We start from the raw sequence: 72,089 nt of genomic DNA on the forward strand, positions 1-72,089 counted from the left end.
AAAGAGAAGAACTTCTTTCCTGCCAGTCCATAAAACACTTGATCTATGAAAGGTAGATGGAAATGGTCTTTCTTGGTAGCTTTGTTCAGCTCTCGGTAGTCCACACAGATTCTCCATTTCCCATTTTTCTTGGGAACCAAGACCAGAGGTGACACCCATTCACTATCTGAGATGGGGTAGATGAATCCGGCATCCAACAGTTTCTGCAATTCTTCCTTGACAATGTCCTTAAGGGCTGGATTCATTCTCCTCTGGGGTTGCCTTACCGGTTTACAATCCTCTTTGATGTATATATGATGGGTACAGACCGAGGGATGGACTCCTTTCATCTCCTTATAGCTCCAAGCAAAAGCATCTAGGTGGTTGGCCAACAGACTACACAGCTCCTTTTCCTGGGAAGGAGATAGGGAGGAGCTGATCTTTAATGCTCTCTCAGGGCCGAACTCCACATTCTTGACTCTGGGAGTGACAGGGTTGGTTGTACACAGATCCACCAAGGAGCTAGCTTGGGCATCCTCCACCAACTTCTCTAAGGATAGTGCACTGGAAGGTGGATTCTGGATCAAAGTCTCAATCAAGTCATCCTCGGTTGGAGGGTCTCTTCTAGTGGTATCTAGGGTGCACAGAGGTGCTGAGTACACCTCGTCTTCCTCTCCTTCTTCTAGCCAAAGTGGTAAATCATGCTCTAAGGAGGGTTGGGCAGGAGGGTATAGGACTAGCTGCTTGGACATGGGACCATTTTTGATGGTCATGTTTCCTGCACGACAACTTATGTAAGCATCTATAGTAGCTAACCAAGGCCTTCCCAAAATGAGAGGATATCCAGTAAGCTTTGCCTTTGGTTGCAGAACCAGGAAGTCTACAGGGTATTCCCAAGAATCAATAGAGACCAGGACATCCTCCACAATCCCTTCGGGAGTCACGGTGGAGCGATCTGCTAATTGCAGTACTGTCGAGGTCTTCCTCAAGGAACCCTGAAGATTGAGTTTAAGCATAGTATCCCTGGTCATCAAATTAATGGCAGCTCCCAGATCAATCAAGGTGTGAGGTATAATGGTGCCATTGATGTGGACATCTACTACAGGACTTCCAGGATCTAGATACTTGGGGCAGATGACTTGTCCTAGCATAAGGTCAGACAGTTGTCCTCTGACATTGATAGTTGAGGCATATTTCTTTCTCCTGCCTGGGTGTTTGAAACACTTCTCCTTAACCAGTTTGTTGTATATTGGCACATCCTTGATGGCTTGGAGAAGTGGTATTTTTACACACAACTGCTTGAGATCACCCAGAAGCTCATCTTCCTCTGGGTTGGGTTGTGTGGTGGCTGTTAGTCTCTCAGGAAAGGGTGGAATAGCCTTTGGTTCACTTTCCTGGTTATCTTCCTCATCCTCTGGGGGAGGAGGTTGCCGATCCGGTAGAGTCTTTCCAGATCGAAGATTGATCTCCTGGATCTCCACAGCATAGGTAGGGCATGAGGTTTCCCCAGTGTATACCTGCTGAGCCTGTCTATTGTTGGGGTTCGGGTTCGGTTGAGCAGGAATTTGAGGTTGCCTTGGAGGAGCAGGAGGTAAAGGCTGAGGTTGAACTGGTGGTGGAGGCAAAATGACAGGAGGAGTGTTGTATTGGGGCCTCCACCCCGACTGAGGTGCACTCCATTGAGGCTGTGACTGGGCATGTGAATGATATGAATGAGAAGTAGGTTGAGTGGGGTACTGAGGTGGATAAGACCATGGAGGAGGCATGGACCAGGAAGGATGAGCAGGGGGACCCCAAGAAGGCATGGGAGTCGATTGGTTGGGGTTGTAATAAGCTTGTGGTGCCCCTTGCATTCCCTGCTGATAAGGTCTAGATCCTTGTGGCCTCCTTTGGTTGATGAAGTAGAGAGGTTCAGTGGGGGCTTCGGTCCCTTGGTACGTGGCTTTAAACCCAGGTAAGGTTGGACACTGATTTGTTGGATGGTCCTCCTCACAAACAAAACACACTTCAACCAAATGCAATGGGCATTCGTTCTTAGGGTGTCTTCTGGTGCACCTAGGGCAGAAGACAGCCAAGGCTCTCTCAGCTTCTTCTTTCTTCTGCTGGATCCTGAAGGTGTCCAGCTGCATGGCAATGGTCTGTCTCACCTCACTCTTAAGATCTTCTAATTGGTTTGTAAACTCATGTTTGGAGAAGGGGACACCAGTGGAGAGAAGATTTCCTCTACCTCGTTTCCTAGCTGCCCTGGAATGATTTCTAAACACAGTCTTGATGTCCTCATAAGGCAGTTGGTAAATGTCCCCCCCAGCTAACATGTGAAGGGTATCTAAGAGATCTTCAGGGACTCCTCGGAGTAGAACCGACTTGAGGGATTCAGGGTCAAGTGTGCACCTGGCCCGCTTATAGCTAAGTTGGAACCTCTCCTCATAATCCTCTAAGGACTCATCATTTCCCATGGTCATCCGAAAGATTTCTCCCTTGGTTTCCTTAGACCTACAGTAATCCCTATACTTGGTATTGAAGGCTTGCTGCATCTGAGCCCAAGTAGTGATACTATTCCCAGGTAATCCCATGAACCAGCGCAATGCTGCATCCTTAAGAGTTGAAGGGAAAAGCTTCAGCTTTTGCTCATCTTCAGTATAGTCATAAGTTCTACAAAGGACAGCAAACTCAAACAAGAAGGTATCAGGATCCTGAGTGGTCAGTCCATGGAAGTGAGGCAAGGCGGAGGGGCTAATGTTCTTCATTTTCATCTCTCCATTGGTCTCTCGGATGGGGAAGGCACCTTCTATTCTCTCATCCTCTCTTCTATTATCAGCCATGGCTTCAGATGGAGTGGTCTCTAACTCTTCTTCTTCTATAGGGTCTTGGTATATCTCAGGATGTTCACCTATAGGTTCCTCTGGGTCACTGTCACCAAAGAAGAGAGAAGGGTGACTTAGTGATGTGGTGGGGGTGTTAGGTAGGAATTTGCCTGATTTATCTCGGTTCCTACGAGGCATGAAATGGAAAGGAATTTTCTTTTCTGATTGCTTTTGCTTTTTAATTTGGTACCTGCAAAACTGAAGCAGAGTGATCTACAACTAACTATCTTGCTCAAATGAAATTGCGGAATTGAAAGGCTAATCTAGGAAAGCAAGAAATACTAGTCTATAAAAGCAGGAAATGCTAATCTATGAAAGCAGGAAATACTAATCTATGAAAGCAGGAAATACTAATCTATGAAAGCAGGAAATGTCTATGCTACTTTTGCAGAATGGAAATGAAATAAACTACTGAGCAGAAGTAAGAGTACGAAAGTAGAAGAAAAGCAACAATTACTAATACTCTGACGCTTCCCCGGCAACGGCGCCAAAAAGATGGTGAGCTCCAGTATTGTAGCAATAATGCTACAACTCCTGGGGCTTCCTGTCTCTTAATTTTATCAACCCGGTAGTTCGTACAAACTTGGAAGCGACGGTGCTGTATGCACAAGTACTAGCTCTTGTCGCAGCTGTCACTTGGTCAGCTGGCAAAAGTCCGCTAGGGCTCAAGCCAACTTCTATAGGCTCTCAGAAGAAGCTTGTTAAATGATGGACGAAAGCTATCTCAAAGAGAACTAATCTACTTGACAAAAATGAACTGAAAGCAAATCAAAGCATAGAAACCCTAGGAAACCCTAATTTGACTAGTCTAACCTCTATGATGCAAAAAATGTGAATGAAACCTCTACCAATGCTGCCACTACTTCTAATAAGTGAAAATGCATGAATCTAAGCTGCTTGCATCTTAAAAGACATGTTTTTGTATTTTTTCTTTAAGTGAATGGAGTGATTGTGATTTTGTGCTTATTAGGGTTTGGTTGTGCAGATGTGATGCAGAAGGAAGGAAAGCGTGGGAAAGGTTGGGGAGGCTAGGAGAAGTCCCCAGGGATCCTTAGCATCCGTCCACAGAGGTTCCTCACGTTCAGAGGCTCATCAACCGAGTGAGTGGCCTCCTACAGGATGTCTGCAGGGGATCCTACAGGAAACTCAGAGGTTTCTACAGGAAGTCTACAAATTGCTACAGGATGACCTACCGTGGGTGTTTGAAGTGATGGAGGAGTGATGGAATGGTAGGGGGAGATATGTAAGGTAGGGATAAGGCTGGTGATGACTCAGGAGTGGAGAAGTAGGATGGGGAACGAGTGTATGGAGTAGGTTGGAAGATGGAGGGCTAAGTCAACGAAAGGTCTAGAGAATGAAGTTACGTGAGGAGTGGAAGAATTTGGGAGATAGCAGAGTGGAGTAGAGGTCAAGGATGTAGTTGCATGCGTGATCAAGACGAAGGAGAAGGTAATGGAACGAGGAAGAGCAGTGTAAATGAAACAAATGCTTATGACTGTCACCAAAACGAAAGTTCACTAACCTAAGCTACCTGTGCTATGAACTCAATGAACAGCAATCCAAAGTGTGAAGAGAAATGTGCATGAAGCTGTGATGAAGGTGTATGTTGCAAGTGTAAAGTGCATGAAAGAATCTATCATAACCGTGACTGTGTTGCAGCAAGCATAAAGTAAAGAACTGCGTATTTTTGGTGGTTGGTTATGGACTGCACCCCAGTCCCTAAGAGAGATGGCAGTGAGCCTTAACAACCTTTTTGCTGGAGCTCCAATAGATTATATCTATCCTCTTCTAACCTAAGCAACTGGAAACAAATTCACCATAAACGAATCCTATCTAAACTCATGAAAAAGACTAAATTAACAAACTGTAAATTCGAATTGCATGTTAAAGTAAAAACTCAAAGTGCTGGAACGAAATGCAAACACCATTACAACACCGAGGAGATCTATTGCTCTCAGGTTGGGCCCTAACCTGAGAGCTATAGCTCCTTGAGAAAACTCAGAACTAGATCAAAATCTGCCTTCTTTATTCATAACCAAAAATCAGATGTCATGCCAAAACTGGCTTACAACAAGAACTAGCACCGAGCTGTAGCTCGTACTTCAAAATTACAAGAGTAATGCAAAAGTTCAAAAAGCTTCTATTCAAGGCTACGGCCTCAGTATTTATGCAAAATGATAATCCAACAGGTTTCCTTGATTTGTGGAACTCGGCTGTCCAACTGAAGTTTAAACTGGTGATCCTGTAGAACAGTTATAACTATTGTTCCTGTAGAACAGTTGGCTGCCTCTAAGCTCGGTGGGGAGATTGATTGGAGCTCGGAGCTATGGTGGGAATCACGAGGAAGGTCCCAAGACTGTGGACATCCTCTCCTAGAAACCAACAGTGCCACCTCACTGTCTCTTTGTCTCCTTTTTCGTGGACTTTTCTCCCTTTTAATGCCAAAAACCTGAAAGCGTCATGCATTAGTCACGTAGATAGAATGTCTACCCTTATTCCTACAAACAACACGAATAAACTAAGAAAGGCATGCATAAGCAATAAAAAGTGAATGGTTTGAGCAAGTAAAATAGGCCAAAATGAGCCCAAATTGTACCAAAAATTGGGGCTCATCAGAGGCCGAGCAATCCGAAGAGGAAAATGAGGAAGCAGCTGAGCATTCGGAAACAGAAACAGAAGCTGAGCACTCCGAGGCAGAAACTGAGCAATCCAAGTAGGAGGAGGAAAGGGGATAGCAGGAAGGTAACCCACCACAGGACCCAGTGGGAGAAGATGAATTGGCCACAGTCTTGGCCAATATGCGTGAGTATGGCCAACCTTCCAGTCCAACAAACCTCCACGACAAACCCCAAGAAGAAAACACATTTGAAAAATCACATGCAGTAGAGGCAGAAGAAGGAAATCTGCCTATTCATGATGAAGAGGAGATAAGAGATACTGAACGGGGACAATCTGTTCCCAAGGCACCAGAGGAAATTCCGGAGGGAGTAGGAGCAGAAAAAGCAGTTGCCCAGGAAGAGACAGAACCAGCCAAGGTTCCTACCCCAGAACAACCAGAACAGAACAGCGAGGAAACACCACAGGAGAAAGATCCAAGGGCTAGTCACGGGCCATCTGCTGAAACGCTGGAAATTAAGAAATTGAGAAAGGAACGGCAGAAATTATTGAATACAATAGTCCAGCTCCGACAGCAAATTAGAATTCTGAAAGCAAACCAGAAGGTAAGAAAGACCGTAGGGAAGAAAAAGAGGGCCACTGCAGTAAAACCCCGCAAGGCAAAAAGGCGAAGGACCAACAATCGCCCTGTTGTTCAAAACCCTGCTGAAAATCCAGCTGTCGTTCCAAATGATGCAGAAGAACAGACTGTTGTTCCAAATGATGTTGAGGAACAGACTGTTGTTCCATTTGAAAAGGAACAGCAGCAGACTGATATTCGCGTTAAAATAGAAAGGGATGATACGAGGACCAGCGATAAGAAAATCCAGACAGAGGCACCACCCTCAGGGGTGATAAGGGTTCTGAACTCTAAACAGCGTAATAAGAAAGTTCAGGTAAAACTCCCGGCCTCCACTGACCTATGGAAAAAAGATCCGAAGACAAGAACCTTGCATCAGATGATGAAGCAAGCCCAGCAAGAAGCTGAACAACTTAGAGAGCAAACGGTCCCCCATGAGAAATATGAAGAGTTACAGCAGCAACTAAGGAACGTCAATCAATCCGAAAGCCAGGCCTTTGAAGGATGGCGAAAGGAATAAGAAAAAGTTGCAAAGGTAACCCGTAGGCTAGATACTGTTATCAAATAGATGGATACCTTGTGTTCTTTATATAATGACGTTTTAGCATGTAGGGCCCCTGCCAAAAACTATGCTTTGTTTTTACTAGAACGGTATTTACAATTAAAAATAAAAGCTGTTAAAGCAGGCGCCCCTATACAAATCAACACTGTCAATGACTTTATAGATTGTTGTAAACATTATGGGGTGAAGGCCCAGAGATTGCTGTGTGAATTTTATTTGCATAACCTCGTGCTAGATCAGGAGACTGAGTTGAACCCTGGCCCTTTTATTGGAGACATCCAATTGCAAGCATTCATCTCATTCGGGGTTAATCAGATTAAATGGCTCAAAGCCTATAATACCTTCCAGAGGCAGGAAAATGGCCTAGATTTGTGGGTAAGGGCTGAGCCTAGGAACCCAGTGTAGTTATGGAAGGCACATAGAAACCTCACGAGGACTCCAGGTGTCATTGAAACGTTAGGACCTATGCATGAGGCACTCATTCGACAGAGTTTAGAGTATTTTCTTTCTATCAAAGACCTCGCCATTGATGCAGCCAAATTTCGGTACCGAATCTCTAATCCAAACATCCAGCTCAGAGAACCGTTTAAATATGAGAATTTTGAATTAGCTGCCAATCGTTTGAACCTCTATGGCGAGAGCATTTTGAAAGCAGGGCCGTCCTGGTTAGGATATAGATTCTGCAGTCCAATTATTTGGCACCCTGCACCCGGATATCAAGCCCTATATGAGATGCCTGAGGGTCAAACAGGTCAGTTCTTTGACTATCTAGTCGCTCATCATGGCTATAGGCCTCCACATGAGATTCCTTCTCCAGCCTATTCTCTCACTGTTTTGCATGTCAACTACAATGTTTTCATGAGGGCATGAAACAGGGTAAGCAGGGGGGTGTGTGGAGTACTAAAAAGGTATGCTTTTGATGATCATTTCAGTGGCTTTCAGTAGAGTTTGTAAACCTTTTTGCATCATGAATTTGGAAAACAACAAAGAATTATAACAAAACATGTGAGAATTAATATGCAAGACTTAATCACTGATAATTGTTATTCTTTTGTGCAGGAAAGGGTGAAAACGAGGAGTTGCCGTTCCAAAGAATAGGACAAAGATGAGATAACTGTTGTCCCTTTGGAGGGAAACCGAATGCAAACAAGGTTAAGCAGATCGAAGCAAATCGGCCCGGAAAAGGACGAGAAGACACCAGCTCGGCAGAGAAGAAAAGAAAAGATTAAGGATTAACAATTTGGCGAATCCCTCAGGATCCTTGATCCTGAGGGATCGCTGCTTTATTTATCTTGTTACTTGGACATCTCCGCCGTCACCTTTATATAAAGGGACAGCACTGTTAGCTTGGATATATATGTTTTTATGTAATTTTTTGTTAAGGATCAACTTTGATCATCGAGTCTCGTTGAGAACTGGTTCATTGTACTTTTGTCTTATGCATTAATATAAACTTGGTGATTATCTTATCTCTGCGTCTGGATTAATCTAAGGCGGTGTACCCTTGGAGGCTAAGGGCCCGGCCCCGGAGGACACTTGCTTCTGTATCACTACGATTTGATTTCTGCGTGGTTTGCTTATCATTATTATTCGGTAATCTGATCTGTTTTATAAGTTACTATTACATGCTCTGTTAAGATTGATCTATTAAGGTTTTTACGGATAGAATTGCGTATTAACTCTGCATTATATTATTGATCCTTTCAGATTTGATTGCATGTTGTTAGTCTTAACCGAATATTATCATTGTTCTGTTACAGAGCTTTTATACTGTACATTCATGTTATAAGATTCATCTGAAAGTTGTGTTCTTTACGATTGTTGGATTCAGAAGTGATGTTGTTCTATTTGGAAACACAGTCGTATCCTTGTTAATTAAGATTGATCAGATTACTATTCTAGCGTGTTGCGTGTGTATATGATTTACTGGCGCTGTTCCATAATTTATCAATAGTTAGTGTCGTTCCATTAGTGTGTTCTGCTTGATTTGCCTTAAGAGTGAAAGATTGTTATTTGATTGCGAAGAGTGCGTTTGGGTTAATAGATTAAGTCGATTGATGCTCGCGAGACTTAGTTGTTCGATTGCTGTTCCATTTTATAATTGTTGTTCCATTCCAGATTTGTTGTTCCATTTCTTTTTTGCCGTTCCATTTTGCTATCTGTCGTTCCATTTACTCGCATTTGTGTGAGAGACGATCTAAGGCTGTAGTGAGCCTCGGCATTCACTGTCTAGCTCCCAGACCCGTGGTCCATGCTCTAATTTCCTTCTCATCAGTTTCCAAAGGGATGGGTTATCGCTGTCGAACCCTTGACTGATAAGTTGCCTAGTTTCCTGAACGTGTGATTTATTCTTTTGAAGTAACTTAGCTATAGACAAGCATCTGTTTACTCTTGTATTTCTGAACGTTGTATTACTAGCATTACTCTGACAGGTGATAGCCTCAGACTGAGACACTCTTTGGAATAACAAAACATTCCCGGATTGATATATTAATGTGAGGTAATTAGAGGTGAAAGAGACCCTTTTTACAGCTCTACACCTATCTAAACTAGAACTAAAATATAACCCATGTCCACTGCCTCTCCTATCAGGTATTTCCAAGAATCTTCCATCTCTAATTGTATCATCTATGTCTGACCTGTGCCCACCATGAGACCTACTTCCATATTCCCCATTAGTTTTATCCTCCTATCCATAACTGATCCATGGTTTTCCATGTCTCTGCAATTCTGACAAACTTTGAAGGATAACTACATTGACCTTTGCTTGTTTCTCCTGTGCCTTGGAAAGTCTTTCCTGTGACTCAATAATTATGTCATTATTTGTCTTGCAACTTTAGATATTTTATTTCAAACTCCTCAATGTGTTCGCTGTGTCAAGAGAGTACTCATCTCTTGGTTTCTCATATGATCTGTAAGGGGAGTCTCGTGAACTATGGTCCACCATTTTTCTAGTCATCTTTTATCCTCTTCTTCCTACAAATGTACCATGTCAGATAAACCAAATACAAACATAAACAACATACCTCAGTGAAATCTAGGGGAGGATATCTCGTCTGCAAAATTAGTTTAGATTAACATGATACATGTATATACATAATTTGTAATAACCCTGGTGAAAATTCCATGTAAAAGAATATAAGACCATGGTTATGGGACACGTATTCCAAGTTGAATGGTGGGCAAAACATCTTAGTATGGGTGTTGAATTAGTTTATTATGGCTAAAAGAAATTGGCAAAGGAAATGGAAAAGACTTTGGAAAGTCAAAATGACATTTTTAGCACAGTTATTTATGAAAATAATAGAAATTAGGAGAAAAGGGAGATGAAAGATCACATGCTGCATGTGAGGAGGAAAATGAAGGGAAAAAATAGAAAATGAAGGAAAATAATGGAAAATGAAGGAAAATAGAGGCCTCGTTAAGAAAAAGGATTTTGAGGATCAGTTGATAACCTTTTGCCAGTTCAGTTTTGGAGCTCTCTCATTATTCTCTCTCTTTCTCTCTCTCACTCTTGGACACTTAGAGTTTTCTTGGAGCATTAAGGCATTAGATCAAGAAAGGGAAACAAGGCAAGAGGAAGAAAAGGTCAAGTAGGCAAAGGCAAGATCAAGCAGCTATGACAAGATTCTTTGTAAGTATCGATTTGCATGTGTATTTTCCTTGTTTTATTTGGTATGCATGGTATCGCATGTGGTACTTTGTTGTTATGGCATGGGTTTTTCCAGGTGTAACAGCGTTTTTAGTTTAGCCTTACCATTTCTGGATAGCCTAGTGTGATGGGGTTACCATGTTTTGGTTGAGGTGGATTGTTGGATATATTCGACGCTGAGTAAGGTGGATCTTTGAATGATAGGGCACATGGCCTAGTGGTCCCTATAACCAGACTATGGATTATGGTATAGCCACTAGCCTAGTGACCCCTAAGCCAAATTGTGGGTTGCGGTAAAGCCAGGATTGTGTTGCCTCGATGGGTCTAAGAATCCTTGTTGGTGAATGGCAGGATATACGGTAAATATAAGAGGTGGATTTCTCTCTGTTGGGCCTAGTAATCTTGGGATGGGATAAGTGGTAAATCCTAGAGAGTGGGTCTTAGTTTAGCACCTAGTGATCTGGTGTGGATTGCGGTAAAGCCTGAGGGACTAGGAGACAAAAAAATTCCTCACAGTGTAGGTGGAGAAATATGGTGGAATCCATGCTTTTTTGGCCTAGTGATCTGGTGGAGATCATGGTAAATCATGTTATGACATGTTTATTGTGTTGGTCTAGTGATCCGGGATGGATCACAGTAAAGCCTGGTTTCTATTAATGATGGTGAGGTGGTTTAGTCTCGGGATGCTTGGTTGGTTCTTTTGCTTTGAGTCCTACATTCATGCTTGGAATATGGAACATGGGTGAATGGTTGAAGAGAGATTTAGCTCAGTCATTCTACAGTTGGGTGGAACGTGGTAGTCCCATCCTGGGTTTGGCTTTTATATCATTAATATGAGGTTATTTCTCCTTGTTATCTCATGAGTATTATACTGGTCTATATGTGGATTATATGGCGGTTGTTTCCTTCGTATTTATGTTGTTATTATGTTGGTTACGAATATTTATTATTGATAGTGGCTAAGTATGGATCCCATCATGTTTTTACTTATATATGAATGAATAATGTATCTATGGCCTAATGGATGGAAGTGCAACTAGAGTGATAAGGAAACAATGCCTCATAGCGAATCTCAAGTATGAGACCCCTATGATTAGATATGTCATTTACACCTGTAGATTGCATTGATGCCAAGTGTTTGACTGAATGTCAATCTTGGTTGGGGATGGTCAAGCCTAGTCCTAGAGTTACTTTTTGGTTTATTAGTCTTTTATTCATGTGTTTAATGGATTCCAGAAGCTACAACAAGTTTTGGACAGTGGCCAGAATTTCAGGCTTGAAAAGTGCCTTAAAGTCCCTGGAATTTAGCACAAGTCTACTAGAAATAGTCCCTAGATGCAGGCATGTAGCCTTGTGGGAGAATCCAAAGCCCTCTAGATGTTGGCATGCCCATAAAATGGGAGCGTCCAGAGGTCAAGAGGTCTAAAACCTCTGTAGGACTTAGGGGCTGGTTAGCAAAAAGGTTGGGATGGTTCTTAGGAGTCCTATTGCTAATGTTGAAGGTTTGTATGGTGTGTCTCCATCGGTTCCACTTCCTTAACATGATTTAGGAGGTCGAATCATATCATAGTAGCCTCTCGTCACATGTTTAACCCAGTTGGTTGGTTACTTGGGTAGATATGGGAGGAGGGTGTTATAGAGTGGTATCATAGCATGGTTCACCCCTCGAACTGGATGGGTTGTGTGTTGGTCATGCATTCATGGCAGTTGCATATGTGTTTCTTATGCTTGTAGTCCATGTGCTGGTTTCATTTTCATGGTCTTGATCATGGTTGTAGTGATGTCACCATGTGAGGATTCATGGTGTTGTTGTGGGATGTGTCATCATGAGTGTATGGTTGTATATGCATTTTTTATGCATGTCAGTGTCTACATGTTGTTATGCATGCATTTTCATGGTGAAGGTTGTTGTGCATGAGGTCATTGTATGAAATTAAGTCATCATGGTGATATTGGTATGTTATGATGTTAATGTGTTGGCTAAGATAGAACAGGATATGTAGATCATTAAAGTGAAGTTACACCATTGGACCTCAGGCAAGAGAAGATCATCATACAAGTTTGTATCATGGGAATGTAGGTATGGATGTCAAGGATTTTTATATGAATTATGGTTATGTGTAATCCTTATGGAGTAATCTGTGCCTTTGATTAAATCTCTGCTTTTGCTGTCTTTGCCCCATGCAGCCCAGAAACCCATCATTTATCAAAATCAAACTTTCATATCTATTTACTAGCCTAAAATCAGTATTAATTTTGAGTCATCTCAGCCCCTTTGAAGACCTTTTTCCGAGATAGACCCAGAGAGAGCCCTCTCTTGTCCTCGTATGGCTAGCTACGAGGCTGAGCTTGGTTTGATGTTGCCTTGAGTTTTGCCTTCCTCAGCCTGAGGCAGATTCGAGCGCTAACATAGTGGCGACCATAGTGGGGACGATGGTTTGCTGTTGATGTGACATTCGACTTGTTGATTGTCTTGTCCCAGTACATGAAATCAAGTTGCAGATCTGATGTTGATGGTGGACAGCAGTCAGACACATATGAAGGTTGAAACATTCACCTGGCGACTCCAACTCGATCCAGACATTCCAGTGCTCGCTGATCCATTCATGCAATGGTAGGGTATGTGGCAAACCCTGCACTTTGTGAAGCTGTAAAAGAAGTAAGAAATCAGTTAGCAGATTTTGAAATTAATGAAGAATTTTTCAGTGCCTTGCTTCAATGTTTGAAATCTCCAAAGTTCCCTCTTGAAGCTAAAACTGGTTTCTGCGAGTTAATTGTTGAAAAACTTGAGAAGGAGATTCAGTGTTTGAATGAGCAGATCCAGTCATATGATTTCCGAGACCCTAAAAAGTTCTTGGAAACTCTTCCTCCTTCGAAACAAGAAATAATAGAGTTGCCTACAGATGTTTGCATTGACAGTGTGCAGCTGGAAATATGTATTGCGGAGTTGGGGCAGCAAACAGAGTCTGGCTTTCGCGATCCTATTGCGATGTACATGGAAATGTTTTTCAGTTTGATTGATAGATCAGGCTGTCTTTTACATGATCAGACTCAGTACGTGCATGAAGGGCTACCAGCAATTACATCTGTGTCCTGGTGGAAACATTCTCAAGCGGCATCATTCTCAGGTTTACTTGAATGATTGATCTGGCACTTCAGTATTACCTGATCTATTGTTTGTACAACAGAGTAGGATAGATTTTGTAAATAAATAAGCAGTCATAAGGCAACATTTCGTTCTGAGTTTCATTACAGTTTTAGTGTGAAGTTTGCCGAGTCAGATTTTTAAGCATTTTAGTCAAGTTTCAGTCCATAAATGAGTCGGAAGTCTCATGTTGTCTGTTGAAATAATGACTCCATAGCCCAATGGATGGAGGCACTGTCTGCTCTCCCAAAGATTTTCTGTTCTTGGCACCTCCACAAAGCGGCAGCTGCCATCCCCATTGGAGCCAATGTTAGACTCCGTCTTGTCAGCCCGCTGTAGTCAAATTCACCAAGGTTCATTTCTCGTCATTTATAGTCATGGATGGCAAAGAGTCTTTAGGAGTTTTAGGTCTAGGGTTTTGTTGACTTAGCCGCATGAAAGGTTCAGTTTCCATTGCTAAGTTTCATAGTCAATAAGGCTTGAGAGTGTTTCTTCTTCAAAACCCTGTTTTGAAGAAGAAATCATCAAATCTGTTTTTTCAGAATATGTAAATTTGTCAAAAGTGCTCCAAAGCTCTACAGTTCCTCAATGGCACCAGCTTCAGCAACCCTGCAACAGATAGACAAGAGTTATCAGTTCAACTTGGAAAATCAGTTAAAAGACAAAGGCAGTGGGCCAGAGACATTCCCGAGGATCAATCTCATCTGAGCACGGGGATTGCTGGAACTTTAGGTTACGTAGCTCCAGACTATGTAATGCATGGCCAATTGACCGAAAAAGTTGATGTGTACAGTTTTGGGGTGTTAGTTTTGGAGATTATTAGTGGCAGAAAGAATCACAGTCAGTTTTATACATCACAATCTCTTCTAGCGTTGGTGCGGAATCATTATATATCACATACACTTTCAGAGATAATCGATGACAACATAGAGAAACATCACCACGGTGAGGCAATTAACGTTGCTCGTATAGCTCTCCTGTGCACTCAAGCTTCTGCAGTTCTACGTCCTGCCATGTCTCAGGTTACTTCGTTGCTCACCTGCAAGGACCCCAGTCTTCCCCCACTTACGCAACCTCCCTTTGTAGATGTCAACCCTCCTCAGTCCTATTCATCTTTACCTTCACCTTCACAATCAAATATTGTTGATAGTAATCCAAATACCTCTACCGATCTCTGATTCAACCATTCCCAAGGTCATTTGAATTTTGAAGCAACCAGAAAGAGGTCATATCGGTGCATGTCATTGTAAAGTAATGGCCTATTAGGCTACTGCAATGTATTTTCATATGAATGTAACATAGTGCGCTACCCATACAAGGTGTGCGCTACGCACATAGTGCGCGCTACGCATATAACACCCACAGCCCGTGTTAAAAATCAAGTGCGCTACGCACTTGCTGCGCACTACGCATATAACGCCCACAGCCTGTGTTAAAAATCATGTGTGCTACGCACTAGCTGCGCGCTACGCGTTGGGTGGGCATGCTACCCATACAATCTCAGACCCAAAATTTTGTTTTTTGCGTCCGGTTTAATACCACAATGGCTCCATCAACTTGCAAGTGGATCGATAAACCTATACACCTCGTCGCTCCAACCGACATTCTACACCAAGAGAAGTATTTCTATCGCTGCCTTTTGTTACACAAGATTCCTTCAGTGCTTTTGAAACTGCTTTGTCCAAAGCATCTAGTGCAAAAGAGCAGAAACATCGATTCTTCAAAACGTGGGCTACGTTGATGTCAGTCATTGGAGTTCTCGCACGGATAACATGTATATCCCTGCATGTTATTAGTCATTAACAGGTGGAATTTCCCTTCCTTGTATATTTTAACTGTTGTCACATATTTGCTACCTAAATGCGGTTGCGGTGATTTTCCTCATGTTTCCCATGTTGAAGCGGTGTATTGAAAGGTCAAACTGGCGCATTTGTGACATGGTGGCAACAACATTGCCTGTACGCGATGTTTTTGATTCTACTTCTTTGGATTAGTGCTTTAGTTACTGCATAAAGATAAGACCGCTGGTTAGGAAACCAAAGGCGATCATGCGGATGAGTATTGGCAATTATGAATGGCTGGATATGTATGCGCTGATATTGGAGAAGATATTGCACTATTTTTATTAAAGATTAGTTCTTATTCAAAGGCAAAGTAAAGTCAAACCCAAATTAAACGCAGATTACCAACCTGAGCAGAAAAATAGGGACAGATCGCTTATATTTTTCTTCAGTTATGATTTGGAAGGTTCACACTACAGCTTCCGCCTTTGTATTGGTCACAGAAAGTCTCAAATGAAAACCGATGAGTAGCTCTTTTACTATTTTCATGGCTTCAGTTGAAACAGCGCCCTTATTTTTGGGTCGATCTGTTTTCTCCTAGCTGAGTTTTATTTAATGTATTAAAAAAAAATAACTTAAAAAGGTTAGTGGGGGAGAGAATTTTGAGGTGTGCGTGGAGGAGAACAGAGAGCTTTATTGTACAGTTGTTTGACAGAGATTAATTGAAGAGTACAACTCTGATTTATAAGATTCCTGTGGCTTGAAATTTGGCATATATTTTTCTCTGTTTCATATGTATCTTGTAATGTTTTTCAGTTCATTCATAAATCGTTTTCAATTTGAATGTTTCTGAATGAGAAGGGTAAAATTCAGCTTACTGCTTTGCCCTGGAGAAGCATTCATGTTTTGTGTTTCTTCCTCTGTCTGAAAGGGATTCATACATTAATACCCCTTTCAGCTTTCTTAACAGTCCTTCCATTTCATATAATTTCAGTTTGGATGCTTAAGCTCTCGCCTACCTTCCCTTATGGAGTAATTTGTGCCTTTGATTAAATCTCTGCTTTTGTTGTCTTTGCCCCATGCAGCCTAGAAACCCATCATTTATCAAAATCAAACTTTCATATCTATTTACTAGCCTAAAATCAGTATTAATTTTGATTCATCTCAGCCCCTTTGAAGACCTTTTGCCGAGATAGACCCGGAGAGAGCCCTCTCCTATCCTTGTAGGGCTAGCTACGAGGCTGAGCTTGGTTTGATGTTGCCTTGAGTTTTGCCTTCCTCAGTCTGAGGTAGATTCAAGCGCTAACAATACTAATCTAGAACAACTATGCATATGTGATTATTATGTATGGATGATAATTGTTTATGTGTTTAGGATGCGAACATGTTAGCTAATTATTTTTATGGATATCATGACCTTATTTATGTTTGAGTTGATATGTCATGAAGTTATATCATGCTAATCTGGACTGATTTTGCAGACAAGATAGCCTCCCATGAGATACATTAATATATGAGTTTTCTTATGTCATCTATTTGGTATTTGAATGTTTGACTATGTTGTTTATTTGGTGTTTGAGTGTGAGTGTCTATTATGTCATCTATCTGTTGTTGAATGTTTGATTAATTGCATGATATGAGTATGTGTCTGTAAGATTGCATGAAGAAACGATATTGTTTTAAGATGATTGTACTAACACATATGTGTTGAGACAGTTGATATGTAATTGAGTGTAGGAGGTGACAGTTGTAGAATTATGTCTAATGATTATGAATTGACTATGGAATATGACATGATTGTTAGTCTTGGTAAAGTTTGATTTCAAATTGATAGATATGATTCTCTTGATCTTTGGAACGTGAGACTGACATGTGTGAGCAGTTGCAGGGAAACATGCTTGGTATTAGCGTGACAAGCTGGTAACAATTGATATGTTTACATAACTAACAGTTGGGTGATGTGACAGTACATAGTAAGACTCGATTGCAACAAGGTAAAAGTTAAAAGAAAGGAATTAGGAAATAATTCCTTTGGCTATGTTTGGAAACCCTAATTCCAAACGAATAAGTGTTTTGCATATAGGAAGTCTTCTTAACCTTGATTTTGTCTGACATTACATGGATACGCGCTATAGTTATGAATATATATTTGAAAGGTACATCAATTAGTTGTTAGTTATAGATGGATCTGTCAAAGGATTGGAGTCCCTTGAGAAATGGCTTGGAGGTGTTCAGTTGCAAGCAATGTGCTTGGCACAACAAGGTAAGGAAACTGGTGTATTGTTATGTTTATTTATGGCCTGACAGTTATGTGTTTATGGAAATATGATATAGGGGATTGCATGGCAAAGAGACTGCCATGAAATTATGAAGAAGGCTCAGGTTGAGATTTTCTTTGGAAGCACTAGGAACCATGGGGATTGATTCATTGTGTTTGTTTCCAATCTTTTGTTTTTGGTATTTTTTTATTTTCTTGCACTTGATTTGCAGTTTTGTTATGTCTAGTGCATGATCATGCCACTTTGTTTGTGGTGTCATATTGTTATTGGTTTTCATGATTTTCTTCTTGTTTTTTTCTTGTCTTTCCTTTTATGTTTTGAGTCTTGGGAATTGATTGGGAAAGAGGAAATTTAATGGAGATTGGGGAGAGTTGTGTGGTACCCAACAGATGATGTAAGACTTGGATGAAGCTCGGTGCATGTATAAGGGTAGTTGAAGGAAATAGTATGACAACCAATTGGACTAGTTGGGTCCATTGGTGTAAATGGAAGATGGCAGGATAGGCATGGGAAAGGTATTCAAGAAAGGTAAGGTGAATGAATTTGAGGCGTCATATGCCTTGGCTATGTTGGGAACTATTGTTCTCGATTTTGCACATGTGTTACATGCATAAAGGGAGTTCTCTTAACCTTGACCATATCATATATAGTAATTACGTTGTGATCATGATTATGTTGATGTTTATATGTGTATACATGTATGTATGTACGTATGTCATTTCTGGAAGGGTCATCATGGATCATGATTATTTTATGCTAATGTTTTATGTATGTATGTATGTTGTTGACTAACTAGATCATTATTATTTTATGTTGATGTTTATAAGCATGTATGTGTATGTATGAATATCATTGTCTAACAAGATCATGATTCTTTATGCTAATGTTTATGTATATGTATGTATGTATCCATGTATCTATGTCACTATCTGTCAGGGTCATCAGGGATCATTCTTGTGGAAGAATGATTGCTTATGTAGGCGAATAGCATGACGAGGTTCCTGATTTATGAGGAATCAAATGGGAAGAGTAATCATGACAAATATATGATGTCAATATTATGTGGTTATGAGTTGATATTATGTGATTATATTATGTCTATGTTATGGATAGGTTATACAGAGGGATACATCAGCGAAGTGGAAGTAGTGTGGTCTGCGAGATGCTAGGATAAGCATGGATGGCAGAGAGACACTAGAAGCAAGGTTGCTTGGTAGAGACAATGTGGTTTTCGATGTGTGGTACTACTGTTGTACATATGTTGTATAAGTTATACATGTTGCATATGTGATGTTGTGCGCATGCAGTGTTGTGAATATATAGTGTGTGTACATGTTGTTTATGCAATGTTATGTATAGGTGGCACAGATAGTGCTATGCAAATGTTGCATATGCAGTGTTGGGTATAGTTGGTGTTATTTACATGTTGGGTACATATTGTACTGTGTGCATGATGGATATGCAATGTTTTGTGCATATGGTGTTGTACGCATGTTGGATATGTAGTGTTGTGTACATGGGTTCTATGTACATGTTGTACATGCAATGCTATGTACATATGGTGTTGTGAGCATGTGGTGTGATGTACATTTTGTACATATGGTGTTGTGTGCAGGTGGTGTTGTGTACATGTCATGTATATGGTGTTGTGTACATGTGGTGTCATGTACCAGTCATGCATGTGGTGATGTGTACGTATGGAATTGCTTACACATTGTACAAGTGGTACAATGTACATGTGGTGTTGCATACACGTTGTGCAGGTGGTGTCGTGTACTTGTGATGATGTGTACATGTCATGCATGTGGTGCTTTGTAAAGGTGGTATTGTGTATATGGTGTACATATGGTATTGTTGTACATGTGGTATGGTGTGCATGTCATACATGTTGTGTTGTGGGCATGCAGTACCATATATGTGTACTGTGTAGTGGTGGTATCGTGACATATGCATTCATTGTGTTGTACTATGCGTACATATTTGTGTTGTGTTGTACACTAGGTGTAGGTGTATGTATTGTGTTGTGATATACACTGGATGTAGGAGTATGTAATGTGTTGTGTTGTATATCAAGTGTAGGTACATGTATTGTGTGGCATAGTACATCATGTATAGATGCATTGTGTTGTGTTGTACGCCAGGTGTAGGCACATGAATTGTGTGGCATTGTACATAGGGTATAGATGTATGTGTTGTGTTATATATCAAGTGTAGGTGTATGCATTGTGTGATATCGTATGTTGTGTGTGGGTGTATGTGTTGTGATGCACATTGTGTATGTGTACATGATTGAAGAAAAAAAATTCACTGGGTGTTTGTCAGGTGTGGCAACCAATCCGGAGTGCATATGGGATAAAGACAAAGGTAGAAGCTAAGGATTGATTAAAGAATAAGTACAACATTTTATTTCAATTTTATTATGCATGTGATTTATGATTTTGGTGTATGTTGATTACATGTGATCTATGATTCTTATGATGTTTGCATGGGATTCATGATTTTGATCTATGATGGTTGTGTTTTGAGCTAACCTTATGTGATATTTTTATACATGTTTATTTGGTCAAAGATGCTAGTTTGACTTGTTGTGACAGGAAGTACCTTATTGAAAAGATACCATTGATGTATAATGTGAATTTATTTCAATTTATTTTAAACCTAATGGAAATTATGTGTTGGGTACATGAATGCATGAACATGCACAGTTGGGTGGTTGAAATTGATTGCAAGAATTTGCAACAGCAAAAGGAATTGGAAATGTAGTAGTATGTTGATAAAGTATTTAGGAGCAAGACCTTTGTGAGACACTAGTATTAGATAGCGTCCATTGATTTCCATGAGCATGCTATGATTGGTATGATTGTTTGAGGCAGGGATATTCCTTGGTTTTTGTATCTTCCGATGCAATGAAGCCTTGCGAAGGGATGGAATGCCCAAGATGGGGGTGCCAACGGAACTTGGAAGGTGTGTGACTACATGAAAGGGGGTGACTAGATTTCCCGGCGGACTATGTAGCAGAGAAGGGAAGGTCGGGGATATATTTGTTTTGGTCATTAGCATTGCCAAATGGAATCAAATGCACATTGTGAGTGTACCCTTGAACAATGAGCTGGTAATTTTTCATTGAGAGGACAAGTGGTGTAGAATTAGCGTTAGACATTGGATGCAGCTTTGACTTTGACAGTGGATTCTGGACTTCCTGGGAAGGAGGTGAATCTTGGTACTACTTTGAGGGTGGAGGTGTGAACCTATGGATTCCCTTGTTGATTGATACGGGCATTGTATCCTTTTATATGTAGGTTGAGAAAATGTGTATATGTGCATATTATTGTAAATATTGTATTGAGATGGTTTATAAAGCTCCATAGACAATATGATTATTTTTTGGGTGAAGAAAATGTGTATGTGTGTTTATGTGGTTATTATTGTAAATACCATAATGAGTTATGCTATAAAGCTCTAGTAAATGACATGTTTATCATGTTTTTTCATATGGTCATTGTAAATACTGCAATGAGATATATTATGAAGCTCCATGGGAAGTATGTTTTGTTTTCAACAGCGTTATTGGTTATATGTGTCATTGAACACCAAGGACGGTGTTCCCCCAAGGGGGAGGGTTCTGTAACAACCTTGGTGAAAATTCCATGCAAACAAATATAAGACCACGGTGACGGGACACAAATTCCAAGTTGAATGGTGGGTGAGACATCCTAGTATGGGTGTTGTTTAGTTTATTATGGCTAAAGGAAATTGGCAAAAGAAATGGCCAAGGCTTTGGAAAGGAAAAATGGAATTTTTGGCACATTTATTTATGAAAATAATGGAAATTAAGAGAAAAAGGAGGTGAAAAGTCATGGGTTGCATATGAGGAGGAAAATGAAGGAAAATAATTGAAAATGAAGAAAATAGAGGCCTCATCAATAAAAAGGTTTCTAAGGATCAGCTAGTAACCTTTTTTCAGTTCAATTTTGGAGCTCTCTCGTTATTCTCTCTTTCTCTCTCTCTCTCACTCTTGGACACTAGAGTTTTCTTGGGTCTTTGTGGCATTGGATCAAGAAAGTCAAAGAAGGAAAGAGGAAGCAATGATCAAGAAGGGAAAGGCAGGATCAAGCAGCTACAATAGGATTCTTTGCAGGTATCGATTTGCATGTGTATTTTCCTTGCTAGATTTGGCATGCATGGTACTACATGTGGTTCTTCCAGGTGTAACAATTTTTTTAACCTAGCCTTTCCATTTTAGGATAAACACGGTGTGATGGGGTTCTCATGTTTTGGTTGAGCTATATTGTCAGATGGATTCACAGTTGAGTGAGGTGGATCTCCAAATAATAGAGCACATGGCCTAGTGGTCCCTAAACTGGACTGTGGATCACGGTAAAGCCACTGGGTTAGTGACCCCTGAGCCAGACTCTGGGTTGCGGTAAATCCAAGATTGTGTTGCCTCGGTGGACCTAGGTATCCTTGCTGGTGAATGGCATGATATAAGGTAAAGCCAAGAGGTGGTTTTCTCTTTGTTGGGCCTAGTAATCCCGAGATGGGATATGTGGTAAATCCTGGAGAGTAGGTCTCGGTTTAGGGCCTAGTGCTCCGATGTGGATTGTGGTAAAGCTTGAGAGACTAGGAGACAGGAAAATTCCTCCCAATGTAGGTGGAAAAATCTGGTGGAAGATGTGCTTGTTAGGCCTAATGATCTGGTGGAGATCATGGTAAAGCATGTTATGACATGTTTATTATGTTGGCCTAGTGATCTGAGATGGATCACGATAAAGCACATTTCTATTAATAAGAGTGAGGTGGTTTAGCCTTAAGATGCCCTGGTTGGTTTTTATGGTTTGAGTCCCACATTGATGCTTGGAATATGGCACGAGGGTGAATGGATGAAGAGAGATTTGGCTCAACCATTCTATAGTTAGGTGGAACATGGTAGTGCCATCCCGGGTTTGGATTTTGCATCATTAATATGAGGTTATTTCTCCTTGTTATCTCATGAGTATTATGTAGGTTTATATGTGGATTATATGGTGGTTTTTCCCTTGGTATTTATGTTGTTATTATGCTGGTTATGAAAATTTATTATGACAGTGGCTATGTATGACTGCCATCATGCTTTTACTTATATATGAATGAACAATGTATCTATGGCCTAATGGGTGAAGGTGCAGCTAAATTGATAAGGAAACAATACCTCATAGAATATCTCAGATAAGTATGAGACCCCTATGCTTAGATCTGTCATTTACACCTGTAGATTGCATTGATGTCATGTGTTTGACAGGATGTTAGTCCGAGTTGGGGTTGGTCAGGCCTAGTCGTGGAGTTGGTTTTTGGTTTATTAGTCTTTTCATCATGTGTTTAATGGATTCCAAAAGTTACAAAAAGTTCTGGGTAGTGGCCAGAATTTTGGGCTTGAAAAGTGCCTTGAAATCCCTGGACTTCGGCACAAGTCTATTGGAAATAGTCCCTAGACGTAGGCATGCAGGCTTGTGGGAGCGTCTAAAGTCCTCTAGATGTTGGCATGCCCATAGCATGGGATCATCCAAAGGTTAAGAGGTTTAAAACCTTAGTAGGACTTAGGCACTGATTAACAAAAAGGTTGGGATGGTTCTTAGGAGTCCTATTGTTGATGTTGAAGGTATATATGGTGTGCTTTTGTCAGTTCCACTTCCCTAACATGACTTAGGAGGTCAAATCATATCATAGTAGCCTCTCGTCACATGTTTACCTTGGTTGGTTAGTTACTTGGGTAGATGTGGGAGGAGGGTGTTACATAATCATATCAATATACTATTATCATCTCAATCATAATCCCAACTACCATGCATGATGTCAGAAACTCTAACTCGGACTAGATACAATGCATGCATAACAACATAGAGACAACTAACATGCATACACAACAAACACATTCTTCCCATTCAGTCTAAGAATTGAACCATGCTCTAATACCATCTTGTAACCACCCCTCCCACATTTACCCACTTTCACCGGCCTAACAACGTAAACTTGAGATTAGGGCTACTATGACATGACTCAACCTCCTAAGTATAGTTAAGGAAGTGGAATTAACAATCTAAGACTTTAATCACCATCCACCACATCTTGCAAGTGCTCACGAGGGCTTCACTAGGGGAGCAATACCATACCACGTGGGTTCATATTGGGGAATATATATTGAGGAAAATATAACATAATATATTGGGGGATATATAGTGATCTAAAATTGGAGTAGGTGTTTTCTTCCTCTTTTCCAAAATAAAACAAAATAAAAGAATAATACCATGTTGACACTTTGCAAGGTAAAATGGGTCTCGAAACAAACATGTTTTTCTAATGTCTCTTCATGTCATGAATTAGTCTTCACATGTAACTTAACATAAGAAACATAACATCATATAAATCATGCAAGAATAATGAAGAGATAACAAAATATTTGTTGACGGATTTCACCCCTCCTGGGCTACATCTCTAGGCCTACCAACATAGCTAGACCACTCATATATTCAATAGAAAAATGAAGTACATAAATATTTGCTAATGGAAACATGTGGCTATTACTCCTACAAGGTATTGTTCTCCTGCAAAGAACTCTCACATACAAAACAACACAAAGAATCTCCTACAAATATTCCATACTCCAATTGAAATGAGCTAAAATGAGCATGTGAGCACTTCAATTCCACATTGAAGCACATAAACAAAACTTCCCTCAACATAACATAATGAGAAAAGTAAACTTGAGTTGAACCCTCTAAGTAAAAATTGTTGTAGTAGACTTCTGAAGGTGAGAAAACCCCTACAAGACCTTCTCCATGCTCAAACACCTTCCAGAACTACTTCCAAACCCTCATTGATCCATACACCCTTAGTATCAAACCTGTAAAAATACTACTTAGATGTGCTCAAATCAGAAATTAGAGGTCACCAATGGATTTAGGACATCCAAAAAACCTTAAGTGGGCTCTTTCTGAGCTCAATTTGGCCAAAAACTCTAGAAGATATGGCTTTCCAAGCTCCCATATGAGTTTTACTATTAATCATCCTACAAATCAGACCATTTGTCTAAGGGTCTTACGATTCTTCCCTGAATTTCACTAACCGAAAGACAAATTCACTTTTTGCTAGTGAATTTTGTAGGATAATTATATTTTCCTCTAACCCCTCAACTCCAAAAATTGTGGTCATATAGGCCACATGGGGTCAAGGGTTGGGCCTTAACGCCTACCCTCACTGTCCTATTCCTTAACCTTTGGGCCATGGTTCCAACTTCTCCATAAGACTCAGGGCTAGCCCCTGAATCTTCGCACTTGCTCCACAAAACCTTCTGCCTTTCCCTACCAGTGGTTCTATGCACTAATGGAACTAGGAGCTATGGCTGCTCATAAGTGCCCTCTACAAGCATCGTCTAACATAATCTTATGGTTGCAAGTACTCGAACTTGGGCCTTATTTCGAGCCCCCTTTCCATAAGCACTTAACCCTTACTTACACCTTCGCTTCGGTAATGTGGAAGGTTCCAAAAACTTAGGGCGAGGCTAAGACCGAGCCCTCATCTTCCTTTCACGTGCGGTCTCTTAACTGTAAGATGATTGGGGTTCAGAGGCTTAGCCCCGACCCCATCCCGAACGTTCATTCGCCCAAACCTTAAATAGCATTTGTCCACTATGGTTTTTATGCCCCACCATGTAGCATGTTGGTTGAGCATTGCGTTGTTGGATTGGAGGTCAGGGGTTCAAATCCTGTGGAGGCCAGTTCGGACCATAACAAAATTTTAGTCGACCTCGGTGTGCCACGTGATAGCCCATGATTGTGCCACGTGGCACCATATTATTGGTCCACCTCAAATGACCACTAACCAATCAAATGCACCCAAATTCAAATAAACTAGAGGATGACACTTGGAAACCTCTCATTGGCGTGTACCCTTCATAGTCACCCTGCTGACTCAACAATATTGTCAACCCAATCAACAAACCTACTCAAATTTTACCTGTTTGGGAAAATGATCAAAACGTGATATCTGGAGCATACGGAGTCAGATTGAGGTGAACCGAATGTTTTTGGATTCATAATGACTAGAACTTTGACTTGACACTGGTTTCAAGACTTTCTGGGCACATTCTTTTTTTATTTAAAAAATTATCACCTTATCAAACCTCCCCACTATGAACTTTTGGACTCCAAAAGTTTACTTCCCTAGTCAATATAAATAGGCCGGAACTCAAAAACACCCAAAAACTCAATCCAAAATGTAGATTTTTCAATTGGTGCCCTTCAAGCCTCAATCAAGGCACTTCACCTATCTTCTTCGTGAAGACCTACTATCCTATCAAGAATTGAGCCAACATTCTTATTGTTGATGCAAGAGCAAAATACTGACGAGTGGAATCTGAACATTATCTTTAATCTCATCTTTACATGGCTCAAAAACACTTCATCTTGAAGTTAAACTGTTGAATACAAACTTGACTCCATAAGTTGGAATTTAGAAACAACATAAACTTGGTTTAACGTCTTCAAGTTGAGATTGTATATCAAAAGTACATTGTTGCCAAATTTTCCATGATAAAATCGACCTTAGCTACAAAACATAGTCATTTTGTGCAATCTTGAAAATAAAGATTCTATTCACACAAGTTTCATATCGAATACTTCTATCAGTGAACACATGACAAACTTGTAGACAACTTTAAATGACAATATTGTACATTCACAAAAGTCCTTGAACATGTGGAATTATAAACAAGCCAATACATACATCAATTAAAAACATCTACTTGTTGAACATAGTGACAATGATTGTTCACTTTACAAAAGTACCTACACAAATAATCAACAATAAGTAATTACAAAATTTACAAAGCAACTTTACAATAAGTCTACCCAAACATTGCCTCTCCTAGGCTTATGGGTTCTCTTCTTGCATCATCTTTGTCTTGAAGGTTGCTTAGGATCACTGCGATTCCTCTTTTCCACATCTTGTTTCCCTTGAATTATGTTGCACAATTTCTTTTCCTTTCTTTGAAAAAAGCTTTGGATGTAACTTCCAACATCATTCAGTGCCATGCCCATACATCTTGCAATGAGTACAAAACAATTTTCTCTTGTTTTCCGACATATAATTTTTTTTCTCTAGGGTTGCGGCTTTGATGGAGTGGAGGGGACGATGCCATGCAAGGTCCCTTCAATCATTCATCTTGCTTGGGAGATGAATGAACATTGTCACAAGGTGGTGACATCTCATCCTCGGATGGTTTATGTGCCTCAAGCCATTTGGAGTATTCTCCAAATTCCCTTCAACCATATCCCAATCCTTGATACTTTGGTCTCTCCTCAACCATGATTGGATTGGTAATACCTTGGCAATTTATGTCAAGGCCTCCACCTTCATAACCCATCTTGGAAAGCAAATTCATACCTATGCCTTCGGTATGTTGCTCAAATGCTACAAAAGAAGGTGTTATTCACATAAGTAGAAGGAGTTGTACTTGAAATGCTAATTATGTCCTTAAACTTGTCATTCATTTTTTTTAGCTTCTTATGACGATGTTAATGATATTGCAAATGAATCTAGCCACCCACTCTTATCCACTGGCATATGTTGTGATTCTTGAAGATGTTTGCAAAATGCACATGCAACATCTTCCACATATGGTCCAAAACCACTATTTGAACCATGACCACATATTGGCTTCATTTTGGAGGTTTCTCTTGCTGGTACAGGAGTATAACTTTCAACAACTTGTTCTTCAAACACATGCTACAATTCAAGTCGCATGTGCCTCTTCTCCTCTTCAATCATCTCTAATATGTTCTCCATATGAAGAGCCAAATTTTGCTCCTATAGCTCTTAGAGACTCTTTTTGTTGCCCATTCTTGCAACTTGGTCAACTGGTGCTCTGATACCCATTAGAGGAAATTTTAGCCAAAAATTGGTCTCCTAAGGAAAAATAATAAAATAATAGGAAAATAATAAAATAAGAGTGATGAATTTTTAAGGGAAAAGAAAAAAAAACTATTTTTTTATTCTATTTTTTGCTTATCTCCCTATAGGTTTACCCAAATTTTAATTGTAGACACTCGTTGGATGCCAAATTAAATTTTAAATCCAACGAGTAACCATTATGCATACTTTTGAGATGACCCACATTGATAAGAATGAAGATACCTTAAAAAGACATGTTGAACATGTTTTTTAATATATCTTCAATTTTTATCAAAATTGGTCTTCTCATAAGTATGCATAATGGCTACTCATTGGATGAAAAAATTAATTTTGCATCCAAAGAGTGTCTACACTTGAAATTTGAGCAGACCTATAAGGAGATAAGTGAAAAATACAAATAAAAAAAATATTTTTTAATTTACTTGCCCTCCAAAATATTTACATGTACCTATTTTTAAATTTAAAGGATTTTGATTGGTTTACATATCATGTACATGAAAATTTTGTGGGCACTTTTAGGATGAAATTTTCTCTAATGAAATGATCTGAAATTGGAGTATGTGTTTTCTTCCCCTTTCCCAAAATTAAACAAAAAAAACAAAAAAATAGGACCGTGTTGATGCTTTGCAAGGTAAAGTGAGTCTTGAAACAAACAGGTTTTTCCAATGCCTCTTCAAGTCATGAATTAGTCTTCACATGTAACTTAACATAAGCAAAATAACCACTCATAACTCATGTAGGCATAATAAAGTGATAAGAAAAAAATTGTCGACGGATTTCACACCTCGTAGGCTACATCTCTAGGCCTACCAACATAGCTAGATCACTCATATATTTAGTAGAAAAATGCAGTATATAATTTTTTGTTAATGGAAACATGTAGATATCACCCCTACAAGGTAATGTTTTCCTGAAAATAACTCTCACATACAACAGCAACACAAAGAATCTCCTACAAAGATTCCATACTCCAACTGAAATGAGCTAAAATGAGCACATGAGCACTTCTTCTCCACATTAAAGCACATAAAAAAAACTTCCCTTGGCATAACATAATGAGAAAAGTAAACCTAAGCTAAACCCTACAAGTAAACATTGTTGCAATAGACTTATGAAGGTGAAAATACCCCCACAAAGCCTTCTCCATGTTCAAACACCTTCCAAAACTGCTTCCAAACCCTAATTGATCCATACACCCTTAGTCTCAAACCTGCAAAAACACTACTTATATGTGCTCAAATTAGAAATTAGAGGTCGCCAATGGATTCAGAACATCCAAAAACCCCCAAGTGGACTCTTTTTGAGCTCAATTTGGCCAAAAAATCCAAAAGATATGGCTCTCCAAGCTCCCATACAAGTTTTGCTATTAATCATCCTACAAATTGGACCATCTATCTAATGGTCCTAAAATTTCGCCCTGAATTCTGCTAACCGAGCAACAAATTCACCCTCCACCAATGCATTTTGTATGATCATTAAATTTTTCTTTGACCCCTCAACTCTGAAAATCGTGGTCATATAGGCCACATGAGGTCGAGGGTTGGGCCTTAACGCCCACCCATGTCGGCCTAGCCCTTAACCACCGGGCCATGATTCCAAATTCTCCATAAGACTTGGGGCTGGCCCCTGAATCTTTGCGCCTACTCCTTAGCACCTTCCGTGTAGCCCTGCTAGTGATTATATGCGCTAATGGAACCAGGAGCTAGGGCTCCTCATAAGCGCCCTTTGCAAGTGTCTTTCGACATGGTCTAATGGTTGCAAGTGACTAGGACATGTGCCTTATTCTCATCACCCTTTCCACGAGTTCTTAACCCTTACTTACACCTCCGCTTTGGTTACGTAAAAGATTCTAGAACCTTGGGCCAGGGCTAAGCCCGAGCCCTCGTCTCCCTTTCAACTACAGTCTCGTGGGTGTAAGGTGATCGAGGGCCAAGGGCTTTAGCCCCGACCCCATCCCCAATGTTCACTTACCCAAACCTTAAATAGTATTTGTCCACTATGGTTGTTAAGTCCTACAATGTAGCCTGTAGGTTGAGTGCTACGTTATTGGATTGGAGGTTATGGATTTGAATCATGTGGAGGCCAGTTCTGGCCATAACAAAATTTGAGTCGACCCCGAGGTGCCATGTGGTACCATATTACTGGTCCACCTCAAATGACCACTAACCAATCAAATGCACCCAAAATTGAATGAACTGAAGGATGACACTTGGAAGCCTCTCATTGGCTTGTACCCTGCATAGTCACCCTGCCAACTCAACAGTATGTCCAACCCAATCAACAAACCCGCTCAAATTTTACCTGTTTGGGAAAATTATCAGAATGTGATATCTAGAGCATACGGTGTCAAATTGAGGTGAAATAAACATCATTGGATTTAGAACGACAAGCACTTCGAATTGACATCAATTTCAAGACATTCTAGGAAATTTCATTTTTGAGCTAAAAATTGATCACTTGATCATATAGGGGGTAAAGGGTTTTTATATTGGCAGGTATAAAATGGAGCTCAAAGTTAGTGAAAACATATAAAGGGGTATTAAAAATGTTAATGAAAAAATGGATACCTACAATATCTAGTGAAAGTAGGGGATTTTTAAATTTGGAAGGTATATTGGGTTTGCATTAGTAGGAAGTTAAATAATGTCATTTTTAGAGGTATTTTCCAATATTTGTTCAAATTAAGGGTATTTTTTAATATGCCATGACCACACATGATATGTGAGAGGTTCATTGAGTGAATCCCCTGTGAAAGTGCTACAAGACCCAGAGAGGTTGAGAAACCATCCCAGGAGCCCAAACCCTAAGTTGGAACCCTCCTTCTTTGCGTTGGGCCCTCAACCACATCCACAACAAGGCCTCCATGTAGTTGAGAGCCTCCAACCGCATGCATAAGCTTGCATCCATGTGGCTGCGACCTAAGCTTTCCAATCAGGATCCAGTGGTCCCAAATTCCAGGTCAACCTCCAGACAATTGCCCAGAACTTCTTGTAACTTCTCATACACATAAATGACATAAAAATAAAGCTATACATTCAAACTTGAGTCAAAGACATAACCTAAGTAGGCCTAACCATGATATTCATTTTTTCAAACACATCAAGATCATGTAATTTACAGGTCATGAATGCATATCTGAATGTAGGGGTTTGATACTTATTTGAGAATCATCAAGAACGTATAATTACTTCTCATAATAGTTGCAATAGCAGTTTTTAGGTCATGCATTCATTATCCATTCATCAACAAATCAAATACATCAAAATCCATATATAGAACTTGTTATAGAACCATGCTTATAACCAACATATAACTAGAATAATAACCATAGTAGAACAACTGTCAAAGCTACATAATAACAAGTACAAATACTTATGCAATACAAGAGGAAAAAATCACTTATTGATATATGCAAAAGCTAACCAAGCCATTGATGTACCATTCGACCATAGATTGGGATGAACCAAATCTTTCTTTCAGCCAATCACCCCCATGTCATATTCTAAGAATGAGTGTGGGACTCAAATAAAACAACCAAGGCTTCCTTGAGATTACACCACTGTTGGGTAGCAGACCCCCCACCTAACGGTTTTGGGGCTCAAAGCCCACAATTTTGGGTTAAAGTATGGTAAAAGTTCCACAAAGTGCATGGAGCACGAATTGTAATAGGTCAAGTCAAAGGGTTGTCCACCCGAAAATAATGTAAAATAATAGAAAGTGAGTTGGCCTGCCCATGGTTCGCGGATCATGGGAAGGTATAAATAGAGCAAGGCTCTAAGGTTAGAAGTGAGTTTTTTGGAGAATGCTGGAATAGATCTGAAGTGTATGGGTTTGTGAATGCAAGCTTCACGTTGAGTCTGTAAGTCTGAGTCATGGGTGATGGTAGTAGAGTAGGCTCTGCAGCTGTGTGCACAGGGTAGATCTGGTTGTACTAAATTGAAGATTAATAAAGATACATGGTTCTAAATTATTGGGTGTTTTATTGCAGATCTATATGTTTATGTATATGATTATGAGTTTATGCAAATCTGTGAGATTTATGGGTATGCACGCTAATTATAATTGTTAAATGTTTTCTTAAATATCTCTAGAATTAGATCTAACATATATTAACCAAGGTAATAATAAGAATCTAAGAGGAGTCAATTGCTGGGCTGCGTGAAGGACAAACTGCTATGTAAAGTAGCATGAGTATACAGAGTGGGGCGCGATTTCTCCTAACTTCATCAAGACATCCCTAGGGTGTGGAAATTTGGTTCCAGCACCCTCCCATACTACCTCAGGGGAGACCTCAGTCCACGCTTCACAAGCTATTGTCGAAAGGGCCAGTGGTAGCAGGATTTGTTTGGCTAACTATTTCTGAACCTAGGTCAGGCCCCATCAAGCCAACAAATGGTTCCGTTGCCAGGACCGGGATCTGCCTAAGGGATGTCTGATGTCGGAACACTGGAACACTATAGAGAAAGAGAATGAAGAGTGGTTGGATCAGAAGTGCATGAGTTTGTGGTACAGGAAAAAAAATCCGTAGATATCTGAAAAGAGGTGGCTGGATCACTACATATATACGAAGATCCATGAGATCTTCTTCACATTGTTTGATTTAGAACTACATGAGTGGATCACGAGGCTAGCGCCTGGGAAAGTGCAAGCTTGATCAGCCCATAGTGTGGACTCCAAAACTGGTGCATAGGCTAGAAGCATATGAAGATAAGATTGCGCGGGCTACAGATCATTGGTTGGATCGGATCATAGGAGGGTTTATCACGAAAGTTGCGATAGATACAACTATCAATGATAGCGAGGCAGAAAGGTGCTTTCTTAAGGGAATGTGAGGTAAGTACATCAAATCGTTGAATACTTGAATTAAGACACTTTTATGAGAAAAATGGGTGATGTGAATCCATTAATGAGTGGAACTATGCAAAGCGGAAAGACCGACAAGGGTATCGAAGGGTTGGGAAGCAGTCCTTCAATTTCACCATCGCGAGCGGGCGAGGAAGGGTGCACTTAGGCTTCTCCAAGAAGTGCGGTCAGTTTGATAAAGTAGCACATACCACAGTTACCATCCCCCCCCGTACACTGCCACCCACATCACCTCGGTCGCCTCCATCCCCGCCCACATACCTCCACCAAACCAACAGTTTAGCATGGCGAATGCAATCAAGTTTCTTGTATTCAAAGGGGTAGGGAGTGAGGACCCCGATCAGTTCTGGTTTGTAGTAAGAGCAATATCGGAAGCACACAGAGTTACGAATGATACTATTAAGAAGGCCAACTTGGTAAGTGCGCTACAGGACCGTGCACTGACGTGGTACATTAAGCACTCACATGATCATCTGAATGCCAGCATCACAGAAATCCAAATTGCATTGAATCGAGAGTTTAGTCGTCCGAAGTCAGAAACTCAGTCGATCATTAGATTTAAGGAGATCACGATGCTTCCAGGCGAAACTCCGTGGGATCTGGATCAAAGATTGAAGAGCACAATCCGCAAAGCTAACATGCAACTGACGGATGCACAACACTGCACATGGTTTGTAACATCTTTGACACCACATCTGAGGATGACACTATCACAACAGGAGATCTCAGCCTAGGCAGAAGCATTAGAAACAACGATGAGGTTGCATGAAACTCTGATACATGACCCTGGGTTGGGAGTTCAACAGATCCACGCGTAATTACAAAACTTATGTCTAGAAATGCAGAATCTAAAGTAGAATAGGGCACCGCAAATGGAGGTGCAAGAAGAAATATGGTGTATAAAGTGTAAGGGCCAGGGCCATGATAAGGATCACTGTCCCATATTTGCAAATTACTTAGCGAGTCGAGGACCCATGCCACTACGACCCAAAACACAGGTAGGGCCAAGTATGGGCCTTGTGCTCTGGTGCGTGATTTTCCAGGTGGCCGGAAAGCACACTACGGACAATTGTCATCTGCTACAGAAATATACCCAGGTCCCACAACAATTGTTTTGCAAATTTTGTAGTTCCGTAGGACATGATGAGAACACTTGTTAGAGCTACGAGCTTATGATGGATAGGACTCCTGCCTATCAAGTGCAGATAGAAGCACAGAACCTTGATCCCACCGCTGCAGTAGCGCAGGGTGGCTTCCAAGGGAGAGGTCAAGGGCGTGGATAGTTAATCTACTACAACTGTGGAGGACCTGGGCACTACACGCATGACTATATGAATCCGACTAGAAGTTGCCGGTACTGTTATCAGTTCAATCATGAAGCTGTGGATTTCCCGATGCTGATTGTGCAAGTGCGTGAGAATGGGGTACTACAACTTGCTACAACTCAGAATGTCCAGATGATGAGGTCGGAACCGCACGAAGGAGACCCCAATGTGAATATGGTGCTTAGAATTGGCTAGAATACAGAAGAGGATAAGGAAAAGCAAAATAAGGATGACGTATGGCTCCACATGACCCCTACAAAGGTGCCTAAACTTAACTCAGGACGTGCAAAGGAAATAGATTTGGAAGCTACGAAGAGCTTCGTGGAGGTCTCTACCTCAGGTAGTAAGACACAATCAGAACTGGGAGTGGATCCATCTATCATTACTACCTTTTTAGAGACTTGCATGAAACTGCTAAGGGACAATGAGGCAGTCAAAGGACTTCAAGGGCTGATCACTAGGTGTGCTAGACCGGGAGAACCGTGTGTAATCCGAAAGATGGGAAAGCATACTTTGCGTACAGGAAGGGAAATGAGGTTGACAACCCAAATTGGAGAATATGATATGGATTAGGTAGTTATTGACCTAGGTTTGGATGCAAACGTGCGAGAAAAACAGACTTGGGAATAGATGGGTCAACCCACATTACAATGGTCTCCTATTCAGTTGAGGATGGCAAATCAGCAAAATATCATGCCCATGGGGAGACTACAGGGGGTAACCGTGGATATTAATGGCACAAGTACACATATAGATTTCGAGGTAATATAAATTGTGGATGATAGTAACCCTTACCCCGATTTATTAGGGATAGATTGGGCTATATACATGAATGGAGTCATCAACCTGAAGAAGCAAAAAATGATTTTCGAGAAAAATTCCTCCATGTAATTGTTCCACTGGATCCTGCCGAAAGCACACACACTGAACCTATGCGCAATGAGGACAATGATGATGAACTAGACTACATTTACCAGATAATGGCGCAAGACTAAGACCGAGTGAACCCGATGGCAGATGGAAGACTCTCATGGGAACGCGACAGTTCTTGCATGTCGGATTCAGATGAAGAGGTAGAGCGCTGGAAGAACCGATTACATGAGGTAACGACACTAAATTGTAATATGATGATAAGATCACTGCGGCACATGACAATTGAAGTAAGGACACCATTGGCAAATGACATGCAACAAATGGGGAGGAAGTCATGGCCATTATGGAACAGAAGCGGCCCAGGGTGCACGAAGAGGAGATGCGTGCCACAAATCCACAAGGGGGGAGAATACCTAGGAAGATGAGGAGGAATAGGCAAGAACATAGAAGGTAGCTACATGCACAGATCAGAGACCCTCAACATCGTAAGTGGCCTGGATTGCCAAGACAAAGCGCGTTAAACAATCACCTATGATGAGGACTACAGTCATATCTACACGTACCAAGGGTTTGTTGGAACTATAGGATCACTACCAGAATAGGGTGTGTGAAGATGGCTCCATCCGCGTGCCGACAGGATGCAACCATGAAGGCAGAGACAGGTGTTGGGACCACTGCTCCTACAGTTTGACCTAGACACCAGGACCTGGGCAATGGAATTTGGCGATTACAAGAAGCCATTCCACGCAGTAGTTTGAGACTTCGCGAACTTGATGAAGAATGGGCAAGGCTAAGGAGGAAAAGCACGAGGTTGGATGAAGAAATCAATAAAATAAAATTTGGAGTTACACACATGGGCCTCGGGAAATTGAGAATCAGGGGACCAGACCTGGCCGCCCCTCCTATGACACAAGAACCAGCTACGATCTTGCGATCATGGTCGCGACTACTCCTTAATAAACAAGGGAGCAAAGGATGTGATACACTTCTTGCCACTGAGGTACGCGAAGGGTGCCTGTAGCCCAGGCCAGTAGGGAAAGGGAAGCCTTGTACAAGAGGTGCAACCACCTGACTATTCATAGGAGGCCCAGTCTCAGGGCGTCAAGTAGTTGAAAGAAGGCACGGGACTTTATCATGGAAAAAATGTTCCATGTAGGACCAGTTTATCATCTAGATCGTGGTCGTGAATAAAGGGCTATGCAGCTACGTGGAAGGGCTGGGAGGTGACCGTCGAAAACACTATTCATGACAAGCAATTTGACTTGCAGCTGAGAGGAGCATGTGGTGGGCCATTAAGACAAGCATATCGAGTAAGGATAAAAGTCATGTCTAGAGCCAGCACAAGGTTCGCGGAAAAACCCTATCTACCCCAACAAGAGCCAGAATAGGAGGCCACTGAGATTCCAAAGTTTCCACAGACCCCACGACCCCAAAAAATAAACAAGCGATGGGGCCAGTCCGGGCATCACTGCGACTCAGTAAATTATCAATGACAGAAAAGAGTAAGGCAATCACTACTAAATTCGAGGAGGACGAGGAAGATCTCCAAGACCTAATAGCTCAAATTGAAGCCCAAGATGAGGAGGAGGAAAATGTTCCCCAAGTGCCTTTGGTGATAGTGCTACCACCATATATCTCTCCATGGAAAGGAACGATCAAGAGTCCAAAGGACCTGGAGGCCACAAAGAATACGCTCCAGACCCCGCTTCTTCCATATGAGATAAGGTTTGAAGGTCTACTGCTAGGTCGGATACTGAATATCAAGTTCGAAGATTAAGATCTCACGGAGAGCGAAAAGTTCCCCCAGTTGGACGAGGAGAAATTACTACAATAGAAGTGGATTCGGGGTGTGGAGAAGGCAGGGTTGCTCAAACTGAGGTGGATACCCCACTATCACCACGTGACCATCATGATTTTGTCATCCGACAGTTACTATGTTTAGTACATGATTGGTATCTCTGGCTGGAGGAACCAATTCCCACTACGGCCAATTTAATACACAGAATTTCCTAGCTGCCTACTAAAGGGAACGATCCTGCAGACATAGCTAGCACAAGTAGCGATGTAGGCCTCGCGGAAACCATGAAGGCCAAATACAAGCTAGAAAAGCGGAAGTGCGGGTATGTCATAGCAAGCATCAAAGACCGAGGGGTGCGTGTCATTACCCAGTTACTCGCTAATAAGATCATGAGGAAATGCCATGCAGATGAGGTCCCAGCCTCTGTCATCGTGCTCGCGGAGCAGTGTGTAGAAGGGGTTCAGTTCAACTGGGCACAGTTTCTCTGCAACGAGTTTTTGTTGAATTGTAAGGAGGCACAGGAGAAAGGTAAGAATTTCCATTATGCATGGATGCTATTATCGATCCTACTGGTTGCAGGAGAACTACCAAAGGGTAGCCAGTTTCCCAGCATTGAGAGGAACCTACCTGAAGCCATGCGATATAGCTCACTCTAGGCTACAAAAGACGCCACAAGGATTTGTGAGATCAAGGTGTTTTTGATCTTCATGGAGGCAAGTATACGGACATGCATCAACCGCAGGCTGTAGTTACCTTTGACAGTGTATAACTGGTTGCAAAGCAAGGCTAAATTCAAGGTGGATATGCATAATCTGTATATTCGAGCGAGAAAGGATCCTACTTGAGCATGGGTAGAGCTTTTGTTCATTGCAACGAATGATGCAATATTTGAGGTAATGGCAGCATGGCCTCCGGAATGGCACACCCTAGACTTTATCGAATTAGAAAAACTGGTGGCTCAGCAATGGAAGAAAGAACTCAAGCAATGCATTACACAATTGGCAACGAAAATGCGCCACGAAAAGGAAACACCCATGAAACAGGAGGAGACTGAGGCAGCAGTAGAAACTATCACAATGGCCGATGATGAAATTGTGGAGCAAATATCTATGGAACAAGACATACGGGAAGAAGTGGAGACACGAGAACGCGCGGACCTGACCACAACAGCAACTCAACTTAAGAGACCGCGTGTCCAGGAGCCGCTACTAGCACGCAAAAAGACGAAGACAACAAGGACCTTGGAAGGAGATCTTCTTGTGCATGAAGAACCAGTATGGGACATCACTAAGAGTGCTCTGGAGGAATTAATGACAGAGCAAACGACTGTGTTGGGGGCGCTCAGGGCGCAGATGCAAGTGTTACAAGTGTGACTTCCAGGAGGGCTGATACCAAAGCTCACAGACAATACATCCACAATAGAACAGATGGTGCATGCCCACACAACAAACACCTTAAGATTACTAGCAGGCACCATCATAGCTGAAGATGAAGGTAATGTGACACGCTGGGGGTTGAATTTGTCCGCCCTTCCCAGAGAAACCCTATACTAGCTGTAGGATGGGGTAACCGCTGAAATCCGTGCCAGGGAAAGCCGTGACCTCCATATTTTGGCAAAGAAAAAGGGAAATCTAGACCAGGTCAGTCTCCAACATGATGAATTGGTCGCACGTAACCAAGAATTGGAAAAGGCCGTGGCAGAGGTTTGCAGTATTATACCAGAATTCACTGTGCCAGAAGAACTCCCAACAGCTGAAAAGATTCACCATATATCCACAGGATTCTGTAGGGTTCAAGCAGAGGCTACCACAATTCAATGGGAATTGAACTTGTAGATTGCAGAGCTAAGACTGAATGCACCACCAGAAGGCAGAGAGCAGTGCCACTAAGCCATCCAAGCAAGACTGGCAATAATGAAGTGCACTATACAGGATTGCACAAGATTGTCCGACCAGTCCCTGCTTACACTCACATCACTATAGGAAGACCCGACGCTACAATAGATAGAAACAGAAGCACGGGAATTGCAGCAGGCCTATGATAATGTCCGAGGGACTGTGCAGACAATTGCTATTACTCAGCGCTTGGCCAAGATGAGGGAAGCTCAGGTACTTAAGGCACAGGTCAACGTTGCGTGCCAGAAAGAAGCAGTCCTTAAAGAATGCATCCAGCCATGGCTTGATGAGGCATTCGCAGTCACCGCCAACATTGAAGGAAAGTTAGCACACATGCAGGTAGTATATGAATCATGCCAAGCAACTGAACAGAATAATAAGGCATTGGAGGTTTGCGTACAATGAGTACATCAGATAGCGGAAGAAGTTGTTGTGGATGTAAGTGAAGTGTAGAAGTTGTTGGCTAACCTCCGCATAAAGATTATTGCACCAGCCGAGTGACTCCGGACAAGTTACGATGATTTTGTTGGGGGCCTGTTGGGTAGCAGTCCCCCCGTGTAATGGTTTTGGCACTCAAAGCCCGCAATTTTGGGTTAAAGTATGGTTAAATTTCTGCGAAGTGCGAATTGTAATAGGTCAAGTCAAAGGGTTGTCTACCCAAAAATAATGTAAAATAATAGAAAGTGAGTCGGCCTGCCCATGGTCCACGGATCATGGGAAGGTATAAATAGAGCAAGGCTCTAAGGTTAGAAGTCAGTTTTTTATAGAATGCTGGAATATATCTGAATTGTATGGATTTGTGAATGCGAGCTTCGCGTTGAGTCTGTAATTCTGAGTCATGGGTGATAGTAGTAGAGTAGGTTCTGCAGCTATGTGCACAGAGGCCTGATAGAGTCCGCAGCTGTGTGCGCAGGGTAGATTTAGTTGTACTAAATAGAAGATTAATAAAGATATGTGGTTCTAAATTATTGGGTGTTTTATGCAAATCTATATGTTTATGTTTATGATTCTAATTTTATGCAAATCTGTGAAATTTATGGGTATGCGCACTAATTATAACTGTTAAATTTTTGCTTAAAGATCTCCAAAATTAGATCTAACATATATTAACCAAGGTAATAATAAGAATCTAAGAGGCATCTCGTTGTTGGGCTGCGCAAAGGGTAGACTGTTGTGCAAAGTAACATGAGTATATAGAGTGGGGCGTGGTTTCTCCTAACTTCATCAAGACATCCCTAGGGTGCAGAAACCTGGTTCCAGCACCCTCCCATACTACCTCAGGTGAGACCTCAATCTGCGCTCCGCGGGTTGTTGTCGAAAGGGCCGATAGTAGTGAGATTTGCTTGGCTAACTATTTCTAAACTTGGATTAGGCCTCATCAAGCCAACAACCACCTTCACCATCAGGCTTTACCAAAATTCCTCCAAAACCAAAAAAGGGATCACTAGGCCCAAAAAAATAACCACCAGGCTTTATTGCAATCCAGAAAAAATCGATTAAAGGATTTGTAGGCCCAAAACAAGCTTGGATTCCTCAGAATTTCTTCACCAATACCTTGAGGAATTTTCCTATCTCCACCCTCAAGCTTTACTGCAATCCTGCCAAAAATGATCAAGGGATTCCTAGGCCCTTGGGAATTTTCCTGATACCACCTCACCTAATTCCAAAGCTCAACCAAATAAAAAAAACCCCATCACACCATGGTTATCCAGAAATGGAAAGGCATTGCTAAAACCATTGTCACACCTGGAAAAACCCATGCCCATGACAACAAAAGAACCAAATGCATACATGCATGTACCATGTATTCACCAACCAGCTAGGAAATCACACATGCAACCTTTTACCTGCAAGTATTCCTATTGAAGTCACTTGATCCAACTTTTCCACACTTGATCCTTTGCTTTCCTTGTCCTTCCTTCCTCCAATGCTAGAGTGCTCCAAGAATGCTATAAGTGTACAAGAGTATGAGAGAATAAAGAGAATAGAGAGAGATTTCCAAAACTTAACTGATAAAAAGGTTAAACTGACAAAATCTATGAACGGATCCTCATAAGCCTTTTTATCATTGAGGCCTCTATTTTCTTCAATTTCCTCTATTTTTCCTTCAATTTTCCTCTCATGCAATTATGTGACCTTTCTCCTCACTTTTCTCCTAATTTCTTTATTTTCATAAATAATATACCAATAAATGCCTATTTTCATTTTCAATTCCTTTACCAATTTTCTTATCCATAATAAACCAAATAAACACCCACTAGGATGTTTTGCCCAACATTCAACTTGGAATACATGTCCCATGACCTTGGTCTTATTATTTCCTTTATTAACTTTATTACATGAACTTTTAATTTGGGGTTGTTATATTGACCAAATTTCTATCATATAATTACTTATTGGTGAATGCCAAGGGGCACCCTTTTCGCATTAACATCACTTTCATACCTCTACCTAATGCATCACAATCCATGACAAAAGCCTTATTGACATCAAACACTTCTAAGATGTCTATGGTGCACAAGCCTTATTTTAAAGTTGAAAAAGCATGCTTTATGGATTTGTTCCATATAAAAGGGGGCACAATTTTAGCCATAATTCTCCACAAGCTTCTTGTAATAGCCCATAAGTCTTGAGAAACCATGTAAGATTTTCAAAAGTCCTTGGGTGTGGCTAATCTTGAATAGACATAAATTTCATGGGATCAACTGGAACATAGGCCAATGCGACCCAATTATTCAAACTATGAAGCCCCAGAAGCACATTAGGAATGTTTAAGGAATAATTAGCGATATCAGAGTTGCAAGGTTCTATTAATATGCTCCACATGAGTCCCAAGTTTTGTTGTTTATCAAGATATCATCAAGGAATAAAAGCATAAATTTATGTAATAAGGGTTAAAAAAATCATAAGGCTCTTAAAGTTGGATGGAGCATTGCAAACTCCAAACGACATCACTAAGTACTCATAATGATCTTCATGAATGTAGAAGGAAATCTTTGATATGTTTACAAGCTTCATTTCAATCTAGTAGTATCTTGAGTGAAGGTCCAATTTAGTGAAGAACTTGGCTCCATGAAGCTCATCCACGAGATCATCAATAAGTGGAGTAAGAAATTTACCTTTGATGGTCAACTAATTGAGAACCCTGAAATATTGACACATGTGCACCATCTACCTTCTTTTTTAATACCATAACCATGGGTGTTGAGTAAGGGCATGTAATAGGACATATGACTCCAACTTACAAGAGTTCCTAGACAATCTTTTCCATTTCAAATTTTTATGCAAAAGGGTGCATATAAAGATGCATATTGGGTGCTTGACTAGTTAGGACTAAGGAAATTTCATTATCATGCCATAGATTATTTCAAACACCTATTGATGTTTAGTCATGACCATCTACAAATTAGGATGAATTTCCCATGAAGAGTTGTCCCTAAATTGTATGGCATTGAACTATACAATAATGTTGGAGTGGCCTTTCTTCGATAGCTTCTCCATATGGTGAGAGTTAATAATTATAGGGAGTTGAACTTAAGCCCCATTGAGTGTATGTTTATGCCCAATGCTTATTAAAGCCAGTGTATAATTCCTTGAAACCCCATGGTATCAGGACTCAAAGTGTGAAACCATTTGAACCAAGAACTATATCACAACCACCCATATCCATAGAAAACAGGCAATATTTGAATCGAAAATATCCCATTTGAAGTTTCACATTTTCACATTAGCTAGCATGTTTAATCAACCTCCATTAGCTATCATAATTTCAAATTTATACATTGCATGGGCGCAAAAATGGGTTTCTTCAACCACTCTCTTATGGATAGAATTGTGGGTGCTACAACTATCAATTAAAACAATCACCATGTTGTTCTTGATGAAGGAAATCTTTAGAGTTTTGGGTAAAAAATGCATGATAAAGAATGGAGAGAAATTCAAGGTTCCTCACAAGGGGCTTCTAAGGTTGTTTCTTCTTGAGGAGGAAGGGTGATCTCTCCAAAATCTAGTTCAAGAGCTTCATCTACTAAAATGTCTTTCAATTGGTGTTGGGAGGACACATATACATGGAATAACTTATGTTCTTTACATTTATGCCCTTTGAAGTACCACTTATCTAAATTATAGCATAGTTGAAGACATTGGCATTTTGTGACTTCTTTTGGTGAAAGTTTTTAGATTCTCAAGGGTTGATAGGGGAGGGGGTGGTAGTACATGCCAAAGATGGCAAGGGGGGGAAATAAAAAGGTTTTTTTGGTCTATGCATTTATCCCCATCTCAAATTCTCTAGCTCTCTCACAAGCCTACAACAAAGTAGTTAGGCATTGCATCGTGATTTTCTCTCTAATTACCTTCTCAAGACCATTAATGAAACATTCTTCTAAAAAAGAGTAAGGCATAGCCCATGTGTAAATTTCCAGTCGCTCAAAGGTTGCTATAAATTCTATATTTGTGCTTATTTGGCACAATATATTTAGACTTCTGAAATAATGATTGTCTCGTCCAAAAAAAGAGTAGATTGTCTTCAAAAATTCGATGTAGGAAATTTATCCCCCATGATATTTCTTATGCCATTGCGAACAATCTTCATCCAAGTATAACACCCCCTCTAAGTTTCATAAATTATTAGTATGAAAGTGTAGACAGAAATAATGTCCCAGTTGGGTAACTTGACTAATGGGATCAAAATCATCAAACTTATTCATATCTATTTTACGGAATTCTTACTACGTAATGCGATGATTATCATAACAATGTCCTGCTCAATTAGAAGAGTCATCCCTTCTAGTGGGATGCCCATATCCTACAAGATTCCTTTGCCTTTTACAATGTGGTAAAAGGTTGATTAGAGAGCTCACAAGAAATCTCATCAAGCTTGGTGTTGAGATGGGAAACCTAGTGGTTGAGGTGCGTGGTTGTGTCATCTAAGGTAGATTTTTGTATAAGTCTTTAAGTTTGTTCACATTTGAGAGCATGTGCATGACCACATTGTCCAAAGTGTAGTGGTTATGTGTGGAGTATTTCTAAGTGAATGTTGTGAGCCTTGTGCTTACCAAAAGGTTCCAAGTCTTGAGTACCTACAATGGTCATTAAAGGAAACATTCATATTGCATTAGTTGATTTCATTGTTGCTTCCCTTACACACCAAAAAAAAACACAAACAAACAAACAAAGAGACAAAAAAAAAAAAACTTTCACTATCATAGGAGGCAACATTTATGAATTTGTTCACTCACATTTACATCCTAATTAATAACCAATAGAGAATTATAAAAGAAAATAACTAGTTATTGGAACCCTTGGAAAAAGTCAATCCATAACTGAATTATAAAAGGTACCTTAAATTAGTAAAAAAGTAAGAAAATACTAATGACATTGAAAAAGATAAAAGTTGATCATAAACCTACAAGGAATTAACCAAATACATAATAAATGTAATAAACAAATAAAATACATAATAAATACTTAGCCTAACTATTACAATGAGCTTCAGGACAAAAGAACTAACCAACTTGAAACACGTTATCATCTTAAATGCTTACATCATGAACATATCTAATACGTTTTAAAGAAACTTTCTCGTTCAAGATAATCAAAATAGTTTCTAATTTAAAGTGTAACATGCTTAAGCAAATGAATGGCCTTAATTAATGAATTCAATAGATGCTAAGCTACCAGTCAAGTTATGCCTTTCATTCATTGTACTATGAAATTGCCAACCATGGACGTGGGACTCTGCCACGGATGTGGACACTTAGAGTCCCACTTGCTGCTGCTTTAATTTATAGTGATGGACGTCGACTCCCACTTTTCTGCTGCTTTAATTTACAGTGATGGACTCGACTCCCACTTGCTTCTTATATGGATGGATGCCCCCTGTATTGCTTAATTAGGCTGATAGGCTTCCTTTTGAATTAGTTTTAGTCGTCTACACTTTCATTTTCTGATTGACATGTGGCATATGATTTTGTGTTTGACATCTGGCTGCAGAAGATCTATTGTTTGACATCTGGCTATAGTATTTATGTTGTAGAGGACCATCTCCCTTGTTATGCTATCTCTAGTTCTTCTCGCTCTCCAAAACCACAACAACATGCAGAACATTTGGCTACTCCCTCCGTGATTTTAGCAGTGGAGGAAAATCAACAGAGTGGTGCTTGGAACCCCGGAACTCATCTCCCCTGGTTATGCTATCTCCAGTTCCTCTAGCTCTCCAAAACCACAACAACATGCAGAACTGCTCCCTCCATGATTTTAGCAGTGGAGGAAAATCAGCATAGTGGGGCTTGGAAACCCCGAACTCATCTCCCCTTTATCGCATTTCAGCCTAGGTTGATGATGAATCGTTTGGTATTTTCAGTACTTCCCAGACAGTTTTTATTCATTGTTTCGATTTCACAGTGAAGACATGGAAAATCCCAAGGGCTTTCATAGTAGAGATTGCATTTAGATTATTTGGTCGTTCTTGCTTAATCGTTTTGACCTGCTTAAAAAATTTGCTAACAGGTGAAGAAAGGTTCCCCATGGACGGAGAATATGAGACCTTAAGCTTCAGTTTTTGTATTTGTCTTATGTTTTCTCATTCATTTCTATATTTGTTTATTCGTCAATTTATTTTAAGGCGGTGCTTAAAAGTTTTGCAGAGACTTTGGGGTGATGAGAGGAAACTTAGGACAAAAAATTTGAACATGCCAAAGGATGTTCGTATACCTTTTTGCCTCCATTTCATTAAGTTAGTTAAGGACCGATTTCTCTTTCTCAGTTTCTCAGAAAGAGAGAAATCATTCAGTCATTCTCATTATACTCTCAGTTCTCAAAAAGGGAGAAATCATTCCGTCATTCTATTTGCAGGTACAAATTCCCTCAGTTTGTCAGCAAGCATTCAATAATTTCTCTATTTACTTACAATTGAGTTATGTCCTAAACTTATAATCAATTGATAAGGATGCCCAAGGAAAATAGCTAATGTCGTGGAGGATGAGTGTTAATTTATTGCGTATTTTCCTATGTGCATTCGTTGGCGGGGAATTTTTATTTTATTTTGTTGTATAAAACCAGAGTAGTCTTATTGTATTCTTGATACCATACCAGAGGTTACCTATTTTAATATATTATTTCACACTCGCAAGGGTTTTAATTTCTTGTCTAGAGCAACAGTAGTCGTCCTATGGTATTATTGATATAGAATCTGCAGGTTTTCATATTTTTTGGCAGTTGCTTGCTAATTGGTTAATTATTTGTAACAGGGAAAGCAGTGAAGAATGGGGCTCACTACAAGGAATTGAACATGACAGAGGTTAGGTTTGTTTTGGTTTATTTGAGCCGTGATTATATATTTGTTTCTCCCGCGCACAAATCATTCATTTACGCTGGAATTGCAGGAGAAAGGACAAAAAGTACTTGTTAGGTTGCAGAGGAAAGGACAGAGAATACTTACTTTGGTCGATTGGAAGAAAAAGGAGACACGAGGGTCGAGGAGAGGGTATGAAATCGCTAACTTCTTCACGGTCTACATGTGGTCTCCTACTCATTTTGTGTGAAGTCGAGGTAGGCATGTGCCATATCACTGAATGGTCGTTCGTACGACCTATTTCTTACTTTCCATTTAAGTCAGCAGCTAACCCTGTCCAAGATGGGGTTAAGTTGTTAACCCAACGAGAAAGTCCTCCTAAACAATATTAGAATGACCATATAGTAAAATAACCATATAGAAATATGTTCTGCCAACTTTCGAATTAACTATAGTCATTATCTAGGCATAACAATGTGTAACGAATCAACCATCGACGACAATATGTTGTATCAGTGCTTCTGTTCTCCCTATGTCCTGCTTCAATCCGTAGAAACCATGTTTTTCTTCTTCGAATACGATCATTTGGGTCACCTTACCATAATTTATAAGAGTCTCGTAGCATGACTTTGCATAGTATGCTTTGTCTCACAACATGTCCCATCGACGAAGGTTGAGTAACCTTGAGAAACCTGCATAAGTGTTCACAAGATCATGTTACAAAAAAATTGGGAGTTAGTTTATTGTTACAAAGGTTAGAACATGGCATAGACATATTGCACTAAAACTTCCATTGCATTCAAATCAGAGTGCAAACAACCTCTTCAAATTTTATCTGGAAAATAGTCTTCTTTCTCAAGGTGCCAGAATAAAATAGATCACCTGTAGTAGATTTGTTCATGTAACATGAGACCAGTCATGTTATTGTTTTGCTTCCTTCTAGAACAAAGCATTCAGAAGCCAAAATTAAGGCCCAGGTTATAAATTGAATATTATTCCAAAATCCCACTTTCCAGTAGCAACATACATGTTTGAGAGCACCACATATTTTCCAATGTTATATGGTTCCATATCAATAAGGCACTATGCTGCAGGTTTTCCTATCTGTATATTGCCATACCTTTAGTAGGCACTAAGCAGTATTCCCCACATGTGAGCATCACGCTCATGTGGTAAGTTGTTTCTTAAGTTCTCTGCCTCATCCATGCTCCCAACATGGGCAAGAAGATCATGTAGGTATAGTGGTCTGTATTTGGTTTGAGGCAATGCTCTTCACTGATGGAATGGAAGTTAACATGGCCTTCATCCACTAAGCCTACATGGTTTCAAGCAGAGAGAACACCAGTGAACATGACATGATCGAGTTTCACACCTACTTGTAGCATTTGCTTAAAGAGCTGGACAGCTTCCCTGCCAAACCCGTCCTGGGCACATGCACAAATCATAGTTGTCCATGAGACAATATGTTCAGGAAAATTCTGAGCACTTTATAAGAGTTTTAGAAACATCATTATAGTTTTGAGAAGGTTTAGACACATACCTTACATACATAGCATGGAATTTACATAAAGCATTTTTAATTTATGCAAAAACATGTTAAAAAATTATGTGCTAAAAGGTCAGATCGTCTTTAATAGTGGTGTGAATGACAATGTCACTCTCATATCCTATGCCCTTATTATTGTTTCACCATGAAAAGTTAGCCTTGTTAGATTACATTCCACATTCACATTGCTTTAAGCAGGTTTTCTTTCCTCAAGATAATATACAGCTAAAAGTAGTTTTCCTTTTGGGAAATCATTAAATAATACTAATAAATAGTTTGTGGTATCGTTCTGCACCCATATAATTTCCCTACTTGTATTTCATTAATGTATCCTCTCTTTAAGGACCATACAAATTGTTATTTGCCTAATATATACAAATACAACAGGAAATGTTAAGAAATTTAATGCATAACATAAATAATTACTGAGAGGAATAAATATAAAAATAACCAGCAACAACCATAAACACATAAACACAAATTTTTATCTACGAAAAACCCAACCTAATAAGATCTCATTAGCATTGGCCAAAACCCTGGCCAATCCGACCAAGTGAGCCTTCACCGCTCACCTCCAGGTCTTGCATTACAATGAAGTCCTTCCAGCCTTTTATAAGCTCCATTACATATAATACCACGGGCAGAATACTATGGGTGCACAATACCATGTGCCTCAAAACCATCACTGTTTAACCTGGTCAACTTTGACTCTATCCTGAGTCAAGTTTACCTAACAATTCCCCCCTTAAACTTGACTTCGGGTTCCTTAACTAACTCCAACCAAACTTGCTAAGTGAGACAATCCCGCTCACTCTAGCTCTTACCCCCCTCAGAGTTTTTACCCGGGTTATTGTTAACCTGACATCCCCCCCTTTCACCTAGGTCTAACCCAGACTTTACCGGTGATCACCGAGGGGTACACATACCTTACCAGGTCTTACAGTAGTATGCCCATTTACATGCAATAATTTTGACTTCATTAATTTTTTTTTTGTTTATTTCTGCTGCGATTCTGATCCATCCTCTCTCAATTTTATTTGCTCAAAAACTTCTATCAAACCGCTCCAACTGCGAGCCTGACGAGGACCTCGTAGATTCTCAACCTTCTTTAAATAGCTGCATGAATCTCGAACAATTCGTCAGCATGTTCCAAACCAGTAAATATCACAAATGCACTACGATCCCTGGCAGTTACGGCACTCTCTTCCACACATTCTCCTCGAGGTTCTTCCGCGTACGATTGTTCCACCATTATTTTCCAGACCCAAATCTGGAAAAAGGCTGCATTGATCTCATTAGGCACTATAAACCCCTGGCATCAAAGAATCCCTTTGAAGCCAATATCTGGCTCTGACACCAGATGTTAATAAATTTACTGCATAACATAAATAATCACTGAGAGGAATAAATATAAAAATAACCAACAACAACCATAAACACATAAACGCAAATGTTTATCCGAGAAAACCCCAAATTCGGGGAAAAACCCAACCTAATAAGATCTCATTAGCATTTGCCAAAACCCTGGCCATCCGACCAAGTGAGCCTTCACTGCTCACCTCCAGGTCTTGCATTACAATGAAGTCCTTCCAACCTTTTATAAGCTCCATTACATATAATACCACAGGCAGAATACTATGGGTGCACAATACCATGTGCCCCAAAACCATCACTGTTTAACCTCGTCAACTTTGACTCTATCTTGAGTCAAGTTTACCTAACTAGAAAGAGAAGGTTGTACCTGTTTTTGTAGCTATGTTTGGTTCCTTATTTCAAACGGGTAGATGAGATATGCAGTTGGTAAGCATTGTATGTGAGGCAGACTGTAGATGTTTCGGAGGCTGTAATAGATCGAGCTTTGATAGGGTTTGGCTTTGTTGAGAGAGTGGCATTGAACGTGTAGCCTATAACAGAGGTTGAACTGGAAAAGATGTGTTGTAGTGTGTAGCATAGTTTGAGTCAGGAGAGAGGTTGAACCGTTGAGGAGAGGTCTCATGGTGGTGGGAAAGGAAATACAAGTTGAGTAGGTTAGACTTAGATTTAGGCTAATTTTTTGGTTTGATTTTTTTCTTTTTTTAATAGAATGAATATCTTTCATATGTGGTGCAACTCAAACGTAAAATTTGATGACCCATCATAGTTGATTTTCCGTTAAAATTTCCCAAATATTAACAAATTTCAATGCCTTTTTTCAAATTTGCCCACTTTTGAACTTCATTGTTGAGATTTTGCGAATCATGTGATTTGGGTTGCATGGGGAAAGTATACACTAGAAATGAAGCTATGATGAAGTGCAGACTCAAAAGTGGGGATTAGATGGATAATAGTTCAACATTTCTCTTTTTATTATGTTTTGATTTGTTTTCCCTTTAACATTGGGATTGATGTTGGAAAAGTCTACTGGCAGTGGAACTTGTAGTATTTACTATTTAGTGCTACAATGTTCCTCTAGAATCTATTGTTCTTTTTAAATTTGAAATGATTCATTTTATGGTGGGATGCCACAGTGTTTATTTCATGTTTGATAAATTGTGACACAGTTTTTTCCCACGGCCTTTAGTTCCATTTTTATTATTTCTTTTATGACCTGCCAAACTGTTCAATAAATCCATGTGAATATTAATATCATTTTTGGACCTCAAGCAATATTTTTTGAAGCTAGTCTATAATATGCCCCATTTATTTGATTGTTTGCATTTTGATGTATATTTTATGTTTGGATAGAGTATTTTACTGATGAAAATAATTTATTTTGCGGTGATGGGATGGAGTTTGTACTTCAAAATTTTACAGAGATGAATAAATTGTGGGTCTGGTTGCAGCATCAGGTATGTTGCTACATCCCATTGCTTAACTTGTAGTTTTGTAGTCATGTCCATGCACATCAGGGTCTTGCTTGCATGTGTCATAGCCTGTAGGAGTGTAAGAGGTCATGCCAGCATGAGGTTGTGTTCTTAACAGTACTTGTGCTCATGCAGGCAGTATTATGATTATGAGTCATTGATAAGGTTAGGTGATGCTGAGTGCCAGGCTGCCAATTGGACTGTCTTGTCTGTAGGGACCTCTATGGCTTCTAAATTAAACTGACATCTACTGTTACTGCACACTCATAACATGTTCAATAATGAGGTGTGAATATCTAATTGTGAGCAATATGTTGTCACCATAGCATTTTGGTTATTGTTATAAAGTACTGCCACACATGTAGAATATTTCTACACCTTTCTGACCAAGTATAAGTTATGTAGTAGTATTAGAACATGAAAATGTTAGATCCTTGTGTACCTTCAATTGATGCAATGATGCTTCAACCATATTGGTTGATTCCAAAAAAAAAAGTGTTTAATAGGTAGTATATCATCTAAATAGATGCCCTCCACATGTGGGTTCCTTGAACCAATAATATGGAGATGTGTGCAAGGGAACCTATTCAAATGGAGATACATCAATAGGTGGAGCACTCCAATGAAACAAATTCCATAATAAGTTGACTGTTTCACTTCTGAAGGAAGATGCTTGTGCTTTTAATTATAGTCTGGAAAAGGTCAGTCCCTTGGTTTACTGGGTTCCTCAATTGCTGGAGGAATCGACCATTGGAGGAATATGCAAGTATTTGGAATGGCCTACGAAGGCTGGCATATCCACTTTGAAGCTCCACACATATTTGAAAGTGTTTATTGCAGAAGTGTTTACCCTTGAAGCACCTTTGGAGGATGGATGCTAAGCATTGAAGCCCTTTGTTTCCAACGTTTATGGAGGTATCCCTCTCTTTGGGGGCTATTTCGTGTAGAGTATTGTAAATGTGGCATAAAAAAAAAACCCAATTTTTATATACAACACTATGGAATAAGTTCTCCCTCTGGAAACTCTTTTATGGAAGTATCCCTCTCTTTGGGGGCTATTTCTTGTAGAGTATTGTACATGTGGCATAAAAAACCCCCAGTTTGTATATACAAAACTATGGAATAAGTTCTCCCTCTGGAAACTCTTTTATGGAGGTATCCCTCTCTTTGGGGGCTATTTCTTGTAGAGTATTGTATATGTGGCATAAAAAAAACCCAGTTTTTATATACAAAACTATGGAATAAGTTCTCCCTCTGGAAACTCTTTTTTTTACCCATTACAACCATAGAGTCAGTCCTCCAACAACAATGCATCTTTCCACTTCAAAAATAATATTATTTTTTATTGCAACCATTAAATACTATGCAACAACACATATAACATAAAACTTAGAAGGTAATTGGATCAAAGAAACTAATCCAACTTATGAATCAAATGTTAAACAAATAAATGAAACAAAGAATCTGACTTATAGATCAAAACCTCAAATATATGCAACTACACATATAACATAAAACTTAAAAGGTAATTGGATCAAAGAAACTAATCCAACTTATGCATCAAATGTTAAACAAATAAATGAAACAAAGAATCTAACTTATTATCATAACCTCAATGAGTATTATATAGCAACCTACAAGAATGAACTTATAAATAGAGCACTAGAATTAGGTTGTCTTGTGCCCTAAGAAATCGATTTATTCTAACTTACGTGTTTCTTTTATCCTATGTCTTCAGATATTGTCATAGCCAGTGAAGTAATCAATCAGTATATAGGAACAAAGCAACCCCACCAATAATTAATCTTCTACATTGAGACTTGGAGATATATACAAGTTTTATCAATTATTATTTTCTTAACCTCAAACTTCAATATATAGGAACAAAGCAACCCCACTAATAATTAATCTTCTACATTGAGACTTGGATATATATAATTTATTTATCAATTATTATTTTCTTAATTTTGAAAAACCAAAGTAATTTTTTTTATCAAAATTCTACAAGGATTCTTTGTTATTCGAAAAAGCAAGTAGCTGATCTATTTCATTATGTACTCTGCAATGCTTGATAACGAACTATGAAAGGTTCGTAACTTTGCTATTGCTATCACGAATGTGTCTTTTTCTTCTTTTTTTCCCTTCTTTTTTCTTGATCCTGTCAACTATTAGGAATTACAGGGGTGTTGATTATAGTTTTAGTTGTAACCTTTCAATCTTTTGGGCTTATTTGCTTATATCAAACATTTGGGTCGGGTTTCAACGAAGTAACATTTCATTGAGTATGTATTTACAAATCAGTGATTTTGAGATCAAATCCCACAAAGTAATTTTATACTTGCTCTTCAAATTCCTTCAAGTTTTTGAAAGTAAAAACAATGAATTAACCAACATCTCTTCTAGAGAACTTCCCATGTAAAAAGCTTGCTTGAGAGCTATCCAAAAGGAAAACTTTTACTTAAGTAAAACATTTATATATACATTATTATTTTAATCAAATTACAACTTTTCCAATTCAACAATTCCAATTTAATAATCCTATCAACCTCTCTTTATACTTTTGGGACAATTAATAGTAAATTAACTTCTCAACCTAAGAAATCAATCATGTCTCGAGTTAGTGGATGCATTGCTTTTTCATAAAGATTAGGTCCCACATATCTGTGGTCAGCATATCTTCTAAACGATCGGGAATATATGGTCGGTGACTCGGCAGCAACACTCAATAATGCAGCAACTTTCATGATTTCACCGTTCAGATTACGGTATTAGTTCCTTCCATCCATTTAAAAACAATTTAATAATAAAACAAAAGTATCCTCTTGGTTCGTTCAGCGGAAAACAAATCCTCTTAATCGACTAGATATAATTAGTGTGCTGTTTTGTTCTCATCGATTCGCTGGTTGGTGGTCTTGGTATTATTCAGACGAAAATATTGGGGTTCACCGCTCATCCCCAATCTCTGTAAAACGTCTTGGATCTCGTTTGCTTCTTTCTTCTCTGTAAAAGATCTTGGATCTTGCTTGCTTCTTTCTTCTTCTGTATCCGATGGCGGACCTTACTTCGACACCGCCCTCTTCTTTGTCTTCATCCACCAACACTACCCATGTTTAGGACACTTTTTTGAACCACCGCGGTTCTGACAAAAAGAAACGCCTCGCCAGCCATATCTACCGTGGCCTTACTGTACGTGGCTTAAGAGTATTTTTGGACCAGCCCGAATTGTGTAAGGGAGAGGACATGCCTTCTCAGATCAAAGAGGCTATTCGAACCACCTCAGTGCATGTTGCAATATTTTCTCCAACTTATGCCCAATCAAGATGGTGTCTTGAGGAGCTTGCACTAATGGTGGAATCTAGATCGACAATTATTCCGGTCTTCCATAATGTCGATCCTGCGGAACTTCGGTGGACGCAGGGTGGAGATAGAGTCCAAAGTCAGTATGCTCGAGACCTGCACATGCTCGAAAAGAAGAGAACATTAGATCCTCATACCGACGAAAGGAAGCCACGATATGACCCTATCACTCTGGAAAAATGGAGGAACGCTCTCTATGATGTCTCAAATAAAAGCGGTTTTGATATAAACGCATACAACGGGTAACGGCCACACTCTTGTTGGGAATTTCTGCTCATTCCAAACAAAATATAGTGGAAAGATGCTCTGATACCACTGTTGGGAATTTTTTGATAAAATTCCAAAAACAAAATAGAACTGAACATAGAATGATACTCTGCTAGGAATTTCTGATAATTCCAGAACAACAAAAAAAATCCTTGAATGTTATAGACATTTTTGTGCCTTACAGCATGGAGCATGAAATGTCAATAATCTGAGGGATCCAAAGTCCCTAAACATGTTGTTCTTACCCTTATAGGAACAAGGTCAGCAAACCACAGCACTGCAAATCAGTTCTCCACTGAAAAACACTCAAAAACAGGTCAATTTTGGATCAAAGCAGCTGCTCCACTAAGCATCTGCGTTGAATGTCAAAAGCTCTATGGTGTACCTGCGTTGCATAGCAAGTGGAACAAAGGCTACCTGCGCTGGGCATACTTTGACATGTGGAGGAATCTTTTCTCAATGTTCCAGTGCCCAGGAAGCTTCTAAAATGACACTTGGATCAGAAGATTCGCCTAATGATGAGTTAAGAGGTTCTAAAACTCCAAGTGGAAGGTAGAAGCTCTGAGTGAAGGACTGAAGAAAAACTGGAGTTGAAGAGGACAACAAGTCACACATCAAGCTGACTTATCTTCACTCCAAAACTCTATATAAGGATCTCATCCCATGGGATCTAGGAGGCCGGAATTTAGTGCAAAGAATTGATGTTGGTTTACAGTTGTGAGTATTGGGTGATTGCTTGAGGGAGGTGAAGAAGAGATTTCTCTCCGTCGGGAAGGTGATGCTGGATTGGACCTCTCATGGTTGTATCACCGCCTGAACCTTAATTCCATATATTAATAAAGTATTTGAGGTTCTTCTATTCGCATGTGTTTCAATGGTGTATTGTCTTACTTGCATCTTTGATTTATGCTAATCCTTGAATCGATTATGAATGCATGCTTCTTGTAGTTTCCTTTTCTTGTCTTATTTGCAGGATCTCGTGTAGCTGGGCCCGTGAAAAGACTTGGAGCTGGGAGCAAGCGGCAATCAAAGGAGATTGGATCGACCATTTGCGCAAGACATCGGTAAGTGGATCTCTTCCTTTTATCTCTTGCATGTCATAAAGAAGAAACTTTAGATAGCTTTGCTTTCAGCTGTTGCTAAGGAACTGTCACCCTTAGAGTGGGTTAGGGTCATTCCGTGTTGGATACTTTCCCCCACAACAGACTGGCGACTCCGCTGGGGATCGTGTCTTGTTGGTAGCTTGTGTATTCTTGCTATTTATCTCTTGAACAAAGGGAGTACCGAATCGAACTGCATTCGAATCCTTCGAATGCAAAGTAGAGGACAGCTACTCTAGCCCAGTGCTGGGCATGTTCATGATTTAAAGAGCTGATCCACAAGGACTCTTTTAAGCTCTTTGTGATAGTGTTCATATTCCTTAATCACCCTCTAGAGTATACTTGACTGATAGCTTCTGATTTGGCCAAAAACTGTTGATTTTTGAGCAAACTGTGACCCGGAATCTGAGAGAGACAAGAGTTGTCTCTTCAGTGCAGCTGCCACAAAGGCTACCTACGCTGCAACGCAGGTCCCGAAGGGGCTACCTGCGCTGCATGTCAGATTGACAGTGCAGTACCTGCGCTGATCCAGTTTTGCCTTGTGCAACTGGGATTCCCTGCTTTCTGTTGCCCAGCTTTCAGTATTGTTTTTGCAACCTACTGTCAACCTGTATACCCAGCTGAAACTACCTTTCTTTGCCCTCATTCCGCCTCAGTTGTATGTTGAAACCGTGATTGTTCTTATTGTATTTCTTGCTTTCATTCACAGTTTCCCATAGCGAAAGTGAACTAGTCTTGCTGTGACCTCTTGGATCTAGACCTGTGAGAAAGTGTCGTTGTGATTCTAAGAGCTAGTTTATTGTTGTTCATAGCTGCTTGAGCATTTGCTTTCGTTATATGGTTCGGATTTCAGTATTTCTTGTGTTTGAAACGAGTGAATCTTAAGGTGTTCTTTTGATTATTGGACAAAACTTTTTTGCTTTCGCTTGAAATTAAATTCGAAATCATACAACAGCTTTCTTTTTGTAATACATCAACATTAAGGAAGAAGAAAAGAAATACTTGCATTGTGCATGTGCATTTTGACAGTTTGCATGTCGATTTAGGAAAGTGCATCAGTGTGTGCTCTATGATCTGTTTGAAAAGATGATGTCTTTCTTTTCCCTCAGTAGTTAAGATTTTCATAAAGTTGAAAGAATTGAAAAGCTTGCTTATCATTCTTAGACTGCATTTAGGAGTTGTATCATACATCACGTGGTGATCCATAAAGGCAAACTGCTAAGCAAGATCAACCTAAAAAGAACTGAATTTATCTAACAACGCTTTGAAACATAACGAAACACAGTAGAGGTCTAGGTAGAGACGTGAACCGGCGTCGTTAAACATAGTGACTGTCGATCTCTACGAAGGTGGGTGATTCCTCCTGAGGGACGATAGCACTAATACGGACTTGTGCCCCCGCGTACCGTCGCGTATATTGGGGGACCCCTATAGGAACAAAGCCTTTATCCATAGGAAGCCGTGTCGGCCGCCCTACTGATCGCGATGCAGTGAACACAGCATTCACGAAGATCGACCACTCGTACTGTAAAACGTATTCTGTGGTTTCGCGAAAGGTTTGGCACACCCTCTGCCTAGAACTCCAGAGTAGTTTCTTTTGGCCTTTTTCGAACTCTATAACTGAAAAAGTCCATCCGAGCATTTGTCACTTCGGGCTCGTTAATACATCGAAGGAGACTAGAGTCATCTTTAGCTTTTTCTCGACTCTTAAAAAGTGAAAAAGCAAGTTGTGTCTAAAGCATCATCATATAAAATTCATTCTAAACGGAACATAATCACCCCTTATTCCTACGTTGATCTTTAGGTTGAGAACATGGAACACACCAACCCAGGGATTCCACATGATGGGACCCCTAGCCCTTTCTCCTCTTGAGGAGAAGTTGGTGCGCCCCACATGGCCACGTTGTCGCTTCCAGGACTGACAATTGGCCTGCCAATTTGGCTATTCTCAACCACTGTAGTTCAGAACACCACAGTTCCTGAACAGTCGAGTCAACAGTTAGACCAGTCTAGAGCTACCCTCAAGCCTTCCACTTCTTATAAGCCTTCCTCCGATCCTTCTTCTTCGAAAGGTCAAGCCGTCGAAAGCGGAGCTCCCATAGAAAAGAAGAAGGAAAAGAAGAAGAAAGAAAAGAAGCAGAAGGAGCCAAAGGCGCCTGGTGGCAAGCAAAAGGCATCTAACAAAAATCCACACACAGCACAAACCGGGCCCAAATCACCATGTGTCATATGTAGAGGAGACCACCTCCACCGTGATTGTCCCAGTATTCCCCGGATACTAAGGGACTGGTCCCCTCGTTTGCACAGTTCGGAAGCGTCAACCTCTGACAACCAGGTTGAATGCTTACCGTCGACCAACGAAAGTGAAGGTCCTAGACGACGAAGGGGAATGAGATTCCCCTGCGAACTGTGTGAAGGCAATCACACCCTCCGCCGTTGTCCCTTTTTAGACGAAGCAAAGAGAGTTTTGGAAGATCAACCGGTTGCACCGTTGCTACTTCCTCCTGGATACCAAAAACTCGCGCCAAGTCCTTCGTTGGTCGAAAATACAGCTGCCCCGCTCATAGGGCCAGCTGAAGTGTCAGTCACTGAAAGTGAACCTACTGAATCCGGACCGGACGAAAGTCCAAAGGTCGAAATGGCAGTTGACCTGGTTCTCCCTTCAGAAGTTTCATCTTCAAATACCACAGTCACTGAGGATTCATCTTCAGCTGACACCCCTACCGAAGAGAGTAAGGATGACACCGTCCAGATTCTTTTCATCAACACCGATTCTGATGAACGTCAGGGCAATGTGCCCACTCCTTTATCGCAGGAAGGAGCATCGTCAGGATCATACCCGGCCGTATATTCGGTCCCACCACCAAGCAACCTAGTTGTGTCCTTTGATTGGAACCAACTAGGCAGACCCCGGTTACCAGCCAATATACCATTTAGAATTATAGTCCAAATATACAAAATGGTGATGGCTAGGACTATCATTGATGAAGGGGCATCTGTGAGTATCCTGTCCTCTATTGCTTGGAAAGCACTGGGTTGCCCAGCGCTTTTGCCTGAGATAAGGAATCTCTCGGGTTTTGACAAAGGAACCAGTCGACCATTAGGGATTCTACCTAATGTGCCTATTACCTTGAAAGGGAAGGTTGTCAAGATGAATTTGATGGTCGTCCAAGGACCCTTGGATTATAACCTACTCCTTGGACGAGACTACATATATTGCATGGAAGCAATAGTCTCCTCACTCTTTCGAATAATGTGTTTTCCATACGAAGGAAGAATGGTCAAGCTCGTAGATCAACTTTCATTTCCGGGATCACGCATCGCAAATAGTCACATACCTATCCTGAATGGTCTATTTGATCAAGAAAGGTCTCTACCTCCGGTTCTTCTTCCTGATGAGTGCGAGTAATTCGGGAAAGTAGGGCCGGAACCCAGGGGGCATGCATCCTGGTCTGCTGAGGTCAGAGAAAACCTTGGGTGTAAAGTAGAATTTCCACGGGAGAATATGACTAGTCCGTACCCCGTCCCCTCCTTCATCCTCGTAAAACAGAAGAGCCGGTAAGAGCTCTCATGCGGAAGAAGGGGCTGTTAGGAATGGGGTTGTTCTGGAAAAAGATTCTTTTGTTAAAGTTATGTGGGAGGACGGGGGCCCGTTACTCACCTTTGTCTAAATAAGTAGGCTCTGCCGAAGAAGGGGATCCATTTGCGGCAGCAAGTAGTAACCATCTTTGGGTAAAAGGCAAGCCTCACCCATTAAAACAAATGTTTTAAAGGATAAGTAGGGGCAGCCTCCAAAGAAAGGGATTCAATTGCTGCAACAAATTGTAACCATCTTTGTGTAACCTAATGATAGACATCGCCGAAGAAAGTTTCTGTTTGAAAGAATTAGCAGAACGATCTTCGGATAACCTGAAAGAGGTAAGCCTCACCCGTTGAAAACAAAGGTTTTCAACGGATAAGTAGGGGCGACCTTGAAATTAGACTTTATACCTGGGGGCATGCAAACCTCTTGGAATGCAAGCACGGGCGGCTTTTAGTTTTAGGTAGGACTAACCCCTCTAACCCGTAGGATAGGCCGATACCCAGCTTGCATAAAGAGAGGATATGGAGCAAAGCGTAGGGAGATGAAGCTCCTTAAAAAATAGCAATCTTCCATGAGACCTTCCTACTTTATGACTGGTAAATATGAGCAGTTTTGGCAAAGTTCATGCTCGTTAAAAAATAAACGCAAACATGAGCAGTTTTGGCAAAGTTCATGCTCGTTAAAAAATAAACGCAGAACTGAGCAGTTTTCGCAAGTGCTCATGCTCGTTAAAAAATAAACGCACATGTGAGCAAGCTTCCTCCAGAGTTCAAGCTCATTAAGAAAAATGAACCGGTAAATAACCACTTGAGACCGTAAATTCATCAGCCATAAGAGCCTTGGTCGTGTTTGTGCATCGTCACCTCCACCTTTCGTTTGGCCGATCATTCACATCCACTTGATTGTTTACCTATTTTGAGGAACAGCTGCGAAGAGTGATTTCACTTAGCCATCCTTGTAATACTGCCGTAATTGGAAAATTCCAACCTGTACCTGGAATCTGCTGCTATCCCTGTTTATCACTCGTTCCTCAAAAGACGAGTCTTCTTTGAGCTCTTTTCACTGACTCGTAAAATATGAAAAGTTTGCCGAGCTTTGGCCTTCCAGCTCGTTAAAAGGACCGGAAGAGCTATCCCTCCTCTAGATTTTAATATTTTTGGACCTGAGGGATTATTGCACAAAAAGATCGAGCGCTTGTCTAGTTCGGCTCGATAAAGATATCGAACATTCATCCCTTCTGTATTGTTTTATACTTTTTCGGACTTAAGGGATTAGATGACGAAAAAGGACCCCTGGAGTCCGCTTTATGTACCCTTTTCAGACTCTCTAAAAATGAAAAGGACCGAGTTGTCTTTGTCGCTGGGCTCGTTAAAAATATTATATAGCGACAAACTTGTCTTTAGACGAGAACGAGTTTCCCTATCGTTAAGCTCGTTAAAAAATAGCGATGGGCTTGCCCGAAGGGCAGGTTATAGAATAAGCATATGTTATCCTCCTCAAGCTTGACAAAAATAAAGAGGTACTGGTCAGAAATGACTGGGGAAAAATTGGGAAGAACCTCAAAGCTTAATGGTAGCAAGTCGCTCTTGAACATGACACTTTTGCCTCCGTAAATATCGGGTTGGGTTATTATCATTCACCAGTCCCTTCACCATGGTCTCGCCATACCATCCATACATGGGGTAATGCTACCGATCCATCACATCAGTGTCGTTATATGTTCAAGAGATGTCATTCAGAAAGTGTCAACCGGGTCCCATCCACTACCATACATCATCTTTCATCCTTCCATGACCACCACCCTGAATCATATTTCACAGATTGTTTTCACCATCATCACTAGCTCCGTTCCATGTCACTGATGTGGGATTCATTAAGGCCCTCCTTTGACGCATCACTTCTTGTCGACATCAGCTCATTATCCAAGAAGTTGATCTAGGAACACCCCCTCAGTACTTTGAAGCTTGCATGCCTCAATGGCAAGTTTCTCACTTCCGGCGATAGGTATACATTAATGACCTTCGACCGGGAGACTTTGCGTGGTGTTCGACGTCAGATCCTATATTCACACCACGTAAATTGTGCTGCAGTACCTTGAGGGTCATCATCATTATCGGTGATTCCTCTCGCACTTGTTAACAGTTTACATTATTGGCTGGTAATCAAGCGATGTCTTTCCATGTTCGACTTCAAGAAATTCTCACATGGATCGACTTGTACTAGAGTGAAGATCGGACAAGTTTGAAGACCCCGGATCTAGTTTCATCCATCCGGGCTGCGATATATATTCAGGAGATAAAAACATAGACATGTGCAGCAGATGATCATCCTACTAAAAGGATGATAATTAAAAGCAGAGAATTATCAGTCTATTATCAGACGATCGTCTGTTTATGTACAGCAAATGTATTTATAAAGTTGAGCATGGGAAATGCCCGCATCAGCTAGATCATGAAAAGAAAGTATGAAAAGATAATGTATTGTATTGTATTTTGTTACAGGTCACCTCCCGGTGATTGAATGAACTTCGGATCCTCCTAATAAAGCATTTCACCTGATAAACGACCTCATACTTTAGGGGGCAACTGTTATAGACATTTTTGTGCCTTACAGCATGGAGCATGAAATGTCAATAATCTAAGGGATCCAAAGTCCCTAAACATGTTTTTCTTACCCTTAGAGGAACAAGGTCAGCAAATCACAGCACTGCAAATCAGTTCTCCACTGAAAAACACTCAAAAACAGGTCAATTTTGGATCAAAGCAGCTGCTCCACTAAGCATCTGCACTGAATGTCAAAAGCTCTATGGTGTACCTGCGTTGCATAGCAAGTGGAACAAAGGCTACCTGCGCTAGGCGTACTTTGACATGTGGAGGAATCTTTTCTCAATGTGCCAGTGCCCAGGAAGCTTCCAAAATGACACTTGGATCAGAAGATTCGCCTAATGATGAGTTAAGAGGTTCTAAAACTCCAAGTGGAAGGTAGACACTCTGAGTGAAGGACTGAAGAACAACTGGAGTTGAAGAGGACAACAAGTCACACATCAAGCTGACTTATCTTCACTCCAAAACTCTATATAAGGATCTCATCCCATGGGATCTAGAGGGCGGAATTTAGGGCAAAGAATTGTTGTTGGTTTACAGTTGAGAGTATTGGGTGATTGCTTGAGGGAGGTGAAGAAGAGATTTCTCTCCGTCGGGAAGGTGATGCTGGATTGGACCTCTCACGGTTGTATCACCGCCTGAACCTTACTTCCATATATTAATAAAGCATTTGAGGTTCTTCTATTCACATGTGTTTCAATGGTGTATTGTCTTACTTGCGTCTTTGATTTATGCTAATCCTTGAATCGATTATGAATGCATGCTTCTTGTAGTTTCCTTTTCTTGTCTTATTTGCAGGATCTCGTGTAGCTGGGCCCGTGAAAAGACTTGGAGCTGGGAGCAAGTGGCAATCAAAGGAGATTGGATCGACCATTTGCGCAAGACATCGGTAAGTGGATCTCTTCCTTTTATCTCTTGCATGTCATAAAGAAGAAACTTTAGATAGCTTTGCTTTCAGCTGTTGCTAAGGAACTGTCACCCTTAGAGTGGGTTAGGGTCATTCCGTGTTGGATACTTTCCCCCACAACAGACTGTTGTGGGGGAAAGTATCCAACACGGAATGACCCTAACCCACTCTAAGGGTGACAGTTCCTTAGCAACAGCTGAAAGCAAAGCTATCTAAAGTTTCTTCTTTATGACATGCAAGAGATAAAAGCAAGAGATCCACTTACCGATGTCTTGCGCAAATGGTCGATCCAATCTCCTTTGATTGCCGCTTGCTCCCAGCTCCAAGTCTTTTCACGGGCCCAGCTACACGAGATCCTGCAAATAAGACAAGAAAAGGAAACTACAAGAAGCATGCATTCGTAATCGATTCAAGGATTAGCATAAATCAAAGACGCAAGTAAGACAATACACCATTGAAACACATGCGAATAGAAGAACCTCAAATACTTTATTAATATATGGAAGTAAGGTTCAGGCGGTGATACAACCATGAGAGGTCCAATCCAGCATCACCTTCCCGACGGAGAGAAATCTCTTCTTCACCTCCCTCAAGCAATCACCCAATACTCACAACTGTAAACCAACAGCAATTCTTTGCACTAAATTCCGGCCTCCTAGATCCCATGGGATGAGATCCTTATATAGAGTTTTGGAGTGAAGATAAGTCAGCTTGATGTGTGACTTGTTGTCCTCTTCAACTCCAGTTGTTCTTCATTCCTTCACTCAGAGCTTCTACCTTCCACTTGGAGTTTTAGAACCTCTTAACTCATCATTAGGCGAATCTTCTGATCCAAGTGTCATTTTAGAAGCTTCCTGGGCACTGGCACATTGAGAAAAGATTCCTCCACATGTCAAAGTACGCCCAGCGCAGGTAGCCTTTGTTCCACTTGCTATGCAACGCAGGTACACCATAGAGCTTTTGACATTCAGCGCAGATGCTTAGTGGAGCAGCTGCTTTGATCCAAAATTGACCTGTTTTTGAGTGTTTTTCAGTGGAGAACTGATTTGCAGTGCTGTGGTTTGCTAACCTTGTTCCTCTAAGGGTAAGAACAACATGTTTAGGGACTTTGGATCCCTCAGATTATTGACATTTCATGCTCCATGCTGTAAGGCACAAAAATGTCTATAACAGTTGCCCCCTAAAGTATGAGGTCGTTTATCAGGTGAAATGATTTATTAGGAGGATCCGAAGTTCATTCAATCGCCGGGAGGTGACCTGTAACAAAATACAATACAATACATTATCTTTTCATACTTTCTTTTCATGATCTAGCTGATGCGGGCATTTCCCATGCTCAGCTTTATAAATACATTTGTTGTACATAAACAGACGATCGTCTGATAATAGACTGATAATTCTCTGCTTTTAATTATCATCCTTTTAGTAGGATGATCATCTGCTACACATGTCTATGTTTTTATCTCCTAAATATATATCGCAGCCCGGATGGATGAAACTAGATCCGGGGTCTTCAAACTTGTCCGATCTTCACTCTAGTACAAGTCGATCCATGTGAGAATTTCTTGAAGTCGAACATGGAAAGACATCGCTTGATTACCAGTCGAAAATGTAAACTGTTAACAAGCGCGAGAGGAATCACCGATAATGATGATGACCCTCAAGGTACTGCAGCACAATTCACGTGGTGTGAATATAGGATTTGACGTCGAACACCACCCAAAGTCTCCCGGTCGAAGGTCATTAATGTATACCTATCGCCGGAAGTGAGAAACTTGCCATTGAGGCATGCAAGCTTCAAAGTACTGAGGGGGTGTTCCTAGATCAACTTCTTGGATAATGAGCTGATGTCGACAAGAAGTGATCCGTCAAAGGAGGGCCTTAATGAATCCCACATCAGTGACACGGAACGGAGCTAGTGATGATGGTGAAAACAATCTGTGAAATATGATTCAGGGTGGCGGTCATGGAAGGATGAAAGATGATGTATGGTAGTGGATGGGACCCGGTTGGCACTTTCTGAATGACATCTCTTGAACATATAACGACACTGATGTGATGGATCGGTAGCATTACCCCATGTATGGATGGTATGGCGAGACCATGGTGAAGGGACCGGTGAATGATAATAACCCAACCCGATATTTACGGAGGCAAAAGTGTCATGTTCAAGAGCGACTTGCTACCATTAATCTTTGAGGTTCTTCCCAATTTTTCCCCAGTCATTTCTGACCAGTACCTCTTTATTTTTGTCAATCTTGAGGAGGATAACATATGCTTGTTCTATAACCTGCCCTTCGGGCAAGCCCATCGCTATGTTTTAACGAGCCTAACGATAGGGAAACTCGTTCTCGTCTAAAGACAAGTTTGTCGCTATCTAATATTTTTAACGAGCCCAGCGACAAAGACAACTCGGTCCTTTTCATTTTTAGAGAGTCTGAAAAGGGTACATAAAGTGGACTCCAGGGGTCCTTTTTCGTCATCTAATCCCTTAAGTCCGAAAAAGTATAAAACAATACAGAAGGGATGAATGTTCGATATCTTTATCGAGCCGAACTAGACAAGCGCTCGATCTTTTTGTGCAATAATCCCTCAGGTCCAAAAAGATTAAAATCTAGAGGAGGGATAGCTCTTCCGGTCCTTTTAACGAGCTGGAAGGCCAAAACTCGGCAAACTTTTCATATTTTACGAGTCAGTGAAAAGAGCTCAAAGAAGACTCGTCTTTTGAGGAACGAGTGATAAATAGGGATAGCAGCAGATTCCAGGTACAGGTTGGAATTTTCCAATCACGGCAGTGTTACAAGGATGGCTAGGTGAAATCACTCTTCGCAGCTGTTCCTCAAAATAGGTAAACAATCAAGTGGATGTGAATGATCGGCCAAATGACGAGTGGAGGTGACGGTGCAAACACGACCAAGGTTTTTATGGCTGATGAATCTATGGTCTCAAATGGCTATTTACCGGTTCATTTTTTCTGGATGAGCTTGAACTCTGGGGGAAGCTTGCTCACAGGTGCATTTATTTTTTAACGAGCATGAACTCTTGCTAAAACTGCTCGGTCTTTTGCATGCCCCCAGCATCATAATAACGCATGTCAAAGGAGGGTGCCCCCCAAGCTTCATTGCATTCAACTTGGTGATTGGAATGAAGGTTTACCTTTGAATTTTGAAAAGGGGATTTGTTTCATTTTTTAATGAGGTTGACACAGTAAAAGAACTATCCTCATGATTCCTTGTTTCATTTTTTAACGAGGTTGACACGAGATAAGAACCGTCCTCGGGGCCCACTGTATTTACAGTATTTCCATTAGGGCGATGATCCACGCTGACAAAATGTTTAGGAATCTTCTGAATCCGTTGGACATAGAAGATTTCAGATTGTAGGTTTCCACTGTGGCTACTTCCGCCAGATTACTCGCCGGCGGTAAGGCAAAAGTACCCATTAAGGTAGGGTCTTTTAGGAGACCTACTCCAATATTTTGGAGCGATTGATTACTTTCATGGATCATTGTGCTGCTTCCCGTAACTTGAGAACTGTTGGGGAGAAATGTTTGTTGGTCGACGATTGTAATTTTTCCTTGAAAAGGAAATACAATCCTCCTGAAGTAGGTCGACACAACTGCAGCCATGGCATATATCCAAGGCCTTCCCAGTAGGATGTTGTAATCGAGGTTTCCGTCGATTACTTCAACATCAACGTCTACTGTTTTGCCCCCCAGTTCAACTTGCAAGTTTCTTAAAATCCCGTATGGGGTGTATGATCGTCCATCAAATGCTTTTAATGTCGTTGACGATTTCGACAAGGGTGGTGAGCCTAAATTTTTCCCGCAACTCATCGACATAAGACATGTAGATGCCCCCTCATCAATAATTGTTCGATGAACAGTTTTGTTGAGGGCTTTCACTTGAATAAGGAAAGCTAGTTGAGCTAGTAACTGAGGGTCATATCCTTTATGATCAAAGGCCACAAGATTGGAATCCATTGGGCCAATCCCACTTATCGCTGATAGTAAAGCTTGCTCTTGGGAGGGGAAATTTTGCGGTACCTCAAGTGTCGACATAGCGGACGGCGATTGGGCCAAGTCCTCTACTATATTATAATTCTGTGCTATTTTTGCATGAGGATTAAATGTCGATTTGTGTACTACTCCCTTTGGCGACTTTATCATTGGTTCAAGAATGATGGGTGGCACGACTTTGGTCAAAGTTGTTGTTGAACTACTAGGTTGTTTATTTGCCTTGTTGTTCAACTGCTTTGGATTCCTGTAATCTTTATTCCTTGTCAAAGCATTATTCTGCTGCTTTGAGGTGGACAACATAAGCACTTGGGATCGGGAAGCATTTCGATTAGCAACCAGATTTTGGCCTGGGTTAGGAAACGGATCAGTCAATATTGCTGGGGTTTTCGAATTCTTAAAGAGCTTCTTAACTTCAGCTATATGTGGACAATCTTTTGTCCAATGATCCTCATCGCATATATGACACCCTGCCGGGGGTTTCCCTTTCCTTTTCTTTTTCTTCTTGCCCCCTGGTTGCTTCAGTTGTTTTCCCTTGTCGGTCGACATGGCATTTACTTCTGAGGCAAGAAGTTCCTCATTTGCATTTTGACTAGAAATTTTGCGTTTGCCAGTCACGCCATCACTGGCGTGAGAGTCAGTATTCGATTTAGGAGGGGGAGGAATTGAAAATTCAGGTCTAGGGGCGTCAGGTATTTTGTCGTAGATCGTGCCAGACTGAGTATATACTAAGTCTAAATATTGAGCGCGAGCAATGACTTGCTCCTCTGTTACGACTCCTCCCTTGGCCACATCTTCCGTTATAGCCGGAAGTAATGACTTTATAAACCATTCAGCTAACAGCTGATCGAGAATGTAAGTTTTCACCATCCTACGACGACGACGCCACTCATGTATATGATCAGATATGTGAGTGGCCGTTGTCTGTTTGAAGTTGGTAAGGAGTTCTGTTCCTGTTTCATACCTTATCGGTAATTGAAAATGGGTTAAGAAAGTCGTGGCTAAGGAGCTGAAATTGTCGAAAGAGGCTCTTGGCAATTCAATGTACCATTTAGCCGCTGGACCTGTCAATGTCCTCTGGAAGAGGCGAAGTCTTATCGAATCATCGTTTAGAGTGTTCGATGAACACCACAGATGAAAAGTCATGACGTGATTCGACGGGTCTTCACCTGGATTTCCATTGAATTTAGGAATGTCCGATGGAAGTTTATGCGGAATCGCTGGCCACCAAGGGGCATAAGAAATTGGGTCATTCGTCAGCCGGTTTAGATCTGGCAATTCTAGAGTTGCTACAAAGGGCAACTGTTGGTTCAGGTTAGGCGAAGCATATCCAGGATAAGATGGTATCGCCTGAGCAATGGGTCTTTGCAGACCAGCATAACGCTGACAACTTTGACAAAGTTGATGGGCATAACCATTATAGCATGGTTGCCCATTACTTACAAAGACTTGTTGCTCAGGTCCTTGATATGATTGCTGGAATGGCGGCTGTTGAGATTGAACCAGCTCTGGTTGTTGGACCATTTGCTGTTGACCAATACTGGATGATTGACCAAGATGAGGAGTCACAGTACTTGTTTGAGCCTGAGTCGCTCCAGATAAAGAGGCACTACCCTGAGATTGTGATTGAGCCGCTGAGACAAGAGGTTGTTGTATTACAACAGGTAGCGCTTGTACTTGCGACGCATTCGCCATAGCAGGTGTGGTGGGAATATTCGACACAGGGTGTACTGGTTGCATTGAATGTGCAACTCCTGATCGTTGAGGCAGTATTGGTACCCAACCGCTGGATGTAATTCCAGTTTGACCTGATCCTTGTTGTAAACTCTCATATGGTTGTTCTCTAGGAGGGAACAATGAAAGAGCATACTGCCCTCCACATGGTGGAAATCCAGTACTTAAAGGGTAAATTGGCCTTTGAAGACACATTGGATCAATTTGTTGAGTTTCAACATAAGAAGTACCAGATGATAATCCGGATGAAGAAATAGGAACTAACCATATTGTCGTCCCTGATTGGACTCCGGCTTGTTGTTGACAATTTGCCGGGACAGATGGTATACCAGCGAACATCGTTGGAGTAGCAGCAGGAGGTTCTGTTGCTGCTGTGTCAGACGACACAGTCCTAGATGTCGACGGTTGTTCAGACATATCTAGTCTATCCAAAAGATTTCTTAGCGATTCTACAAGAACTTACGATGCCAAAAGACTAACTTCGAAGATCAATGCAGGAATAGGAGGTGATTATGTTCCGTTTAGAATGAATTTTATATGACGACGCTTTAGACACAACTTGCTTTTTCACTTTTTAAGAGTCGAGAAAAAGCTAAAGATGACTCTAGTCTCCTTCGATGTATTAACGAGCCCGAAGTGACAAATGCTCGGATGGACTTTTTCAGTTATAGAGTTTGAAAAAGGCCAAAAGAAACTACTCTGGAGTTCTAGGCAGAGGCTGTGCCAAACCTTTCGCGAAACCACAGAATACGTTTTACGGTACGAGTGGTCGATCTTCGTGAATGCTGTGTTCACTACATCGCGATCAGTAGGGAGGCCGACACGGCTTCCTATGGATAAAGGCTTTGTTCCTATAGGGGTCCCCCAATATACGCGACGGTACGTGGGGGCACAAGTCCGTATTAGTGCTATCGTCCCTCAGGAGGAATCACCCACCTTCGTAGAGATCGACAGTCACTATGTTTAACGACGTCGGTTCACGTCTCTACCTAGACCTCTACTGTGTTTCGTTATGTTTCAAAGCGTTGTTAGATAAATTAAGTTCTTTTTAGGTTGATCTTGCTTAGCAGTTTGCCTTTATGGATCACCACGTGATGTATGATACAACTCCTAAATGCAGTCTAAGAATAATAAGCAAGCTTTTTTCAATTCTTTCAACTTATGAAAATCTTAACTACTGAGGGAAAAGAAAGACATCATCTTTTCAAACAGATCATAGAGCACACATTGATGCACTTTCCTAAATCGACATGCAAACTGTCAAAATGCACATGCACAATGCAAGTATTTCTTTTCTTCTTCCTTAATGTTGATGTATTACAAAAAGAAAGCTGTTGTACGATTTCGAATTCTATTTCAAGCGAAAGCAAACAAGTTTTTGTCCAATAATCAAAAGAACACCTTAAGATTCACTCGTTTCAAACACAAGAAATACTGAAATTCGAACCATATAACGAAAGCAAATGCTCAAGCAGCTATGAACAGCAATAAACTAGCTCTTAGAATCACAACGACACTTTCTCACAGGTCTAGATCCAAGAGGTCACAGCAAGACTAGTTCACTTTCGCTATGGGAAACTGTGAATGAAAGCAAGAAATACAATAAGAACAATCACGGTTTCTTCATACAACTGAGGCGGAATGAAGGCAAAGAAAGATAGTTCTAGCTGGGTATACAGGTTGACAGCAGGCTGCAAAAACAATACTGAAAGCTGGGCAACAGAAAGCAGGGAATCCCAGTTGCACAAGGCAAAACTGGATCAGCGCAGGTAGCCCCTTCGGGACCTGCGTTGCAGCGCAGGTAGCCTTTGTGGCAGCTGCACTGAAGAGACAACTCTCGTCTCTCTCAGATTCCGGGTCACAGTTTGCTCAAAAATCAACAGTTTTTTGGCCAAATCAGAAGCTATTAGTCAAGTATACTCTAGAGGATGATTAAGGAAGATGAACACTATCACAAAGAGCTTAAAAGAGTCCTTGTGGATCAGCTCTTTAAATCATGAACATGCCCAACACTGGGCTAGAGTAGCTGCCCTCTACTTTGCATTCGAAGGATTCGAATGCAGTTCGATTCGGTACTCCCTTTGTTCAAGAGATAAATAGCAAGAATACACAAGCTACCAACAAGACACGCTCCCCAGCGGAGTCGCCAGTCTGTTGTGGGGGAAAGTATCCAACTCGGAATGACCCTAACCCACTCTAAGGGTGACAGTTCCTTAGCAACAGCTGAAAGCAAAGCTATCTAAAGTTTCTTCTTTATGACATGCAAGAGATAAAAGGAAGAGATCCACTTACCGATGTCTTGCGCAAATGGTCGATCCAATCTCCTTTGTTTGCCGCTTGCTCCCAGCTCCAAGTCTTTTCACGGGCCCAGCTACACGAGATCCTATAGATAAGCCAAGAAAAGGAAACTACAAGAAGCATGCATTCATAATCGATTCAAGGATTAGCATAAATCAAAGACGCAAGTAAGACAATACACCATTGAAACACATGCGAATAGAAGAACCTCAAATGCTTTATTAATATATGGAAGTAAGGTTCAGGCGGTGATACAACCATGAGAGGTCCAATCCAGCATCACCTTCCCGACGGAGAGAAATCTCTTCTTCACCTCCCTCAAGCAATCACCCAATACTCTCAACTGTAAACCAACAGCAATTCTTTGCCCTAAATTCCGCCCTCTAGATCCCATGGGATGAGATCCTTATATAGAGTTTTGGAGTGAAGATAAGTCAGCTTGATGTGTGACTTGTTGTCCTCTTCAACTCCAGTTGTTCTTCAGTCCTTCACTCAGAGTTTCTACCTTCCACTTGGAGTTTTAGAACCTCTTAACTCATCATTAGGCGAATCTTCTGATCCAAGTGTCATTTTGGAAGCTTCCTGGGCACTGGCACATTGAGAAAAGATTCCTCCACATGTCAAAGTACGCCCAGCGCAGGTAGCCTTTGTTCCACTTGCTATGCAACGCAGGTACACCATAGAGCTTTTGACATTCAGCGCAGATGCTTAGTGGAGCAGCTGCTTTGATCCAAAATTGACCTGTTTTTGAGTGTTTTTCAGTGGAGAACTGATTTGCAGTGCTGTGGTTTGCTGACCTTGTTCCTCTAAGGGTAAGAACAACATGTTTAGGGACTTTGGATCCCTCAGATTATTGACATTTCATGCTCCATGCTGTAAGGCACAAAAATGTCTATAACATTGAACAAAGGATAATAATTGGTTTTACAACACACAGGATCTTGCTGTGGACAGAATTTCAGCTTGTTGAAGATAGAGTTTTAGCAACAAACTTCTATTCATTAATGGGAAACCAACTGTTACAAAAAATCTTCCTCACATAGAGGGATTTTCACAAGAGATTATGCTGAAGAGCATCTTCCTCTTAACAGAGGGATTCACCAAGGGACTGCTTCAAGTGCAGTTCCAAAACCAAAACATTCACGCTGCTGTGACAAAACAACCAGAAACTTTCTCTACATTGCTGTGCATTCCCATTACATTGCTATGCTACGCTGCTACGTATTACATTTCATGTTCAACAATAAAACTTACATTCACATGCACTGCTGCGCTTCTACCCTCTCTCCCAACAGACAACCACAAAACAAATTGCATTCAAAATCTGCACTGTTGTGCATTTTATTACTCTGGAAGCATTTTTCTTCACACTGCTGCGTGCTCTCCTCTGCTCTCACTCTACACTGTTGCGTCTACTATTCTGCACTGATGTGCCTTCTTCGCTGCGTCTAGTCTGTAGCGTCTTTTGCTCCTATTTTTGGAAAAATACATTATCTGCTTTATATAAACTATGTTAGGAGGGGTCATAACTGTCTACCAACTGCTTTAACTCTTTGACAGAGTCTCTGCTGCAATCTGTTGCTTCAGTGAACAAAATCTGATCTTCTCGGGCATTCTGCTATACTTCTCGAGTCGGTGGTGTGGAAACCCATAACTGATAAATGTTGCGGCCGGCTCAAGGCTGGTTCTTTCCTTCTCGGCCATGATTCTTCTTTATGCTATTGGTGAGCAGTTATGGCACAAAGCTCGGATCTGATCTTCCTCCTCCTTTGGGAACACAAACAGGTAAAGGGCGAAAGCACACTTATGGCGGTGGCGTGAACAAGGTAAGAACAAGTATGAGCCATTGGATCAAAATGTATGGACGGCTAAGATTAACTTGACAAAAGGTGCGATCTGCGATGGCGATCAGATCGCATCGCAGAATCGCAATCACAAGACGGAGGGCTTAATGCACAGGGTTTGCGATCTGCAATCGCATCGCAAATATCGCATCGCAAACAACACACGGATGTAGTGCAGGGTGACAAGGGAATGCGTGATTTGCGATGAGATCGCATCGTAGGAAACTCCAATGGTTGTTTTCTGGAATAAACTTGGTCGTTTTTCAACTGTCGGCTTCCGGCAACGCTGCAATTGAAATTACCATTCCAACACTCCCCTTTAATTTCAACTGTTGGGCGTTCAGTCATACCCAAACATTTTCTCAAAAATTCAAAGCTTTTCTAGTCCAATGGTTTGGTCAGAATATTCGCAACCTGTTCTTGAGTGTTGCAATGTTGTAAGACGATTTCTCCATTGCTTACCAATTCCCTGATGTAATGGAACCTTTTATCAATGTGTTTCGTT

The sequence above is a fragment of the Pinus tabuliformis genome, chromosome 1_1, assembly GCF_031772625.1.
Source record: "Pinus tabuliformis cultivar Carrire ecotype Pingquan chromosome 1_1, CPIR1, whole genome shotgun sequence".
NCBI lineage: Eukaryota > Viridiplantae > Streptophyta > Pinopsida > Pinales > Pinaceae > Pinus > Pinus tabuliformis.